General features: G+C 39.6%; 1 protein-coding gene across 2 annotated transcripts; it reads left to right on the plus strand.

The window, feature by feature from the left end:
* Positions 1-19,241: 19,241 nt before the first annotated feature.
* Drd3 (dopamine receptor D3) lies at positions 19,242-55,291 on the plus strand. 2 transcript variants are annotated; one of them, XM_047565068.1, is made up of 7 exons: positions 19,242-19,511; positions 30,734-30,846; positions 41,799-41,941; positions 49,328-49,524; positions 53,721-53,850; positions 53,950-53,997; positions 55,095-55,291. In XM_047565068.1, the coding sequence occupies exons 1-7, from the start codon at positions 19,242-19,244 to the stop codon at positions 55,289-55,291; spliced, it is 1,098 nt and encodes a 365-aa protein (XP_047421024.1). The 2 variants fall into 2 exon arrangements, with proteins under 2 accessions (XP_047421024.1, XP_047421023.1); XM_047565067.1 differs by having other exon boundaries at positions 53,721-53,997.
* The last annotated feature ends 16,798 nt before the right edge of the window (positions 55,292-72,089 follow it).

The raw sequence follows: 72,089 nt of genomic DNA on the forward strand, positions 1-72,089 counted from the left end.
TTGTGAAAGTCTTTAATAAAATGAGTTTCTGTTAGCAGCATATCATTGGATCTTGATTTCTTATTCATTTAGTCAGTCTAAATCTTTTAATTGGTCAATTTAATCTGTTTACATTCAAGGTTATTATTTATATGTGTATATATATTATTTCCATATATACTATTTATATTTTTGCTTGTCTTGGAAATAACTTATTTATTCTTTATGTCTGAAATATAACTTTGCTGGGTATCATTTCTTGGTTGGCAGTCTTTTCTTTCAGAGCTTTTTTCTTGCTGTTCCCAGAATTTTCTTTGTCCTAGATTTTTGACAATTGACTATGATATGCCTCAGAAGGAACATTTTTGGTCAAGTATATTTGGGACCTTTGTGTCTCCTGAACCTGAGTGGCCATATTTTTCCAGGTATTTGGAAAGTTTTCAGGTTTCTTTTGTTGGATAAGTTTTCTATGACTTTTTCCTTTTCCTTCTAAAACACATAATTTGATTAATTGCTTGCTAAATATTGTTCCACTAGATGAGAAAAACAACTCCTCCTCCTCCTCTTTCTCCTCCTTCTTTTTCTGACAGTTATTTTAAAAACCTTTCCTCAGTTTCAAAAATTCTCTTTTCTATGACCACTGTTTCTTTGCTGAATCTCTCATTCAGATAACAAAGTGTTTTCCAGATTTAATTGAATTATCTTCTGTATTATCTAGGATCTCACTAGGTTTCCTTAGAATCATTGTTTTTAATTATTTTTCAAGTATTTTTTTCAATTTTCTTTTCTTTGTGGCCTATTGCTGGAGAATTATTGTGTTCCTCTGGAGATATCATGTTATCTTGCTCTTCTGGTATCCCTATGTTGATATGTGCACATCTAGCACCCTCATTATCTCTACCAGTTTTATAGGACCATTTTTACAGCAAAGTATTTCTTAGTGTGTCAGTTTGGTAGGCTATGTGGACTTTGGTTCCATTTGGGTGCAGTAGCATCGTCTCCATCTAGCTTCATCAATTGTAATCCATGGTTCTGAGGGAAGTTTCTGTGGTCAGGGATCCTTTTATTCTGCATGGGCCAGGTTGGAATGGGTCCCAGAACACACTGGTAGCCCCAGATGGGACACTCATCCGATGGCTACTCAGGTGACTTAGTAGACCTCAGGGACCAATGCACTTAAGGCAGGCTGCCCAGCTCCTTACTGTGGGCCTTGGTTAGCCAAAATTCTCAATGTGGGCTGCCTGGCTGCTTTTCATGGCCACAGAAGAGTAGGTGAGGTCACCTGGCCATTTCCTGGGATGTTCAGAGGGTAGAATTGCTGAGGGAAGTCTTCCCAACTGCTTACAAGGGCCAAAGGTCAGTGAGTGGGGTTACCCATTTGCTAGGTGCCTCAGGTGGGCCAAGGCACTAAGGGCAGGATGCCTGGCTGCTTTCTGGAGCTAAAGGTGGATGAGTAAGACCACCAAAATGATTGACAGAGCCTGAACTTCACAGGTTCTGATCAGTGTAGCTCATGGGAGCAGCCCAACCACTTCATAGAACCCCTGGTAAGGAGCATCTCAAGATTGTGCTGTGTACTTGGGATCTTGGGTGGGAGAAGGTGCAACCTGAACTGGACTTTTTCTCCATCACTGGTGGCTCCTCCAAACTAAGCTTAAGGCCTGTAAAGGCTACAAACTTTTCTAGAAGCAGATATTTCAGATATATCTGGCATCACTGGGGACTGCTAGAGGCTTCTTGTATACACTTTCTCTGCCATGAAAAGCCCTTCTTGGTTCAGGGTTGATTTCATCTGAGAAGATGGGACAGTAAGTGTTGTGTGCCTAGCTCCCTTCTTTATAAGGCCATCTCTGTGCTCAACATCTCTTCCACCTCTCCATTATACCCCAGTACTCTGACTCAAACACTCCAGTGGAACAGTAGATACTCTTTCTTTATTTTGGTCCTTTTATGTGGAGGGAAGTTGTACCTCTATAGCCACATCAAACTCTTGAAAGATAAAGACAAAGAATTTTGAAAAGAGAAAGAAATGATCCTCTATAAGATTATGAGCCTATTTCTCATCAGAAACCTTGGTGGTCACCAGGCAGTGGACCAGTGTATTCAAAGTGTTGGAAAAAAACAAGTTCAACCAAGAATCCTATATTTACCAAAAGCATTCTCCAAAAGAGAAGAAATCAGGTAGACAACAGCTGAGGGGTTTATTGCCACTAGGCCTACCTTGCAAGAAATGTTCAAGGGAGTCCTACAAAGTGAAATGAAAGGACCCTAGACAGTAACTTGAAGCCACATGAAGAAATAGAGTTCAATAAAGGTAAATACAAGGACAACTATAAAAGTTAGCATAATTGTAACAACAATTTCTAACACCCTTTTTGTTGTCTGTATAATTTGAGACTATTATAAATTTTTTAAAAAGTAATCATTAGGGGCTGGGAAGATAGCTCAGTTGGTAGAGTGCTTGCCTTGCAAGCACAAGGCCCTGGGTTCAAGCCCCAGTACCACAAAAAAAAAAAAAAAAAAAGTAATCATTAGTCTAAAAGGTTAGTGACTTTAGTTTATAACTCTACATTTTGCTTTCTATATAATTTAAAATATTAATGCATTTAAAAGAATTATTCATTTATGATTTGGGGTACACAATATATAAAGATTTAATATCATAACATCACCAATCTAAGGGATAGGAATGGAACTGTGAGGAGGAAGAGTTTTTGTATGTTATTGAAGTTAGACTAGTACAAAGTCAATTAGACTGATGTAACTTATAGGTGTTAAATGTTATCCTTATGGAACCAAAAATAAAACAGCTAGAGGATACACAAAAAGGAAATGAGAAAGGAGTTTAAACTACACTACAAAAATCAATTAAACACAAAAGAAGATAGTAGGGCAGAAATGAAGGACAAAAATCTGATTGGCATATAGAAAACAAAGAAGAAAATGTCAGAAATTAAGTCCTTCCTTATCACTAAATACTTTAAATGTAAATGGTTACACTCTCCAATCAAAATGTAGAGATTAATGGAAAGGATAAGAAATACATGCTCCAACTATATGCTATCTACAAGAGACTCACTTTAAATCCAAAAACACAAATGGGTTGAAAAATAAAAGAATGAAGAAAGATATTTCACGTGAATGGTAACCAAACAAGAACCAGGTGACTATACTAACACCAAACAAAATGAACTTTAAATCAACAGTGTTTATAAGAGACAAAGGAGAACATTATATGTTAGAAGTTGCAATACATTAAGAAAGTATAATAATTATAAATATTTACACACCCAATAACAGACCATCAAAATATATGAAGCAAAAACAGAAAGAATTGAAGAGAGATACAACTCTATATCATAGTTGGAGACTTCAACATCCCAACCTTAATAATGCATAGAACAACCTGATAGAAGATAAATAAAGAAACTGAGGGATTAACACAAGAAAAACCAAATAGAACTAACAAACAAATACAGTGCTTTCTCTTATCACAATAAGATAAAATTAGAAATCACTAGCAGAGTAAAACTGGAAATTTTACAAATTCATAGAAATTAAACAACACACTCTTAAACAACCAAACGATCAAAGAAGAAATCACAAGGGAAATTAGAAAATACTTAGATGAAAATTAAAACACAACATACCAAAACTTACAGGAAACAGTGAGAGAAATGGTATGGGAGGAATTTATAGCTATAAATGCTTACATTAAAAAACAAGAAGGATCACAAATCACCAACCTGCCTTTTCAATTTAAGGAACTATAAAAGGAATAAACTAAACCCAAAACTGGCAGTATAAAGGAAATAATAAAGATTAAAACAGAGATAAACAAAACAGAGAATAAAGACTGTTGAGAAAATCTACTATTTTTATTGGAAAGATCCACTCCCCAGGAAATGGGAATTATTGTTTAATGAATATAAAGTCTCCATTTTACAGGATGAAAAGAGCTATAGAGATGAGTAGTAGTGATGAACGAATGACATTATAAATGTGTTTAATACGAATAAATAGTGCACTTAAAATGTTTATAATGGTAAATTTATGTTATGTGTATTTTAGTGCAATAAAGAAATTGGAAAATAATTATTTGTCCAGTATCTATAGTTGCATCAGCTTTATAGGCTTTTACTTCTCCAACTTTAATAAATAATGGGGCATCTTGCTAAGAGGCAAGTTCAGTAAGCCTTGAGTGGGGCCCAAATGTCTGCATTTCTAACAACCTCTAAAGTGAAGCTGAAGCTGTTGATCCTGATCCATGACCCATATTTTGAGTAACAAGGTTTTATAAAATTTGTAAAGGTAAGATAGACAGCATCTGAGATTTAAACCAAACACATTAAATAATTAAATGACAGTTGCCTCAAAATGAGATGGGATGCAATAGAATTTGAGATGTGCTCTTTTCTGAACACTAAATATGACAAGTTCTATAAAGATTGAGTCTCAGGTTATCTATTATCTATTGCTACATAGCAAAATTATTGGCTTAAAACAACATCAAATATTTATTTTGCTCATGAATCTGAAATTTGGGCAAAGCTTTGCAGAGATAGCTTGTCTCTGTTCCACATGGCACCAACTGAGACAGCTCAACTGGGGACTGGAGGAGCCACTTTCAAAATGCCTCATTCTTGTGACTGGCAAATCGCTGGCTTTTAGCTGTGAGCTCAGCCAAGGCTGGGGAAACAACATTCTCAGTACCTCTACATATCACCCCTCCATGAGCTACTTAAGCTTTCTCATAGTACAGTGGCTGAGTTCTAAGAGCAAGTGTCTCAAGAGAACAAAGTAGAAACAGGACATTTTTATGACCTGGTCTTGAAAATTATATACCATCACTTCTATTGTATTCTATTAGTTAATATGATTATAAAGGTCAACCAGATTCAAGAACAAAGACCTGACTCTACTTTTTGATGGTAGAGTGTTAAAATTCTAGAAGAGCATGAAAGATGAGATATTTAACTGAAATCATCTTTTAAAAATACACTCTGTCCTGCCCCCGCCCCTACTCTGAGGTCGGTCGCCATCGCTGAACCGGTCCCTCCACACACACACAAGTCGGTTGCCGCTGAGCCTGCCTGTCTGCTCCCCTACTGCTGAGGGACACTGTACTTGCCTCCATGCTGACTCGGTGGGCCCTCGCTGGGGCTCCACGGCTTCTTTGGAGGCTGGTGCAGGCATTTTGGATTATTCTTGAGGACATGGCCATCATCATTTGAGGGGTGGCTCTCTTCCTGAGACACCTACAGGAAACTGGAGGTCCTTTGACAGGTACCTGTATTTGCTCACTTACATCCTACACCCTTTCCCCATCCTTTTGTTCACAGCTGGAGATATTGTAAATGGTAATAGAACTGAATCTGTTTATTTTAAGAAAGTTGAAGTCTTTATAGGGGCTATCTGGTTCAGGGCTACATTTTATTTGTATTGGCTGCTATTTGTATTGATCTCCCCTTCAAAGGAGAGGTGGTGGAAGACTGCAGGGTCATAATAAGCCTGCAGGGGGGGAACTTCAGTATCTCTGATCTTCACTGCTAGAAGGGCATATATAGAGACAATATGGAAAAACAGGGGAAGAAGGTATTCCTAACAAGCCAAGATACTATTGGGATAGAATCCAATGACAGCAAGGCAGTAGAAATGACAGAAAAAGAGTTTAAAATCTGCATGATTAAAATGATCCGTGAAGCAAACGACAAGATAAGAGAGCAAATGCAGGCAATGCATGACCATTCCAGTTAAAAGAGCAAATGCAAGAAGCAAAAGAACACTTCAATAAAGAGATAGAGATTCTGAATAAAAACCAAACAGAAATACTTGAAATGAAAGAAACGATAAACCAAATTAAAAACTTAATAGAAAGCATCACCAACAGAATAGACCTCATGGAATACAGAATCTCAGACAATGAAGACAAAATATTTAATATTGAAAATAAAGTTGAACAAACTGAGAAGATGTTAAGAAGTCATGAACGGGACCTCCAAGAACTATGGGATATCATGAAAAGACTGAATTTAAGAATTATTGGGATTGAGGAAGGCACAGAGATACAAACCAAGGGCATGAACAACCTGTTCAATGAAATAATATCAAAAAATTTCCCAAACCTGAAAAATGAAATGGAAAATCAAATACAAGAGACTTACAGAACACCAGGTGCACAAAACTACAACAGATTCATACCAAGACACATTATAATGAAAATACCTCACATACAAAATATAGGATTTTAAAGCCTGTGAGAGAAAAGCATCAGATTACATATAAGGGGAAACCAATATGGATATCAGCAGATTTCTCAGCCCAGACTCTAAAAGCAAGAAGACCCTGGAACAATATATTTCAAGCTCTGAAAGAACATAGATGCCAACCAAGAATACTATACCCAGCAAAACTAACTTTCAGATTTGACAATGAAATAAAATCTTTCCACGACAAAGAATTTACAAATAGAAAGCCTACCCTACAGAACATTCTCAGCAAAATATTTCATGAAGAGGAAGTGAAAAATAACAATACAAGTCAGCAAAGGGAGGAACTACCCTAAAGGAAAAGCCAATCAAAGGACAAGTAAAAATCCAAATATAAGCCAAAATGACCAGGAATACAAATCATATCTCAATAACCTTGAATGTCAATGGCCTAAATTCAATAATCAAAAGACATAGACTAGCAGATTGGATTAAAAAGAAAGACCCAACAATATGCTGTCTTCAAGAGACTCATCTCATAGAAAAAGACATCCACAGACTAAAGGTGAAAGGATGGGGGAAAACATACCATGCACAGGGACCCAGTAAAAAAGCAGGGGTCTCTATCCTCATATCAGATAAAGTGGACTTCAAACCTAAGTTAGTCAAAAGGGATAAAGAAGGACATTTCATACTGCTTAAGGGAAACATAAAACAGCAAGATATAACAATTTGAAATATTTATGCCCCAAACAATGGAGCATCTATGTATATCAAACAAACCCTTCTCAATTTTAAGAATCAAATAGAACAAAACACATTAATATTGGGGACTTTAACACACCACTCTCACCACTGGATAGATTCTCCAAGCAAAAACTGAACAAAGAAACTATAGAACTAAATAATACAACAAATAGTGCTGGCAAAACTGGAAATCCATATGCAATAAAATGAAATTAAACCTGTATATCTCACCCTGCACAAAACTCAACTCAAAATGGATCAAAGACATAGGAATTAGACCAGAGACCCTGCACCTAATAGAGACAAAGTAGGCCCAAATCTTCATCATGTTGGCCTAGGATCAGACTTCCTCAACAAGACGCCCAAAGCACAAGAAATCAAAGCAAGAATCAATAAATGGGATGGCCTCAAACTAAAAAGCTTTTTCTCAGCAAAGGATACAATCAAGAATGTGAAGAGAGAGCCTACAGAATGGGAGAAAATCTTTTCCACATGCACCTCAGATAGAGCACTTATCTCCAAAATTTATAAAAAACTTACAAAAGTTTACACCAAAAATACAAAGAACCCAATCAATAAATGGGCCAAGGAACTGGACGGACACTTTACAGAAGAAGACACACAGGCAATTAATAAATATATGAAAAAGTGTTCAACATCTCTAGTAATTAGAGAAATGCAAATTAAAACAACTCTAAGATTTCATCTTACTCCAATTAGAATGGCTATTATCAAGAACACAAACAATAATAGATGTTGGGGTGGATGTGGGGAAAAAGACACACTTTTACATTGCTGGTGGAGTTGCAAATTGGTGCAGCCACTCTGGAAAGCAGTATGGAGAATCCTCAGGAAACTTGGAATGGACCCACATTTTGACCCAGTTATCCCACTCCTCAATTTATACCCAAAGGACTTAAAATCATCAAACTACAGTAACACAGCTACGTCAATGTTTATAGCAGCTCAGTTCACAATAACTAGATTGTGGAACCAACCTAGATGCCCTTCAACAGGGCATCTTTATCCAAAGAAACTGTGGTATATATACACAATGGAATACTATTCAGCCATAAAGAAGAATAATATTATGGCATTTGCAAATAAATGGATGGAATTGGAGAATATCATGCTAAGTGAAATAAGCCAAGCCCAAAAAACCAAAGGCTGAATGTTTTCCCTGATAAGTGGAGAATGATATATAATGGGGGTGGGGGGATGGGGAATGAGAGAATAATGGGGGAACTTTAGAATATGTAGAAGGAAATGAGAGGGGGTATGAAAAATGATGGAAGGACACAGAGATCATTACCCTGTGTAAATGTATGAGTACATGAATGGTATGAATCCTCATTGTGTACAACCATAGAAACAAAATGATGTACCCCATTTGTGTACAATGAATCAAAATGCAGTCTGTAAAAAATTATAAGTTAAATAAAAAAATGCACTCTGTAATCCCAGGGACTTGGGAGGTTGAGGTAGAAGATTGCAAGTTTAAGGTCAGCCTCAGCAATTTAGTAAGACTCTGTTTCAAAATAAAAAGTATAAATGACTGGGTATATACCTCAGTAGCTCCAGTAGAGCACCCCTGTGCTCCATCCCCAGTACCACAAAAAAAGGAAAGAAAAGAAAAGTACAATCTTCTATACCTATTAACCTCAAATCCTTTTGGAACAAATGATAAGTCAGTTAAGAAAAATAAATTCTTTAATTGTAGCTCATCCTCCTTCATATTTGTGTTTATTTGGGGGGAAAGGAAAAGAAACATAAAACAGATTAGAAGAAATTGAAGAAAAGTCAGAAGAAGAAGATTATCTGATGAAGGGTAGAAAAAAACAGGAGCAAAATAGTTTGGAAAGTGATGGTGAAAGTAGAAAAAGGAGGTAAAATATAAGCACACAAAAAAAGTAGGTGTAAATATGAAGACAGATAGCATTTGCTCATTTTCTTCCCTACTATTACTCTCCTGCCTGATTGATTGAGAAGCCTCCTTTCATTACTTGCTGCCATTCTCTGGTAGAAAGGAGGCGAGATTGGCGCCTGGTAGGTACTGGACAATAATAAATGAGTTGAGCTATTTTTCTTTCAAAAACTGAATTACAGCAGAAGAATGAATTTGAATGTAAAACATAGGGTTTTCCTAGGCAGCTCGCATCACGAGACCTCATTTGAAAGGGACGGGAGCTAGAGTTGGGAAAAAGTAACCATACTGACTCATTCACTAACTGTAACTTTGCCAACTTATATTTGCTTTCTTAAAACTTGAGATGGCTTCAGAGAAAAACACACTGAGAGGATGTTCTTCAAACTAAATCAGTTTCCCTGCAATTTACCATCACCATGATTATCTTTCAGTTCACGGTGAGAAATACTAGTTACAATGAGACATGGAAACAAAACGTTCCTGTGGTACTCAATGGTTGGTACTCAAACAAGGTTTACTGGGCTGTTACCCTGAAGCAGCACTTCAAAGACCAGAAGAGACTATTTCCACCACAAATTTTACACCAATTTTCTTTCAAATGAAATCACTAAGCATGCCTATGTATCAGAATCCCATCCATTTTGCACTCTTGCGTTCACCTCCCACTTCAGGTTCCAAAGTTAAAGACTTCCTGGACAAAGTAACCATTGGCTGATAGATGAGAACGTTCCAATCATGCTATTGAACTGGGTTCCTGGAGGAAAGATGAGGAAAAAGGATCTGTATTTTCTTGATTTCTGTCCAGGCATGTCTGTTCTGTAGGCGTTCTGGAGTTCTTCCCAGAAGGCAGATCTCAAAATCTTCAATACCAATCATGAATAAGAGTTCCATTTACTTAAAAGAATGAAACCTGTTCAGTGTGCTATGAATGAACAGTAACAGGCTAAATGAAGAAATTGCTGATCTTCACCTACACTGAGGTGCTGAGAGGAAGGACCACCTCATTCACCCTTTCCTCTTCTATTACCTATTAATCTCTCCTCATTCCCAAGGAGTTGAGGATCTACTGGAGACCTGATTTGTCTGCTTAGATATATATGAATTAGGGTATACTAGTCATTTTCCCTCTCTGGTGCTTCCACATAGAATAAGAGTCTTTTAAAAATAATTTTAGTTGTAGATGGACACAATACCTTTGTTTTGTTTATTTAGTTTTATGTGATACTGAGCATCAAACTCAATGCCTCACTCTCACTAGGCAAGCACTCTATCACTGAGCCACAGCCACAGCCCCAAATAAGAGTCTTTACCCTCTTTATCTTCCTCTGAACTTTGCAAAGAAAGTCTCTACAAAAACACTGGGGAAAATCCTGCCATCATTTATACCTGCTATCAGGATACATTGTACATTCTCAACACAGAAAGCCTAGAAACAGCCTTTCCTACTACATTAATGGATTATCAAGAAAGCATTATCTTTAGGTACAATATTCAGATTTTAAAGAAAATAAACATAATATACTGGAACCATGGTGCTGAACATTGAGTGTTATGAGGCCCTGAACTACTTGGACTGCCTCTGCTTCACTCTGCTTGCACACTACCCTCCAGTTACTCCCTACTTGTTTATTTCAGACAAGACAAGTTTTAACCTTGTGTTTTCTCTTGGTCCCTTAATTAAGGGGAGAAGATCCTAGGGGTTTATACTTCAGCAGGGGAGTTGTTGTCTCAGTATAGTTATGCCATATTACTATTACATTTATACCCAATAAATCATGAGCAACCTTGGATATAGCACCTAACTCTCTAAGCCTCTGTATTAGTTTGCTAGAATTGCCACAACTGAATACCATAAAAACAAAATATTTGGTCAAGCCAACCATAGGCTGGATGGGTTAAGCAAGAGAATTTTATTTTCTCACAGTTCTGGGTGTTTGAAGTCCAAGATCACTAGGTTGACAAGTTTGATTCCTCCTGAGTCTTCTTTCCTTGGACCACAGAGAGACACCATCATGTGGCCTTTCCTCTGTGCATTCCTGATATCTCTTCCTCTTCTTGTAAGAGAACCAGTCCTACTGGAACAGGGCCTGCCCTAAAGCCTTCATTTTAACTCAGTCTTAATTTCAAATAGTCCTACTATAAGGTTAAAACTTCAACATATGGATTTGGAGGCACAATTCAGTTCATAATAGCCTTTATAAAAATAAACCATCATAGGATTAATGTAAGATGCCGACAAGAACATGACTTATAAAAGACTTTCTAAATAAGCCACCACACAAATATTGTATTATTGATAACACTATTATTACCATTCTAATGATTATTCCTTCTGAAATATTGTCAGTCTCCTGAGAAATCTAAATGTTCTACCTTTGGAAGAATTATACCGAAGTATATAAGAGAATTAAGATGTTTAGATTCAAAGCCCAGTTCCATTTGTTAGCTGCGTAATCTCCAGAAATTATGTTAGCTTCCCTGAGCCTCAATTTCCCTATTTATCAATTGAGGAAGGTAAAATTAGTACCCACATTATAGAATTGTTGAAAGGATTAAAAGAGGCAATACATTAGGAAGGTTGGTTAATAGTACATGCTCAATAAATGATGGTTATTGTTATTGTTAGTATTTAAACCTTCCTGCTTCTAATGCTGCTGCTGCCTCTTTCTCAGCCAGCAGAGGTCCCCATCATAACCAAATGAGGACAAGCTTCCTCATGACAGTAGGCATCGCAGCTGCCAAGCTCATCCACGGTTGGCAGAGAAAATAGTGAAAGAATCACTGCCTTGTCTGAAGGTAGAAGAAGAAATTGAAAACAAGAGAACAGGGAATGGCAATTTTGCCAGGATTCCATGGTAAAATGTTACATAAGCAGGTGAGCATGGATTAAGATTGTCTATGTTTTAGTATTGACTTCCACTGACGTTGCCCTTGGTTGAATCTCATTTTAGCCTGCTCTAAAGCTAGGCTAAAACAAATAAAACCGACACATATCACATAGGAGAAGTAAGAAAAAAATTGGCAAATGTTTGTATAGTTCTCCAAAAATAAAAAATGTTGCTAAATAAAAATTTAATATTTCTTAGAGTATAGGCTTGTTTCATCTTTATCACTAGTTATACTCTAAGCCTCAGGTTTGCTTCCACTGTAACATATTTCCTTTAACCTTCTTTTCCCAGACAGGCACACACCTCCAAGTTCAATTATTCTGTCAATTGTGTTTTAAATTGTACTCATTTCCATTAACTACTTGTGGTATCAATTTGTTGATCTGTCCCCTTCTTCTGAACCAATCATCTATATCCACCGAAAGCTGGAAAGGCAATTAAACGGAAGATGCTGAGAGTTATTCAAGAAAAATTAAAGCATAAAGGTAAATAAAGAAAAAAAAACCTGAGATTAAAAAGAGCACTGAGGGGGAAATACCATATACTAAAAATCACAGTACCGAAGCAGATAGAGACAGAGGGAAAAGAGGAGCGTGAGGTAGAAAACGGATCCTGCTTATGCCTAACTCCATCTCTCTTTCAGCACCAAGGACAGAGGCTCTGAGCCGCTAACCCAAACAGCATGCAGTTGGGGGTCCCTCTCAGTTTCTCTGGGGGAAGTAGATGCACTGGAAAGCAGCTATGAGACATGCAGTAAGTTCTAACAGGAAAGCTGAAAGAGAAGCACACAATTTCACCTTAGAGGCAAAAATGGGTGGTTTTCTTTCTGTTCATTTCCTTAGTTTCTGTGCCCAGGGAAAGGCAAAGTTTGCTTTGCTTGGGTTTATCTGCTGTCAGTAAATGGCTGCAGCAGCTGAGGTACCAAACTCCACAATCTCCAGAATTCAGAAGAAATTTGCAGGGTAAGTAATTTTTCTTTTTGTTTCTAATTTATTGTATACTTTTACTGGAAGATTATTTGATTAGCTTGGAGTTCTTTGGTTTGCTAATAATACATATTAAAATTTCATGCCACTCTGATTTAAAAACTGAAAAACTATTTTCATTTTTCTTAAGTAGTTGGACAGTAAAAACCTGTTCTTTTCCTTTTTATTTTCTTTTTTGTTCAAAATTTTATCTTCATGGGGTCTAGAAACTATATCAAGACAGAAATAAAAGATAGAAAATAGAAATCTACAATTATTCCTGGGATTTATATGGAAGTTGATGGTATTACTCTTAAGTATTTTATTTAATTGTAAAGGTCTGCTATTTGAAACTTCCCAGTTCAGTACCCTGGTACTCCAGTGCTGAGGGTTTGGAGAGGCAATATTTTCAATGGTCTATTTAAAGTCAGGCTGTTTCCAAGTCAGAGTCCAATTACTCCCAATAGAGATATGTAACACTTGAGATGATTGTGTATATTTTCTTCAATGAGGGTATATGATTTTGAGGGTATTTTTGTTTAATTGTGGGACTTTCATTACTTATTGTAGTTTATTGAATCAACAGAAGTTTTTGCAATTAGGCAATTTTTTCATTTAAGGCACTTAGTTTAATCAAATATGCATGCAGAAATAAGAATGCAGCAATATCAAAGTGTAACTTGGATTCTAAACTCATTCTGCATGCTAGTTTGCACTTTACAGGTCAGTGAAATGTCTGTCCTTAGGTAGGAGTACAGGACAGCTGCTTGACATGGCCCTGGAATCTCTTATAGCCAAATAGGAGAGTCAGTGTGAGAAAAATTCTTACTCAGGCACTTATTTATTTATTAGTTGAATATTTTCAAGGGTCTTCATGGCTAGTAGTGATCAGGGATGTTGAGTAAGGAAAGTACTGATGGTCTCCAAAGAGAAGGCTACTTATAATGAAATATGCATTAAAGCAAATACCAAATAGGTTATGCCCAATATTAAATTTCATTTCTAATGCATTGTTTGTCACCATTTGCTTATTGATTGCTTAAGCTAATGACTTCTCTCATTTTATCTCTGATTAGAATGATAGAATGCTCAGCCTTTAGAGATTGTCAAGGAAAATAAGGGTGCTTAACTTTATGGGGCAGGTTTAATGAGGAAAAATATTATATTACCTTAGTTACTGGATCTCAGCAACCAGTTATGGTTTTTCTTTGTATACTTACCAACAATGTAAATACACACAAATATATAAATGTGCTATTTATTTCATTGCACTTGTGAATCTTCATTAGGAAAATAAACTAGATAGCAATTTGCAAGAATTAAGTACCATAGAAATGCTAAAAACTCTCTAATAATAATGACAATGTAACTCCCACTGGCTCTATGAGCAGAATGCACCTGCATTGACTTTAACGAAGTTGGTAAGGTGAGGTGCATAAAGTACTCTGAACAAACAAGATCTTAAAATTAGTCCCTGTCTCAGATTTGTCCTTCTCATCCCACTAGTGGAGTAGTAAGAAGATGAACTCTGGATTCAGGCAGATTTTAAGTTCAATCAACTTCATCATTTACTGGTTTATGACCTCATCTGTCCATGACTCACTTTCTTCATCTGCAAAAAGTGGGAATAATTATTTCTTCATCTGGTTCCTGTAAGATTTAAAGATAATAATGCTTATAAATGTTAGTTATTATAATTATTAACTTTATCAAGAAATTTAGCAAGTCTGAATTGAAGCCCAAACCAAAAAACTATGGAGATTGGTATTTAGGATGTGACTGAGTAAAAGGTAATAGATGGCAACAGCCAGGGGTCGGTGATGTGAGAAAAGACATGTTATGAAACCTGCTACCAAGGTTTTAGTCTGGATGAGGAAATCCCATCTCAACCTTGGAATGACTCCCAAAATCCACTTCCACCAGCACAGACATACTAAATATGTGAGCTAGGATTCAGGGAAACCTGTGATCAAAGGTTGGCTCAAATCAGCCCCTTATATGTTATTGCATCTTGAGAAAGTTACTAAACCTCTCTCTGTTTCTTAAAGCACAAAAGAAGGATATCGATACCCTCCTTTAGGGCTGCTATAAACATTAAAATGAGATGATACATGTGAAGTACCGGTATCTGGCACACATAGGTAGCTCCCAGAAGTGATTGCCTTCAGAAGGAGGTTGAGGACTCCTGGAGCTTTGGGTTCCATTGTTCTAGGTTTTTGCTTAATTCATAACCTTTAAAAAAGAACAAATAATTAAAGCCCTATAAATCTTAATGAGTTTCTAGGTACCCTGGAGGTGCCATACCAATTTTTTAGGCAGACTTTCACTCAGTATTGAGGGACTAAATATCATCAGAACAGGACATATGTCATAGCTGATGGGGACCTGATCCCTCTGTCTCTCTGTTTCTTAAACTAGATGATGTACTCATTCTAAGAGATAATTGGACACACTTAAAAATAAATAAAAAAACAAGATAAATCAATACTTAGTAGAAAATTTAAAAGACACTTAAAATTTGTAAGTAAGGTTATATATAATGAATCTTAAATTGGTAAGGCCAGCAGTAATCATTTAGTCCTTGCCTTCTCCACATTCTCACTACCCATTCATGCTTCACTTTTAAGTTCTTTGCTGAGGTCATCAGAAATCTGCTAATTTCCAAGTCCATTAGACTGTCTGCAATTGTGGTTTATTTGACCCGTTCACCTATTCACACTTTTCCTGTGAACAATAAAAGCTACCATATTTCAAGTGCTGTGTACCAAACCTTATGCTGGAGAAGTGATTCTAAAGCAAATTTACTCTCCCCACCAAGAGACAATGTCTGGGAATGTTTCTGGTTGTCACAGCTTGGGGAGAGAAAAATGCTGTTGGTATCTGGTGGATAGATGTCAGGGATGCTGCCAAACATTCCACCATGAACAGGACAACCCCACAATAAAGAAATACCCAGTATAAATTTTCAGTATTGCTAAGGTTTTACATATAATTTAATCTTAATGTTCACCATTACCCTGTGAAGTAAGGATAATTTATTCTCTTTTTGCTAATGAAGAAAACAGTCTATCATTATGAATTCTTAGAGAGTGATTATCGAGTTAATGACTTCTTTAGGTTCTCAGCTTCTTCCTACCTGAGACCAGTTTACTCTATTAGCATGTTTATCAGAAAGAAAGAAAGAAAAAAAAAAAAAAAAAAGCTCAGCCCAGCTCTGTGTTATATAAGCAACTCTGGTTTAAAAGAAAAATCTAAGGAGAAAAAAATGTTGAAATAATTAGCTGAGAGGTAGGGAGCATTCTAGCATCTCACTCATCTCTGCTTTCATCTCCCTCACCCACAACTCATCAGGCACTGCCTGGACAGCCACGGCTTACCCACCTGCTGCTATAAGGAATCTAAGACTTGAGACAGTACAATGTGAAAAAAATAAATAAATCAGAAATCCACACAATCGTGATTCCAACATCAGACTCAGAATTGATTTTCAGAATTGAGGACTTCCCTTCTGATAATAAACCATTGACCCTTGGATGTATTATTTTAAGTAGCTGTCAAACCTCTTGACAGAGTAAAAAATCCAGGGGATGGTAATAAACATTCCAAGGTTTCATGATTTTCTCTTAGGTAAGATGAGTCTAAGATATCATTAGCCAGCTATCAACTCCAGGAAAGAGTGATTCTGCCCAAGCCTTCCCAGGGAGCCCAGCTATGAAAGGTAGCCTAAGCCTGCCTCAAAAGTGAAAGTATCTTTGAACAATCAGAAAGCATTGTATTTTTACAAAAGTTCTTGGCAGTGACAATGCTATCTCCAGGGTAGAGGCTGCCCTTCTCCGAATAAGAAAATTATTATCAAAAATTATTATTATGTTTAAGATATGTTGACTGGAAACAATATGCCAAAATAAAGAACATTTTTAAAAACAATTCTCTGAATTCATTCCAAGTTGGTCATCCCTTTCCAATCGTTTGTTCATTTTAACATTTTCACATTCCAGGCTGAAATGTTTCAAAACAAGGTACAGAATGATGGCCATGATTAAGCCAATCACTTAATTCAAGGAAAGCTGCCAATACTGAGGTTTCAAGCAAATCCTAGCCACCAAGCCAGCCTCTACTTCTACTAGGATGTGAATCAAGAGTTCCCATGGGGGCCCATATGCACCAATACCAGTGAATGAAAATTTTATCCTCCCACCTTGACAAATAGAAATTTGTAACAACCTAGGATACTAGGCTTAAGTTTAGGATCCATGGGCCCCTAGGAATTCCACTAAAAATAGAATATTCCCCACCCCACCAAGGGACTCTGTTCACCTCTCTCCCCACCTGAGCTGCACTGAAGCTATTTATTTGAGTTATAACAGAGAGTCACTGCTTGAGCCCAGGAGCCCAAACATACACATCACTATATAACCTCAGGGTGACAGATCCAGAATGAGGCCTGTGAGTCCCTGGAAACAGGCTTTAAGCAATTGAGCAGGGAATTCTGTGATCTTGACACCAGGAATGTGGTCTAAGTGGGAGCATGGACTCTTAGTGAACGTGCTTCTAGGTGCTGTCAGGAGGATATGGCCAGAAGAGAGTATCTTAGTTCATTCAGACTTCTTATAAAATACCATAGACTGGATAACTTTTAAGTAACAGAATTATATTTCTCAAATTTCTGGAAGTTAAAAAGTCCAAAGTCATAGTGTCAGCAGAATTGGTGTCTGGTTCATAGACACCTATCTTCTTACTATGTCCTCACATGCTGGGAAGGGCTAGCTAGCTCCCTAGGATCTCTTTTATATGAGTACTAGTTCCAAAGGCCTTCCCAAAGGTCCCACCTCCTAACACCATCACTTCGGGGGTTAAGATTTCAAAAGATGGATATTGAGGGTACATAGACTTCAGACTAAAGCACAGATCCTGGGGAAGGAGTCACTCTTCTCTGGTTTAAGGGTCATACTGTAAGGCACAGAGTTCATGTCTTCTCCTGGCATGTGACTTCAGTGCACAACTGTCCTTGACGCACAAGCATTTTCCTTAGGAATGGTGAATTTTGTGACCCCAGACACCTGCAAACATGGCTTTGAGAGGCCAGAGTGCTTTCTTCAGGACTGGGTCCTACAGACTGGTATCACTGGTGCAGCTGCTTGACTCCTATACTTGTCCCACTCTATGTCCTAAATCTCCACAGTTTGATGGTCGATTCTTCCCAGTGGAATGGTGGCATGATAGCTGCTATTGCTTTCAGATGCCAGAGGAGGATACTGAAAGAACTACAAGACCTAGATGCTAGTTTTGCCACTAATAAGCTATTGGATTTAAAACACTTAGTTTCCCTGGGTCTCAATTTCCCTGTTTGAAGAGCAAAGGCATTAGACTAGGTTATAAGTTGAAAACTGGTGGGTCACTGGCCCATGAATGTGAAATTCAGTGAAATTCAGAAGGGAGAACTTCACTGGGCTTGAATATTTTTAGTTAGTAACCAATCCTTTAAAACCAGTAAATTTCAAATAAAATTCCATTCATGGGTTTTTCCTATATGTAAAAAACACTTTACTCTTCCCCAACAATGGAGATTTTCTTCCACATACTAGCCTCCCAAACCCTCCATGCCCCTATGTAAGGTGTAAGAGAGAGACCTGGAGAAAAGAAAAGTGAAGACCGGGGGAGGCACAGAAAAGGTAAGTGCAGCTACAGAGGTTGGGAGGAGGGAAGGAAACCGAGAGAAACAGGCTGATAAGGGGAACTAGTGAATATAGCATTTGCATAGTGTTCTGTGTGCCAGGCATAGCTTTTAAAGTCTTCCATACCTAACAGTTCATTTAATCCTCACAAAACCCTATGTGACAGGTTCCATTTTTATAGAGGAGGAAACTGGAGCTCAGAGAGGTGAAGAAACATGCCCAACGTCCCAGAGCTAGGAAACAGCAGAGCTATGATTCTAATCCTTCCATGGCTTCCCATCTCACTGAGTCCAAGCATGGTTCTTTCAATGGCCCTGTCCAACCTTTCAACTGCATACCCTTCCACTCTACCACAGCCTCACATGGCTTCAGCCAGCAGATCTTCCTGTATCTCTGCTGTTTGGATCATTCTTCCACCAGATACCTGGTCTGCTCCCTTCTTCCAGGTATTGACTCAATTGCCAATATTTCCATGAGGGCTTCCTGATTACATTATTTGAAAATTGTTGTCAGACACCCACTCACATACTCCTCACCCACTTTTTACTCCCTTCTCTGATTTTTTCACCAAAATACATATCATCATTGAACATAACACGTCTTTTATCTACCTTCTTATTCTGAATAGAGACCTCATGAGGAGAGGAATTTTTGTCTGTCTCATTCATTGCTGGAACTCCTGTTCTTACAACAGTGGCTGGTATACAAGGTGGACTTGATAAATATTTGTTGACACAACAAATTTTAAAACATATCCAAGCATCCAAGTTTCAAAGAGTCTGATTTTACTGACATTGTTTTCTGTCTCCTCTCAGAAATTCTTTGGGGTCACACACCCTTCCTTCTGGACTATGGCGCCTCTGAGTCACTTAAGCGGCTACATCAATTCCACCTGTGTGGCAGAAAACTCCACAGGTGCCAACCAGGCCCACCCACATGCCTACTATGCCCTGTCCTACTGCATACTCATCTTAGTCATCGTCTTTGGCAACGGCCTGGTGTGTGTGGCTGTCCTGAAGGAGCGAGCCCTGAAGACCACCACCAACTACCTGGTGGTGAGCCTGGCTGTGGCAGATTTGCTGGTGGCCACCTTGGTGATGCCCTGGGTGGTATACCTGGAGGTGAGTAGGCTCCAGGCTGTGTTGCTGGTAATAACTGTACTCGTCTCTCTTTCCTGAGCACCTGGGTTTTAGGGCTCAGATTCTCCCTGTATTTGTCAAGGAACTGGGAAAGGAGGGAGAGCTCTTGTTTTCCCTTTAATGAAAGAATTGAAGTTCTTGAGGGTGGCCACCATCCATCCACATCAGCACCAGGGAATTGGGAATGATTCAATTTCTGTGTGTCCCATATCCAGATGACTGGACTTAAGTGATGGAACTCTTCCATGCCAGTCATATCTCAGAGATGTGAGGAGCTAGGGAAGGCAGTCTGATGTGCATCTTCATCTAGGTTCAACATTTATGGGAGTGAGGGTGTGAAGGAGCAATACAGGGCAAGAAGGAAAAAGCATTAATGAATGAGAGAAAAAATAGAATGGTCTGCAAATAGATCAGATTTCTCTGGTTGGTTCAGTTCTTGGCTCTTTCTTCTGGGTACTAACTCCATAGATTCTGCTACCGAATGAACAGGCTAAGCCTGCTAATTTGTTTTCCATGCCTCCATTAATAGTGAGGAATCTTCCCCACTCAGAGAATGCAACAGACCCTGGAGAATTCTTCTGCGGAGAAACATTTCTTAAATTTGAAAGTATTTTCATTTAAAGGTGCAAAATAGAGTCAGGAGGTGATCAAGACAAAACATCCATTTTCTAGCAAGAAATCAGGTACCTACAACTGTTCAAGAAACAGATATTCTTACCAGGAAAACATGCAATTACTAAAGAGGGGATTTTTTTAAAACACCTTAATATGCTATTAATATTTCTCCTCTGTACTGTGTGTCATTCCAAAGAGATATCCAACGAAGGATCAAAATGATGCTATGATTAAGAGAAATTAAGATTCATCAAATTAATATTTCAGGTAATATTAATAGTGAAGGTGACAGTTAATTAAGTATGACATATCATGGGAGAGCAAAAGCTTTGAACAGACTGCTATGCTAGTACCCATATTAAAGAATGACTGGGAACTAAAATTAGACTTATGATCTCAAGGGGGTGCATTAAAAAAAGAAAGAAAGAAAATACAGAAAGGAAACCGAAAAGAAGAAAAATAAATAGGTTGATTAGAATAGATCTAAAAGCTATGGGGAAAATTGAGGGAAAATGTTATTTATTCCTCCCAGTTAGGATAATTCAGATGGTGAAAGATCTTGTAATTATCTTGAGTTTTCTGTCATCTCAAGTAGGCTGAATCATCTTTGAAGTCAGAGGCTATGTCTTTGTTCTTCTTTTCCTGTAGTCCAAACATACTACCTGACACATAACATGTGCTAAATAAATATTTGATATGAGTGACTAAATGAATCTGCTCTGATAGTATGTATTATATGGGCAATTCCTTCTTATACCATCTGCATCTATATTCATTGTTACAGGCCAGTTTAGTGGGGGGGCAGCAAAGTATTTACTTTTTTATATCCAATAATAATGAGAAAGGGGTTAGCATGCAGTATTTCTGTTCAAGAGTGAGGCACTAACCAGACGCAGTGGCATATACCTACAAGCCCAGCAATGTAGGAATATGAGATAGAAAGATCACAAATTGAAGGTCAGTTTGGCAACTCAGCAAGACACTATCTCAAAATAAAAAAATAAATAGGGCTGGGGATGTAGCTCAGTGGTAGAGCAATCCCCAATACTGAAAGAAAAAAAGAGAGAGAGAGGCATTTTAGGTACTACCATCCTATAATACAGCCTGGACTGGTCAGTGTTTCACAGTACCTCCACTGTCACCCTAAAATATTTCCGTCTGTCTCTATACATTATAAAGATTCTTTAGTTGGCCAGAAAGATAAATGTCGGAAAGAAATGCAGGCAAAGGATCTTCACTCCAGTGATCATTTCCATTCCCTCTGAAATAAAAACTAGTTTTTGGTGTTGATAACAAAGCCACTCGGAAGCACACTTTGATTATCTATTTGTGATTGCTCCAGGACTGTGAATGGACTATATGGGAAACCCCAGGAGATGCTGGCTTAGAAGATGGTCATTGTGAATTTTCCACACTGGAAACCCATGACCTCCCCTTCCAACCATACCTGCCAATAGAGATGATGTCCACATTCTACTGCTGAGCCCAGAAAAGCAATTGAGTTTATAGAGAACCCATGCAATCTCGCCAAAGGTCTTAATGAGATCTCTGTAGTAATGTCTATGGGTTTTCTCCCAAGAGCAAAACTCTTGGTTCTCCCCTCTCTGTCCTCCACCAAAAAAAAAAAAAAAAAGTTCATGTGGTGTAGGTGTTCAGTAACCAAGAGCCTGGTTACAGAAATCTATATTCATTAAAAAACAAAAGAGAGAGAGAGAGAGAGAGAGAGAGAGAGAGAGAGCCTTGGAAATTAGAGATCTTTCTACTGGAAAATGGGTTTTGGAGGTCTCTTTTTGGCCTTAACCAACTTTCTTCAAGACCCTAGTCAATATCTCCACATCACTTTCTCCAAAATTCAACTAAGGATCTGTCTTGATTAAAGATAAGACTTAAAGCAGATATCATTAGTGGACAATTGGTCGAGATATTAGAAGTTTCCAGTTCCAAGGACCAGGTAGCCCTATCTTAACCAATTTATGCTTTCCTTCATCTTAAATATTTTCCTTTCTTTCCTTGGAAGCAGAAGAGGTACCTTAATAAAATAAGAGCCCTTTAAGGACCATGTTACTCTTAGTAATTTAAAATAATGATGGTGTACTTTGAGGAACTGCTCTAGTAATTCCTTGTTTATTACTAGGAATGGTAGAAAGGGTGTAGTGTTGGCCACAAAGATTTCTGTGGATTTGAAGACAGCCAGGAAGATAGGACACACATGAGAAGAACACCATTTGGGCGACAAATAATTCACCAAGGTCATAGTCTTATGTTCTCTAATTTGAACACATTCATTTTCTCTGAAGGAAAATGGCTCATTTTGCCAGACACTGCTATGTATGAGGTAGAAATGTTTTGACTGTAAATATTGGAATACTTGACTAGCTGTTATTTAAACAAGGAGCAGGGTTACTTTTCTCAAATACTAGAATCTGGAACAAAAGGGTCATTGGTGTCAATATAGCTTCCCTATAGTGTCATCATGACCATACTCTTCTGTCCACCCTCTTCACCATTCTTGGCAAGCTGGCCTACCACTTCATCCTCCCCCAGGATGACCAAAGCCCTCAGATCATGGCAGTATCCAAAAATAGGATGGATGGACACAGCAGAGAGTGAGAGAAAAAGGGTTCTCTCTCAATTTGAAGCACTCCCCAAAGTCTTCATGTAAGTCTAACTGACCAGTACTGAATCGTGAAGCCACCTTTACCAACAAAGGAGGCTAGAAAAGAAAATGTCAAAGTTCAGATTTAATTCAGATTTTATTAAAAAAGAAAAGATGGAGGTGGGTAATTACTGGGAAGTCAGCAATACATTTCCACATAACATCACAGCTGTAGGAATTCACTGGGATGAATGTCATTCCAATACAGAGTCATTTTACAAGAACAACTCAGAACTGAGATTTAGACCACATGAAATTCAGTGAATAAAATAGACAACAACAATACTTCTTGTGTTGGACTGATGTTAGCCTCAACTATCTTTAATAGAGAAAGTACTTTGTTAACCAAAAGATGTACTCTATAAACAACTCAGCATAGACACAATTGTAAGTAAAAGAAAGCACAATTCAATTGGCTTAAATTACAAACAATGAGTTGGCTTTCACTCAGGAACTTTAAAAGTCCTGTGATAGGGTGAGCTACAGGCAGAGTTGATCAGGGTTCCAATTCCATTTCTCTATAATTCTCCCTGTTCTGCCTTCATGCATATATTGACTTTATCTATAGGCAAAGGTTAAGCCATAGACCTCACATACATACCACACTATTCACAGCAAGAGAGCAAATACATACCCCAGAATTTCTAGTAGAAATGTGAAGATGTACTCTGATGGGAGTACATATGATGGCATATGATTTTTTTCTGAACTAACCACCAGTTAGAAGAATCAGTTTAGCATAGATTATGTGTTCCTTCTATAGATCATATCAATGACTATAGGATTTCATGGATTCCCAGTGGAATCCAGTAACTATTGAAAGGAAGGCATAAGACTGTCATGAATATGAATCATAGTCAGCTGTCATTGATGGTGTTCTCATCACTAAGTCACACACGTGCCCACAATTGGGCAATACATAATGGGGGACTCACAGGGGATAGTCACTGATCTACTTCAATATTCTCTGTCCTCAGGTCTAGCAGAGAAGTTCAGAACAAAAACCAAGCAGGAGACTTCACAGGTTATATTTCAGAGGTCTTGAGGCTTGGCTGTCTCTTTAATTCAGTTTGCAGCATTTTCTAGAATACTTTTTTCAATGCCATACCAAATAGTTCTATCTCAGATTCCCTCTCAAGTTTTTAATTTCCTGCTTTACAGGCTGCAGTCTGTTTGGAGCTCCCTCTCCAAGCACAAACATTCCATTTTGTTCCACTTGGTTAAGCACCTTTTGTGATGTTTAATGCACTTATATCAGAACAGAAAGGAAAAATAAGTAGCCAGGGGAACATTAGAAATACAGACAGCCCCCAACTTACAATGGTTCAACTTAGAATTTTTCAACTTTATGACAGTGTGAAAGCAATACACATATAGTAGAAACTGTACTTTAATTTTTGACTTCTGATCTTTTCCCAGTGTAGCCATGGAGGGTACAGTACTCCCATGTGAGGCTGGGGGGGGCAGTTATCAGCAAGCCCCAGCACCCAGTCAGCCACCCATCCTGCTACCCCACAGGGTATTGTATAGCCAAGTTATGATATTTGTCAGGTTGGCTGTATTAAATACATTTTGAACTTAGAATATTTTCTGTTTCTGGTCAGGCACAGTGGCACAATGCCTATAATCCCAGCAGCTCAGGAGGCTGGGGCAGCAGAATCACAAGTTCAAGGCCAGCCTGAGCACTTTGTGAGGCACTAAGCAACTTAGCAGGACCCTGTCTCAAAATAAAAAATAAAAAGGGCTGAGGATGTGGTTCAGTGTACAATGAGTGGGACTCAATATGGAGAGGAGAAAAGACTTAGGAATAAGAAATGTACACAAACAAAATAGAAGAGGGTGGATTCAGTCAGGGAAACACACTATAGAAAAAGTGATCAAGGTCAGACAGAGATGACAGGCAAGAACAGCCATGTTTAGAGAAAGAGGAGTCTTTGGAACATTTACTAATGATACTATTAAAGATAACAAACTCTTTTTAAATGGAGAGTTTTACCATAGTTAAACAGAGAGAGAGAGGGAGAGAGGGAGAGAGAGAGAGAGAGAGAGAGAGAGGGAGGAGAGAGCTCTTGAAGACCTCCCACTAGAAAACAAAAAATAAGATTCTCACAAACTCTTCACCAAACTCTGGATTTTGATTAAAGTCAAACAATTAAAGCTGGAAAAGCTTACAGATTATTCTATCAGCCTTTCTAAAGTGTGACTCAACAACAAGAAATTGCTGGCCACATCCTAGTGACAGGGTTTCTCTGGGGATGTAGCAAAGGATTCCCCTTTGCTACAGAGGGAGCAGATTGTTCAAAATATAGACTGTTGGGTCTACCCAAGGTCTACCACACAAGGGTGTCCAGGGTGGCCCCAGAATTCTGTTGGAATCGTAATAAGCCCCAGTCCCAGTCCAAGTGATTTGTACAGCCAGATTGTCATCCCCCAAAACAACATTTGGGAACCACTAACCTATAAAACCCCATTACATAGATGAGGAACTGAAATCCAAAAAAAATGTGAAAAATCTTTATTTATTACCCCATTTTGTCCTGCAGCAAATCCTTCCCCCTTTCAAAATAATAATAATAGGAAGAAGGAGGAAGAGGAGGAGGAGATTCTTCTGAAAAAAAATGAAGAGATTAGAGAAGCAATTGCTTCTTTTGCCCTTGGTTAGCTCCCTAAAACAACAAATTCCATTCCTTTAGAAAAGGAATTCTTAACCTGATGATTTCATCCACTTGAATTACTTCTTTATTCTCACTACGCTGAAATTGAGCACTTCCTTCGATTATAAGTGTAGGCATCAACCCCTAGCAGAAGAAATCCTTAATGTCACCAGTAGAAATCACAGATATTTCTATTTTCAAATCACAATATGGTTGTTGCAGACCTCTTGAAATATCATTTAGATTCATTATTACTTTGAAATTAGAGTAATTTGGGGTCTGCTACTAGATCTGGTTATTTAGTGAATTATTTTAAAAAGCACATTTGTTTGGTAATTATATTTCAATACATTGATATCCTTTGTGATCCATTGTATGTTTTACTCTGTGCATTAGAAAACATTCCTGTGAGGAGACCCATAAAGCCAAAGAGGTGTATAGCATAAAGAATGCTTAATTAGCCCTGTTTTAAAGACATCATTCTGAAGATAATGTTATGCCCCCCCCAGACCAATGTTTCCCAAACCTTCCAGGTAGTAAGAATCACTTGAGGGACTTATTATTTGGAGTGGGGTCTGACAATCATTTGTTTAACAAGAGCCTTGGGTGATTTGGGAAATGCTGCCTTATAATCAGTAAATTTGGGAAATGCTGCCTTAGGCTGTGTCTGTGGAAAATCAATAGCCAACTTCAGTACCTGAGGACTATGCTTGCTCACTCCCACCTTCTGTATTGCCAAAGGGAGTTAGTTAGATTCATTAGCAAGTAAGAGTACACCACCTGGCTGCCTATAATTCTGAAGTGAGTTATTCATTAGAATTTAGGAGAAAGTATTATGTCTCTAAAGAGCCTTACTTAAATCAATCAGATTTTTTTTTTTACTTTTTTTCTGCTTTAAACTTAAAAGTCACTTTACCTTTCATGATCTCCCAACACTTTGTACTTATCTCACTGTTAGTACTTAGCACATTACATCATAATTATTTTCTTAGTATGTATCTTCTAGGCCCTCCATTCCCCACACCCACTCAAACATTACTCCTCCTAACACACACACATTATCTTCTGAGGCTCTGGGAACAAAAGAAGGTTTAATTCATTTCAATACATTTGCCCCAACCAAGCATCCAGTATATACAATGGGACTCAATAAATAGTGAGTATATGAGAAGTGGATGGACAAATGTCATCTCTTTTCCCTCCTGTGACATTTCAATGGAGTTAAATTTTACACTTCTCAGAAATAATGTGCCAAAATACTGACCTTTGGGAAGCAGAAGAGAATCATAGCTGATATTAAGGGAGTAAATTCCAGTTCCTTTTACTAGTTGTGTTCTGAGGCAAGTAACCTCTGTATATCTCCATTTGTCTATAAATTAGAAGTCACATTGACCTCACTGGGTTGCTATGAGATAACGTGTGAGGGTTTCTTGGCATGTTCTTGGCATTCTGCTGCTCTTTGTTGATGCCTTACTATTATTTACATGGTATGGAGAACTACAGTAAAATATATATTTCTATTACAAGCCCACCAATTAGAGGCTCATTTTAATGAGTAAGCTCCAGGGAAGGCTAAGTGATGGCACCTTAGTGGGAATTACTTTAATCAGCTAATCAGGTTGTTTTCTTCTTGGCACTCAGCTGAGATCAAGGAGAGAATGAGAATTTTGATAGCATATTCTGGAGACAGGAAAAGAGGACTAGCCAGCATGCAGGTGCATTCTGGTGGAGGCCTGCAAGCCAGAGGACAGTTTGGGAGCCTTGACCTCTAAGAGGGTTTCACTCACCTGTGGTGAGTGTCCCTTCACCTAGCCCCCAAAGGCAGCAGCCACCATTGTCTTTCACATTGTTTTTTATAACCCTGGAATAAAGACAATCAGGAAAGCATCTCATTTTCTAGAAAGGAGATGATACAGTCTGTCACACAGGAATCCCTGAGGAGCACTTGATTTTTTCCTTTCCTCTGGTGTCTACCTACTTCCATCTCTTTTCCAACAGCTGCCTGCCAGGGCTTGATACCTCCCTATAGCAAGTACTAACTATCTACATTCCAATGCCCTATTTGTCTCTACTAGCCTTACAACCTTGGGCTTAAACTCTCTAAGCTTAGTTTCTTTCTCTGTGATGAAGGTAATAATAGTCCAATCCAAGTAAAATAACAACTCTGCTTTAAAAGAATAAGAAAATAGTTTATTCTGAGCAAAATGAGTGACCATATCCTGGGGAACATGGATTCGAGTTACCATAAGTGTCACAGTCTGCTGTGAAAGAAGTTATATGAGTTTTATAGCCACAGAATGAAGAAGGTCACAAATCAATACATTCAATAAAAACATTGATGGGGGCATCATTAGGTGGACTACAACAAAATGGGAAAATTTCTCCTATAGGTTTCAGATGTTAGCACTTTTTAGTTTTATGGCTGATGGAGACTAGAGGTCAGCTAAGGTGAGCAACATATTCCAAGAGACTTACCTAAGAGTCACAAGAATGTTAGGTCAGTTACAGAGGTTGAAAATAAATGGCTGTTTTTCTAAAGGGTCTAAGATAGTCCAAGATAATGTGACTTTGACCTGCAACATTTCATCTCTCCACAATTACAATGTCCTACTCAGCCAAGTTTAGTTTGCAGGATATTTAAGATAGATGTGGCTTTTTCAGAGACTTTCAGTTTCATGGTCCTCTTTCATGGAATTATAATCAGCACTAGAGGCCATGTATGTAAAGTGCTTAACAGAACACCAGGTGCTTAGTAAGCATTCAGTAAAAGTTAGCTTTTAGAATGAATTCACAGTATGTCAGGAAACCATTTGATCCTCCAGAATATATTGCCAGGCCTGAGCCCCACTCTAGGAGCCGGGCAAGCAGCTGTGAACAAGTAAATGTCCCTGCTACTATGGAGATGGTTAAGTAACAGTCATTTAATCTCCAATCAAATTAGACATTCTTCAAAAAGCGCGAAGAGCATATGCAGTAAAAAAACAAATTCAGTTTTCAAAATCTGAAGTTTCAGTTACAGAAATTCCTGGAATGGGTCATGTGGATGAATGACTCATGTAGAGTAAATTTTCAATAAATGTAAGTTTGTATTAACAATATTAGGCTTTCATGCTGATCTATAGTTACTGTATTCCAGAATGCCTTGCTTCCCCAGTTATCTTGGAAGTTCTTCAAGGACAGACCCTGTAATGCATTTTGTAAAACTTCTTAACATATATAATGTTCCCTCCTTCTACAGAATAAAAATTAGGAGGTTTACTGGTACTTGTTTTATTAACACACAAGTAAATGAATGAGCACCCAGTAAGTTCTGGGGTTGGCTGTTGTCCTAACTATCCTCTCTCACCAACACTACCCCCAACACACACTCACTCATAATTATGCAAAAAATAAAAAAGGAATTTTAAGACCAATTTAAGACCTAAGTTTCATAGTAGACATGTTGAAATGAAATTTAGGATATAAAATTCAACTTTGAGGAGTGGTTTTTATAGTGTGCAACTGTTCCTTGCGATGAGCAAAGCCATCCTTCATTCTCTCTCACTTAAATCATTGTATGATTATGACTCTTTAGATCAGAATCTTTCCATCTCCCTTTCTAAAAAGGTTTTCATTCTCAGAATTCCTATCAATTCATATTAGGACTTTATTTATATAAAGTAAAATAGCTGAACTAAAAGACAGTAAATCCAGAACCAAAGTGAACAAAAATGATGACTTCACCATGCATTTAACTTTCCATTGTTGCTTTTAAACTAAAACCCTTTGGTCAGCGTTTCTCAAAATAGTCTGGAGATGACCAAATATAGAGAAAATGGGAGGCCTAAAAGGAAAGGAATCCAAAAGGAAGAAGTTGTGAGGAAGGAGAAGGATAGACAGACTTTCAGGTTCTTTCAGACTTTCTTTCAGGTTCTGTTTTAGTGGGATAAAACAGAAATGAACAGTAAAGAGAACTGGTCATATCTGAAGAGTCTTAAAGAGAAACACTGAGCAGAACAGCACCATCGTTGGGCACATTTAGTCACTATCTTTTTCTTGAGAAGTCACCTCAGAGGCCACCATGCCTATTTTTCACTCATCCTTCCTTTTAAAAAGCCATGTGATATGCTTAGGAAGGGCATCATGAACACACGGCCAGCCAGAGGCACCGTGCCTCTCTCCTTGAGAACACGGTCCCCAAGTGGCAGCCCAGAGGCAGGAAGATGGCAAATGCCCAAAGCCTCAAGGCCCATGAATGGCAGTGGATGGACATTTAGAAAGTGACAATCTTCCTGGCACATTTTCCTGGTTCAATGAGGTTATGTAAAAGTCTAAACATTAAGATAGAAATGTTTTAGAATGTAAATTATATTACTAAATTCCTGACTTTTTCTAAGTATGAAGACAAGGTGATGGAGTTTGGAACACATGTAAAGGCATGAGGTCAGAGTCAACCTTGCTTATTCCAAGAGGAATAGAGAGATTCCATGCTCCCTTCCAATTCCCTGGACCAACTTTTTCCCCCACCTCTTGGTGACTGGGATGTGGCAGTGGGGTCAAAGGCAGCCATAGCGGTATAGACTTATTTTACATAGGTTCTCATGGATGTTGTTTTAGGGTGCTTCCAAGATTTAAAACCCGAAGCCACAAAGATTTTGCTTTGGAGTTAGGTGTTATGAAAAATGTGTTCTTAACTCTTTTCCTGGGGACATGGTGAGCTCTCTACCAGGTGGAGAGCTCAGAGGGGGCAGTATTGGCTTAATACACACATTGGGCAGTCACCCAACGTCTTTGGTTACTACCATCTATGCTTCTCTGGGCTGATGAGCATCTCTGGGCATATTGTTTAACCACCAGGAGTGTTCCTGTTTTTGAGCTAGATCAGTGATTCTCAAACCTTGGTTTGTCTAAGAGTGTTTATTTAACAATGAAGATTCACAGGCCCCAGAACCATAGACGTTGACTCACTAGATCTATGGAGAATTCAGAAATCCACATCTTTAATGAGTAACTCACTGTGAACCACCCTGAGGAACACTGCACTAATTTATTTCGAAGATCACTTTCAGAATTATATCCTAACGTTCTGTGAATTTGTCCCTTCTTTAGCAACCAGTCTTGGACAACCTGGCACTCCCTTGGCACCTGTCTGCCCTATGGTAACAATGGTACCAACCACAGAGAGCAGGGAGGGCGTGTGGGTATCTGTGCTGAACAGCACAAGGGAGGCAGGAAAATTGGTTGGGTGGTTGTTCCTTAAACTGGGAAATACTAACATCCTTTTTGTTTATGACACCCAGGTAACAGGTGGAGTTTGGCATTTCAACCGCATTTGCTGTGACGTTTTTGTTACCCTGGATGTCATGATGTGTACAGCCAGCATCCTGAACCTCTGTGCCATCAGCATAGACAGGTAGGGCTGGGACTCCCCTTCCATGCATCAGAAAGAGGGGTCCATAACTGGAGGGAGGAGGCACAGGCTCTGCATTCAAGGTCCTGGGGTTACCTCCAAATAGTACGTGCCACTGGGACATTTTTTCTTTCTCATCTCTTTTTTATTTTATCTTATTTTGGAGGCTCTTACTAGTTACTAGTATTGAACCCAGGAGTGCTTCATCACTAAGTTACATCCCCAGTTCATTTATTCTTTCTTTTGAGACAGGGTTTTGATAAGATGCTTAGGGCCTATGTTGCCCAGGCTGGTTTTTGAACTTGCAAACCTCTGTCTACAGCCACCTGAGTCTCTGGGATTACAGGAATGAACCACTGGGCCCGCTCATTTTTTTTTTTTTAATTATGGTTTGCAGGTGAGAAGAGACACCTGTGACAGGAGAGAAATTGTTACTCTCAAAGTTTTCCTAGCTTTTTCTCTCCAACAGACCCATAAAGAGGAGTCTGGGTTTGCTTTTTCACCATCTTTGGGGGCTTTTGTGATTCATAATTGGAGGGAAAGGGAGGAGGGAGGAAAAGGACAAAGGTGAACAGACTGGGTTGGTAGGAAATTCTGTAGTTAACTTGTTCGTTTGTTTGTTTGTTTGTTTTTGGTAAAGAGAGAAAAGGAGGATGGGTGGAAGAGAAAGGTAGGCAGGCATGAGTATATTTTCAGGAGGGAGAGAGAGGTGGACATAGAAAAGGAATTTTAGAAAACATGACTATTATCTATAGATTTCCCTCACAAAGTTTAAGAAAAGTAAAAAGTGATTGGTTTTTAAAATTTTGGTTTTCGTCCAGGCATGGTGGTGCATGCCTGTAATTCCAGGTATTCAGTAGGTCCAGATAGGAGGATGGCAAGTTTGAGGCCAGCCTTAGCAACTTAGCAAGGCCCTATCTCAAAATAAGAAAATAAAAAGGGCAGATCATTCCTGGGTTCAATTTATAGCACTGCAAAAAAAAAAAAACAAAAACAAAAACAGAAAAAAAAAAAAAAAAAACAGGTGTTTTGGCTGCTGGAATGTGTTTCAGTGATTTTGGTTCCACTCTCTGCGTTCCACCTTCTATCACTGCCCTTACTCTGGGTCTTCTGTTCCTCACTTCCTCTCTTTTTTGTCTTCCTCTTCTCTTTTTTCTTTCCCTGGTCTGAGCCTTAGATTTACCAGGCGTCAGTAGGCCCCCTTAGAGCTCTTTGGGAAGGAGGTGGCCTTGGAGCCTCTGGCCTATGCTGACAGTCAAGAGTCTCTAAGGTTCTCTTCTGAGTCCTGAACATCCTCCCTTTCCTTTCACCTCTTCTCTTTTTCCCAATAGTATTATCCATCTACTCCACAGCTCCAACAGGTGACCCCAAATAAGATCTGTCATTCGTTGAGAATTTAGCACATCATGCCAAATTTTCACATGCACTAACTTATTTCATCTTAATGACGATTCAGGTACTGTTATAATCTTCCTTCCTTTAAAGTTAAAGAATTTTCCAAGGTTGGGATTGTGGCTCAGTGGTAGAGCACTTGCCTGGAATGTATGAGGCACCAGTTTCGATCCTCAGCACCACATTAAAATATAAAAATAAAATAAAGTATTGTGTCCATGGACACAATAAAAAAAAATTAAAAATAATAATTTGCCAAAGACTTGCAGCTAGCATGGAGCCGTACCAGAATTTGTAGTCATGTCTCTTTGAATCCAAATTAATACTCTTAAGTTTTGTGTTCATCTCACCAAATCTCCAGTTATATCCCTCCCTTCTCCCCTGAATTCCAGATATCCCATTGGCTCCTATAATACAAAATCTAAAAAAAAAAAATTAAAACACCAAACAATCTTTATTTAGTGATCTCTCACTGATACCATCTTTGTCCTAGAATCCTGGGTTTTGTTTCACTCCTCTCTTCTTAATCTCCCACAATCTAGCAATCTATATTTATAGACTCTACAATTTTCAAATTTGCCTCTATGTTTCATTTCTTATTGCCTCCTAATTATTTTAGACACCCATGACCTCTCAACTGAACTTCACAGCTTTCTAATTGGTCTTCCATGCCATCTGAATTCCCCCAGAAGTATAGCCCTAATTTTCATTGCCCTTCTCAAAATCTTTCAGTGTCTCCTTGATCTATGGAATAAAAATTAAAATTACCTCCACAGTCTGGGATTCAAAGTTTTCCACAATAAGGCCTCAATTCCCTTTTTCAGTATTTTTTCTTTTGAGGTTTCCCTCTATCTTTCCCATGCTCCAAAGTTTATCAGAACAGCCTCCTTTTCCATAGAATCCTCCTGAATTCCTATCATTTTCTGAGTTACCCTGAGACCTAATATTTTCTCTGTAACTATTGTGGCATATCCAGCCTGCCTTTTCTCATGTGACCCAGTGCTTGACAGCACCAACCCTCAATTTCCTTCCATGTGCTAAAGGGGAACTTTGAACAATAACCAAAGAACAGCCATGAACACCCCTTCTGATGGTGATACCGCAAACCAACAAGCCAACTGGACTTTTTTTAAATCACTTGATTAACTAGCCAATTGAGAAAGAAAATTAAAGAACAAGTCTATAATGCTGGAAAGAATGCTATTTAAGAGTGTGTTTTAAAATAGAGGATAAGGTTACAAAATTCTGTAAATAGACCAAAAAAAGTTGAATTGTACACTTTAAATGAATTAATTATGTGATATATGAATTACATTCAATAAAGTTGTTAAAAAGTGAAGAGATAGATATTTTATAATATTTTTAGCTCTAACATCTAAGTCTGTGGTATAATTTCTGGACACTTAGTTACATGTTTTAGGGAATATATTATTTATAGAAATCGTGGGCTGTAGCTGGTTTACTTTCTCATGGCCTCCACCATCCTAAACTCATTTTAGCCCTAGGTCCTTATCACCTGTCAATCTCCCTGCTGTGCCTATTAGAGAACCTTGAACAAAGAACATTAAACTGAATTCAGAGGTCCCTGGCTGAGGGAAGACATGTTCATACCACAAATAAGCATCTTCGGAAAGGACATGAAAGGGCAAGAGATTAATCTTGGAAGGAGGGAGAAGAGAGTATAATGATAGTTCTGGAGAGAAGCTGGGACGGCCCCTCCCGCCCCTCTTGAGAGTATTTCTATACACTCTGCCCACACACATTCACACACACAAGTGGTATGGGTGCAGTGAGGCAGTTGTGCCCTGCACAAGGGTGTGGGAACAAAGTGCAGTGAGCACTTCTCAAGCCCTGAGGCATGCCCTGAGAGGATGCCTTTCTGTAATTTGCCAGCCAGGAGGGGGCACTTTTCTCTAATTTGCACCAACAGCACCCTATTGCTGGCAGCAGCCATGCTTAACACACACTTTTACTTTTACCACTTAAAACACCACCCAGAATAAACCTTGAATTGACTTCTGTCCCATATAGGAAAATTCCCATAATGCATAGCACTCACTACCTGAAATCTGGCAAGGATGAGCTATGCCTTGAATCCCAGCAGAGGAGACTCTTCTAGGCTTACACTTCATTACAGACCAAACCTCAAAACACAGCCCCCTCCCTATTTTAGGAATGAAAATAGGCCTCAGAAAAGCTGTCTCCATTATTCTTCACAGCAGTTTGCTGTACACAGCATTAAAATCTGTTCATGTGATGCCAAATAGCTGGTCAATTCATTAAAAATGCAGTCATTCACACAGACCTTTGGTCTTCACACAATGCCAGTCACCAGTCTGACAAACTTGACCAAATGGATTCAGTACTTTTTGGTCATGAAGCCCTGGTCTGTAATAACAGGGTGGTAAGAGAGATAGGAAAGAAAAGGAAATGATAAAAGGGTTTTTGAAAGCAAGTAATACTATTGTCATTAGATTCTGAGGCACAGCTCTGGATACTTGGATTAAAGCCGCCTTTTCTTTTTTTAAAAAAAGGAGAGTGGGAAGTCCTTGGAACACAAGCCCCCTCCCCTGTGGTTCCATGCCTTCCGAGCAGGTCAGCCCCCTCCCACCACATCCCGGTTCAGAGCTAACTAGGGGATACGGCTGAGAATGTGTCAGAAGAGGAGGACACGACCAAGCAGTGAAAATTAGAGTCCTCCGAGAGGAGCCCAGGAATAATGCAACCAAATTCATTCACCAGGGAGTTCTTTAAGTGGCTCTCAAATGGCACCCATCACACAGGCATGCCTCCGCGCCTTTGCAGCGAGCACAATAGGTACCAGATGAGTCACAGGCACCTTGGATTTTTAGTTTGCATCTAAATAAGCACTTTATATTTGCAAAGGGCTTTCCAGTCATTTGCAAAAAGCTTTCTCCTTCAACAACTCCACGAGGGGAGTCCACGGAACTAAAGATTTATTGAGCCCCCTGTCTGGCCAAATAAAAGGTGGTGAAAAGCAGCCCTCACAGAGCTCTGGGGCTCATTAAACCCAGGCGGGAGTTAGAGTCAGGCCCTCCCACCCAGGCCAGCCTCTTTCCTCCTACTGTCAGCTTCCCGAAGAGGCACCCTCATCAGCTCCACCCCACACCCCATCGCCCACCCTGGGACTGGTCTCCAGGTGGAAATCAAGCTCTGCCAGGGTACTGAGACCTTCAGTAGAGTGACAAGCCACACAGATCCTGCTGATGGAATTGTGAGTCAGAAGATACAGCACAGTTAATTCATTTAAACAAAAGTGCTCAATCCTAGCACACGGTCCTGAAGCCTAGTCCAAAATTAGAAAATGAGTCTTTTGAGTTCCCCACTAGTACTCTCTGAATTGCAATCAGTAGCCCCTTTGCTGCAGCCCATCTCTATAGGTTCCATGCCCTTGGACTTTGTGAAGCACCTTGTCTTCCTAGCACAGAATACCCTAGCTACCTCTGTGCTAAAGTGAGTCTAAAAGTAACAACAGTAACCTTGTTACCATTATTTCCCATGTGCTGTGCCAGGTACTCGCAGTTTTTTAATCATTATCGCCAACCCTCACAGCAATCCAGCAAGATGAGTGTATTATTCCCACTTTACAAATAAAGCTTCTGAGGCTAGAATGTGTAAGTAAGTCCCCAGCATCACACAGCTAGTGGATGCAGGGTAAAGATTCAGTCAGCCTCTTCCTGCTACAGCACACTGCCCCACTCAGAGACTGAGCTGTGAACCTCACTCTGGGTCCTAGATATAGAACCAACTGTCTGGCTCAAAGTCTAGGCTCTACCACTTAACAGCAAAGTGACCCTGGACAAGTCAGTTAACCTGCAAGAACCTAGATCTCTTTATCTATTTAGTAGAGATAACAACTACCTCAAAGGGTGGTTAGGAGGATTAAAGAACTATTATTTGTAAAACACTTCCAACAGTGCCTGGCACACAGAAAGTGCTATTTACTCGTTTGTTTGATTAAATAAATAAATGTGAATATTCCCTAATAGTAAGGAGTAGGACAATCATAAACTCACTGATACAAATACTGATCTTTTAGGATACCACAGTAACAATGACAATAACAACAATAATATTATAATATTATAATATAATATTATTTTGAATATTAAGTATGTACAGGCGTTGTGCTAAAAAAAAAGCTACAGATAACCTCCTTGAATATTTTCTAACTGTCCTATTGGGCAAGTATCATTATCCCCATTATACAGATGAAGAAATTGGATCAGAAAAGTCAAACCTCTGGCCATGGCCACATAATTCAGTGGCAGAGCTGAGATTCAGGCCTTGTTATCAATCTGCCTCTACAACCCCATGGACTTTACCAGGGTACACAGTGCCAGCCTTCAAACTGCAGAGTAATCCACACCACAAAGGGCCCAGAGAGCTAGGAGCTCGGGCCCAGGGAAGGGGCCTGGCACTCGGAGCGACAGGAACGACTCGCCGAGTGTGTGGAGTGTGTCTGCAGCCGGGCTGAGGCCCTGGAACAACCTAGATAGCGCAGCTGTCCTGACCATCCAGGCGGCCCCTGGCCAAGCCTTCCTGTCGCTCTCTGGCCTGGCGCGGTGCGACCCTCCCTGGCTTTGACACCGCGTTCGCCTACGGTCTGTCATCTGCATTCCGTCCGAGAGGACACCAGAGGCTAAACAATCTGCCTGGGTGGGAATTCGGGGTCCCTGCAGGGCTCCAGGAACCAGGGGGGCGGGTTTTCCCTCTCTTCCTCCCCACGGTGCCTGGAGAGCCCCCAGGTGAGCAATGAACTTCTCACCCCGGCCAACGGGCAGAGTTCTTGCTGCATTATGGTGCCCTCCGATGGCTGATTCTGGAACAGCCTCGATATCTCAGTCACCTATGGCAAGCTGGGGCCCTCTTTTATTCTGTTTCATCATGTTAGAAAAAGAAAAAAAAATGTAATGTGACAGTGGTAAATTGTCTCATCTTCGCTTCTTGCCTATGTTAACAAGTTAGAATCTTTGACAGAAACTTTCCCTCCTGCAGACTTTTTCAAATTCGTGTCTACTCATAAGATAAATTTGCTTGTTAAAACTACATATTCCTGGGTTCCACTTCAGAAGTACCAAATCAAAATCTCTACAAACATATCCTAGAAATCTGCATTTTTAACAGGACCTCCCTTCTTCCCTTTCTCACCACTCCAGGCAATTAACAGAATCAAGCTAATTGGGGAATTGGGTACCCACAGTGCTAAGTACAAACCACCCTTGTCACTCTGACTTTCCCAAGGAAGCCCTTGTCCCCCTGCGTGCCTCAGAGACTTGTCCATGCTCTTGAGGGAAGGGTACACTCAGAAGACACACTGGGTAGGAGACATGGCCCAGCACAACTAACTCTGCTGCCCAATTTGGGTCCAGCATTAACCTCCCTGTATCTCTGATTCCTCCTTTATAAAATGGAGCTAGGTGGAGTTCCCTATATTTGTTGGTCTAGTGAATTAATGGAGTCTTCAAGGAGTTGCTGGACATTAAAGTCTACAAATTGAGGAAATTAGTGTACTACAGCCAGCTCATCATGGCTAGCAAGAGCTGATTACAAAATTTTAGGAATTTTTAGCCAGTTATTAAGTCTTTGATGGTGGTTTGAAATGGGCAATGGTAGGTATACCTACATCACAGAAAATGGAAATGTTACAAAGTAGGAAAGTGTTTACCTGGAGAATCAACTGTTAGCCATTACCAGCATCACTGATTGCACAAGATAGTCAGGTTCTTTTACATCAAAGACTAGATGATGTGAAAGAAATGGAGAGACTTTGCCTAACTGCAGGCAGGTCTAGGTCAGAGAAAGTGGGTCACAGGTGTTTGGCTATGACAGCAGATGCCTCAGGGGCACCACCAAGAGCAACACCCTGGTAGATATATTTGACTAGAAACCCCAGTAGTCTAAAGTCCTGAGGAGAGCAAGAGGCCTTGAGAAACACCAGGTAATACTTGCCTGCTCTTGCACCAGCAACGCAGGGATTCAAGGGAGGGCTTGTGTGTGCATCCAAAGAAGGAACCTGGATTGTCATGGCCTCCCTTGGAGGTTGGTCCTGGGATCTTAGTTTGACCTTATTTAATAAAGACCCCTATTTCTCCTTCTTCAGAAAGAACACACCTTTATGGTGCCTCTTATGGTTTGGATCTGGAATGTCTCCCAAAGGATCATGCATTGCAGACTTGGTACCCAATGCAGTAGTGTTCAGAGGTGGGGCTTTGGGGAAACAGCTTGGATCATGAGGGTGCTAGCCTCATCAGTAGATCAATCCTAATAACTGAATGGGTTATTAGGAGATGGGGCCCTGTTGAAGGAAGTAAAACACTGGCAGCATGATATTGAAGGGTATATTTTGTCCATGGATCACCCTTCCTTGCCTCCCCACCCCCGCCTGCGACATAGTGAGCAGCTTTCCTCTGCCATCCTCTTCTGCCATGATGTTTTTACCTTGGAGCCAGTCAACATGGACTGAAACCATGAGCCAAAATAAATTTTTGCTCCTTTAAGTTGATTTTCTCAGGTACTTTGTCACAACAATGGAAAGCTAACAGTGCCAAAGACAAATCTTGCAGAGTTTGCCTTCATTGCAGAACTCACAGTTGTCTTTGAGCTGTTCTTTTAGGAGTACAAATGTTAACACTCTAAAATTAGATGCATAAGAGGGAGATTCCAGCAGCACTGGAGCATAGGAGCTGGACACACAAGAGGACTATCAGAGAGTATTGCTCCATACCCATCAGTCCAGCGTCTGTCCTTCCCTTCCTCAGTCCCAAGCCTTGAGGTGCACAATAAGGGTTAAGGGAGATACTGTTCTGAATCTGACCCCCAAGTACCCTGAAAACAGAGAAGACAAAAATGTTGCACCATGGCTAGGACCATATATATCTTAGATCCCTTGAGCCTGACTAGGATTAGAATCGTCCTCATGATCCATGAGGCAAGCAATCAACAGCTTCTACTACTTGCTTTATACAAGGACCTATGGGGAATATCAAGGCTATATGATGATTTGGGACATAGAATGACTTAAATCACATCGGGATATCAAGATCTGCATGCAGGAGGGCAATGTAACTGATTGGCAGAGGAGTAGAATGAGTTCAGAGGTAGGGGTCTTTGTAAGATAGAAAGGCCAGGAAAGGTTCCTGGAGAGCTCTTCTGAGATTAAAGAAAAGCAATATTGAGTTTTGGAGTGAGGAAAAAAGGATAATTAACTGAATGAAGACACCAATCTCTAATAGTCGAAGAGTATCCACCACTAGGCCAGTTTGGTTGGAGCCATGAGTACATGTCAGGGACTAATGGGAGGTTAGGTTGGCAAGATAAGCTGAGGTCATCTTGGAGAAGATAAACTTTGACCTGTGGGTAAAAAAAGAACCAATGACAGTGTGTTCATTTTCTACTGGAATGTTCCTCCCCTGTCCCGACCCACAGGACATCAACGGAGGAAGGCGAAACTAAGAGAGAAGGAATGAAGGGACAAGAGACACAGGGAGTGACAGCAAGACAGGAATTCTGATCAAACTGCAAATTTTTATTGTTCACACGGGTATTTATGCTGAGGGAATGAGGGATATGACGAGATGCAGGCTGGTTGACTGCGTTCTTCTATTGGGCTCCTGATAGGGTGCAAGTTCGCGCCGGCGGAAAGGTGAAATCCCGGAAGAGAAGCAGGGATGGTGCCATAGGCACCATATTGTCAGAACTATCAGCCAGGAGGGGGGAGGGGCGTGCCTTGTGAATCTGTCAGTTGCCAGTTGCAGGGTGTTTGTGCAGGGCAAGGCAACTGCAAAATGTTCCCTGGGCTGCTGCTTATCGTAAAGGTCAGGATGTTCTCAGAATGAGAACTTCTTCTTGGTCCCTGATACTCCCCACCTCAATAAATGAACAGCTCCCTCTAATACCTCTCACTTCTTTGCCCACTTCTTGTTGATTTGCCCCTTCTTTACCTCCTCCATTGTTCTCTAACGTGGCACCCAGCTTCTTTCATGGTACTCTTCATTTTATATTACCATATTTGTTTGCTTTTTATGATTCATTGTCTGCTCAACTCTAAGCTCAATGAGGACAGGTGTGGAGAGAAATGACAGAGGATGGGAGAGCAGTGACTAAGTCTCTGATGACTTCATGGCTATGGCATGCCTGGTGAATGTTTCTATGCAAGGGCACATGATGCTTAGCTGCTATAGCAATGCCCTGCATGAGGAGGCTCTGTGCAAGAGTCCTATCAGTTCTGACCTTGATCTCAGGCACACAACTCCTGGGAAGAAAGGAATTCTCATGCTAGACAACCACAATGTTTCACCAGCTCAGCTTCTCCAGTTCCACTTTACAGTAACTTTAAACAATGGACTTTCTTGAGAGTTACACGAAGCTCCTAACATTGCACTTTGCAACTGTGGATTGCAACTGTGGAAGAGCTACATAGGATGCCCTAGTTTCTGCAACTTTCCTGAAATAAAAGAATAATGGTTGCATAGTCTTTAACTTGATAATGAGACATATGTAAATAAAGATTGCTGGTGTAACTCTTTAAATCTTTATCTCCATCAGAGAGCAGAGCTCCACCTGATCCCAGCTTAATCTTCAAGATCTGTGTCTGTGAATATTTATTTTCCAATCCCCCTTCACTCCTCACCAGACCTGAGAGTTTAATTGTGCTAGTCTCAGCAGACAGGGACAATGTCCCTTTTGCACAGTTCTGTATTTCCAGAATAATGTCTGGTATATGGTAGGAATTCAATAAACTTGAATGAAAGTTAAATGAATGAATGGGAAAATAATACAGAAGGGTCAAAGGAAAGTTAAAAGGTCCAAGTATTAATAGAGAAGCCTTGAAGAAGGAAGAACATGGGAGTAAGGGATGTGAGGCACTGGGAAGATGTTTCAGACATCTCAAGTTTGAGATGATTGCAGAATAGGTGTTCAGTAAGTCCAACAAGCAGCTGGAAATATGTATGATGAGTTGCCTCAAAAAATACAATTTCCAACTGGAGTAAGGAACTAGGTTCCAACCATGTAAAAGTATGAAAACTGAATTTTAAAATGAGCCTCCATTGGATATAACTCAACTCTATTCTCAAAACTCTATTAATTGGAATGCTGTTCACTCGAGGGGTTAAAATTTGCATTAGGACAGATGCAGGTGGTAAACATTTTGGTAGTGCATAGTCCAGTCTGGAAAAGTGTGGGAAAAAGTAAAGGCACCCAGACCAGCACTCCACACTTTCAGCGTGAAGGGCTTGTGGCTAGAAGTTGGTTATGCTGGACATGGAGCAGAAGCTCCCAACAGCCCCATGTTGCTGGATTAACTTTTTCATTCTCGTTCCCTTTCTCTGCTCATCTACAAAAAAAGTTCTTCATCTCTCTTACCTCAACCTTTCTACTACTTTCACTCAAACACTTTTCTTTTTCCAATTAAAATGTTCTTCTCCTACCATGTGTATCAATCTTATTCTTTCTCTAGTAACCTCTTCCAATTTGTCTTCTGAACAACACTTCCCCTTCCTGTCTCAACATGCCTATCCTCTCTCCCTTTCCTTTTGCAGGTATACTGCGGTGGTTATGCCAGTTCACTATCAACATGGCACTGGGCAGAGCTCCTGCCGGCGCGTGGCCCTCATGATTACAACTGTGTGGGTACTGGCCTTTGCTGTGTCCTGTCCTCTCCTCTTTGGCTTCAATACCACAGGTGAGACTGATGGCTTCTCATCCAGTGCCTGAAATTTACAGCACACCGAAGTTACTTTGAGTGATATTTCTGATCCCTGGTCAGAATGAGGAGGCTATAGACTATAAAGCCTGGGCCTTTGTTGGGCATAAACTACAAAGCCAAACCTCATCAATTATTGGCATAAGGGTAAAGTCTTACCCCAATTAATGAAAAGTCTTTGAAAAGAAATGTCATTTTGAAAGAAATGTATTGTACTCATTTGAAAAAAAATGTAGCAGTTATAAAACTAATCTATACAAACAATTTAGGTGAGGTTTTTCAATGAAAAGAAGACAATTCATAATAGAACTATGATGCAAATTAATATCATAAAAGTCCTAGAGTATAGTATATGTTTCTTTTACCTTAATAAGAACTACTTCTGACACTTGGGAACTAGTATAGATTCCAAAATTACTGGAGTATTTTTTTTAATACACAGAAAGTGTGGCTATGATAGTTAATAGCTGGCAGATCTTCTACTGATGGACAGATGGACAGATGGATGGATGGATGAATGGACAATGTATATCTGAGATGGTTGAGATTTTAAGCATACGACACCAATCCAAATTGACACCCCCTATGGATCAGTGCCTTTTGTGTCTGACTCATGTCCATCTCAACCTCAAGAAAATCATATGTTGAATGAAAACTATGATGATATATACTGTTAAGAGAAAACTGAATTAGTAGAGTTCTAGTGTGCATCTGAATTTCTTATTTTGTCCATTTGGATTGATTCATTCAATTCTTACTATGTTCCAGGTTTGTGAATTTCTGGTGTATGTGTACTAGTCACTTAGCCATGTGCTTATGTATATGTAGATATTATAAGTAACATATTACATCCAAGTACAGGCAAATCCTAAAGTAAAAATAATTTTCCAAATGTCACTTCCTGGACAATGATTTAGAGGTCAGAACATATTTAGGAAAACAGGTTCTGGAGTCTGAAAAGTCTAGATTCAAACTCCAGTTCTAGTTATCAGCTGTGTTTCCTTGAACGAGCTCCTTTTCTGAGTTTAGTTTCCTTATTGGTAATTCTTAGATAATAATACAGTGGAGCACAAACTTGAGCAAATTCAAATATAATAGATTCAGTCTGTATAGTTAGTTAGGAAGTTTTCAACATTTATTTTTACAATTGGTCCCCTACAAATAAGTCCAGTGACTTCATCTCTAAAATTATATGCTCCATATGAGCTCTATAATATAGGACATATTAATATATGTATCATTAGTCTTTACTTATTACAGTTCAGGGTTATAATAAAATCATGCATATCTTTATATGTGATTTAGGGGATTTTCAAAGCAAATTTCAAGTCTATGTAATTTTTACTTCATTCATTGACCTTAGAATCTAACCTTACATATAGTATAACTTCACCATACTTTCTTTGTAGAGACATTTGGGGATTAAAAAAGGATTAAATTGAGATAACATCCATAGATGTGCCAAGTACATACCACCTACTCAAAATTTGCCTTCTTTCTCTGCCATTTAAAGGTTAAGTGGCCAAGTTACCAAAAAATATTTGCCTGGTTAACCCAGAATGTTCCTAAAATATGGTTGTTATTGTTTTCTATTTTGCTGTTTTAACCAAAATGACACTGAATAAACAAAAGCACACATGCATACTGCATAATCACTGCAAAGCAGCATCCCAGCACTGCTAAAGAAGTTGATTCCAGCTGGTAGAGTGGTGCACGGCTATAATCTCAGTGACTCAGGAGGCTGAAGCAGGAGAATCACAGGTTCAAGACCATCCTCAGCAATTTAGCAAGACCCTGTCTCAAAATAAAAAATATTTTTTAAAAAGGAGTAGGGATATAGCTCAGTAGTAGAGCCCCCCTGGATTCCATTCCCAGTGCCATGAAGAAAAGAAAGGGAAGGGAAAAGGAAAGAAGAGAAAGGAAAAGGAGAAGAAAAAGAAGAAGGAGGAGGAGGAGGAGGAGGAGGAGGAGGAGGAGGAGGAGAAGAAGAAGAGGAGGAGGAGGAGGAGAAAGAAGAAGAAAACTGACCCCACTAAAATACCCTTTTGGGTGAATGTTCAGTTTACTTTCTGGGTTAGTCAGATAACCAAGTCACCTTCTATAACCTTGTCCCTATGTGTAAATGCATTCTAAGTGGAAATTTTTAGTGTGGGGAGCTCACTACCACTGCTCGACCAATGGCCTGCATTCCTGTTGACCTGCAGCAAATCCCCAGCAGAGTCTACCCACAAGCAACTCGACTTACTCATGCTCAGAGGCTGGTGAGGGGGCATCTACGCTTATAGACACACACACCCTGGGGACAGATGAAACCATCTCAAATTCTGACATTTGACAGACATCCCAGTTCATGTCAGCATCTACAGTGAAGAGTGATGAGCTAATTGGAGAGTTATTGTCCAGTGAGATCATCATTGTTCTAAAAACAAAACTCCAGAAAGTCTTTGCAAAAGGATTTTCAAATTTTAGAATGGAGAAGGCAAAAGTGCCTGTGACTAAGCACATGCATTCTGGTTTCTCTTGCTTCTCTCCAGGGTTCTCTCTCCCTTAGGTTTATTAATGACACTGCAATAAGCCCTCTAATTATTCACATATTGTCAAAATGCCAGGTCTATTGTAAGAGCCTAATAGATAATAGCTGGTGTTATTGTTGTTATTATTTATTTAAAAAGTTTTCTGTGCCTCAAAAAATTTTTAAAGAAAGAAAAGAAAGGTTTTTCTTTTCATACTAAAGATGGAACCCAGGGGCACTTTACCTCTGAGCTGCATCCCCAGTTCTTTTATTTTTATTTTAACATAGTATCTCCCTAAGTTGCAGAGGGTCTCTCTAAGTTGTTGAGACTGGCCTCAAATATGTAATCCTTCTCCCTCAGCCTCCAAAGTCTCTGGAATTACAGGCATGCACCACTGCACCCAGATTCTATGCCTCAAAATTTAATTACACATTTGCTTCAAGGAAGACTACACAGTGATATTTGTGCAGGTGGTTGTAGGGGAGACCAGTTGCCCCTAGAATACAGTTCAGAGAATTAGTGAGCAAACCCAAAGCAGAGAAACCCAGCCATTCTCCTCTGCCTCAATCTGACCTTTACAGCTAAGCTTCGTTATCTTGATAGATGTTGCTTCTTCTGGCAACTTGCCCATCTACAAGGAAGTTCCCAAGTTCATTCAAAATAAAGTCCAAGATAAATGACTTCTCCGTACCATTCTTTCTATTTCCTCTGTGAAAAGAAGAGGGGGAAGGGCAGAATGCTGCCAATAACATCTAATTGTGGAAGTAACTGGACTTTCACTAAGAAGTACAACACACATCACAAAAATCTTTCTGGCACAGTCCTACTTTTAAGGACATGGGGCTGCCACATGCTGTTGTAAGTTGTTAAGAGAACCCAAAATAGAGAGAAGTTGAACTTCAATCTTTTCCAACTTGCAGTTGCTTTTATGTTCTATGGAAAGAGCACTGGGAAGTGGGATCTGGGATCACAGACTTCCCTGACTGTAGAGCCTGGCTGACCAATGTTGCTCAATCTCCCAGCAGAGGCCCAGCAGTCTCCTGAAATATCACATCAACAGCCGTAACAACTGCAGAGCATGATGTGTTGGTGCTAGAGGCAGCCTAAAAGATCTCCCAAGGAGTATCTCAATCCTTTCATTTCACAGATAAGAAAAATAACTAGCATTCAAATTTCTGCTAAATCAGATAGCTATTGTGTTATAAAAAAAAGAATTCTAGAATGAATAAGCAATAAATGGTGACAAGGGTTTAAGAAAACTTCAAGGGAGGAAAAACTTAAAGAAAATCCTATCAGCTGGCTTGATTTTCCTTTCAAAAAAAGAAACGAAAGTGCTATTTATTTGATTTTGGCAATAGAACATCTCACCTGACTTTCAGAACACTGGAACCCTGGGGGATGGGTGTGAGCTTGGTTACTAAAAAAGTTAAAAGAAGAATAGAAGCATACAGTTAAAAGAATAATGACTCATCCTAAAATCAGATTCATCAGCATCTCCTGTCTTTGGAATCAAGTTAAGGTCAAATCCTGTGATGAGTTTGAAGTTCATGATTTTTTTTTTTTTTTTTTTTTTTTTTTTTTTTTTGATACTGAGGATTGAAGATAGGGACACTCTACCACTGAGCTCCATCCCCAGCCCTTTTTATTATAAGTCAATCAGTGCTTATTTTGAGACGGGGGTCTCCCTAAATTTTCCAGGCTGGTCTCTCACCTCAAACTGAGAGTCTCTGGGATTACAGGGATGCACAACTGTGCCAGATTCAAGTCAACCTTCTTTTGGCCTTGCTATTCACATCGCTATGGGGCTCATGGCTGGTCCACAAAATCCTCTTAGATCCCTTAGTAGAGCTTTATAGTGTTTTCATAAGCTAGGACAGAGCTTCATGCATAGCAATTGTTCTATAAAAGTTTGTCAAATGAGTAGATGAATCTTCACCATCATCCTATCTTCCTGAAACGTTGAGCTTATTTGAGATTGGAGCTCCTTCACACCTACCTGGACTTCCCACTTAGCCTCTAGCCAGTGACTGCTTATGTGCTTATATGAAATGCTCATTTGCACGTTTTGCTCATTTGTTCATCTTCATGTAGTTGTTCAATAACTGCCTATATGGTACTGTTTTGGTTAAATCAAGGCAAGGCACTCCTCTCCTGGGGAGCCTCAGCCTCTCTGGGGGTATCCCTGCCCAGACCACCTCTTCTAGACTCAACACAGAATTGCTGCAGTGTGCTGCCTCTGGCTTCCCTGCTGTCAGGACACACACCCAGGCTAGGCCTCCTGGAGCCTGGGGTGGAGCCCCATCCATGGCCCCTTACTTCAGGGTTGCTCTGCTTTCTAGGCAGCCCCAAGACCACACAGCATGGGGAAATTCCAGGAGAGGCTGCAAAGCTTGATCAAAGGGTGGGTGGTGGTTTACTTAAATGGGGGAGGAAGGAAGGGCTGGCAGTGCAAGTTCAGTGGTTGTATAGGAGGGCCTGCATTGATCAGTGACCCTGAAGTAGCTCTGTGCCCTCTCTTCACTTTCTCTCTCATGCACACACTTTCAATATTTTAATGGGAAAATAAATGCTTACACATGATAAAACATTCATAAGGTGTAATGAGATAATACATAAGTTTATGAAGGTCTCCCTCCTACCCCAGATTGCTAGCTCCCTCAGCCCTCTCCCTAGAAGCAAACACTAATAATCTTGAAAGATTAACCTAAAAATAAGCACACCCATGAGTGTGTGCGTGTGTGTGTCTGTGTGTCTGTTTTTACACAAATAGAAGCATACTATACCCACTTCTGATCTTGGATTTTTAAAAGTAGTAGTTCATAGTTCATCTATAAAATTTAGAAATTTGGCTCCCAGCACCCAAACAAAGGAGAGAACAGTAGAGGGTAGAGTGAAGGGACAAACAGGGAACATCCAGCTCACCAAGGATGGCAGCAAAATGAATCATGGAAAAGTAGTACTGCCACCCGTCTGGCCCCTTCTCACAGGAAAAAAAAACATGCTGAGAGGACTCCTCATTAAAGGTCACATTTCAATCATGGTCAGCTGCTGACAGCAGGGAGCTGATTTCAGGAAAGAGGATGCTCACTGCCAACATGGCTCCCTAGAGATTCAGAAAGACCACCAACTGACACCCCAACCCTCCTCCAACATCATCAGTCCCGGCATAATAGCAAAAGATTCCAGTTTGGTGACCACTGCCCAGAGTCATGAGCCATTTCCTAAGGGACGCTGAAACAGGTTTTTGTAAGATGACAAGGATTTTACCTGCTTCACAGGAGAACAAAGATTCTGGTGGCAGTGTTGTCATTAAAATGCCTCACTGATCACTAAGCACACTCTTGCTTATCATTTTAGTTCTTAGCTATTGTCCCTTCCTTTCCCTGCAAAACTGTTGACTTTAAGTGTCTCTCCAAATTACTACTCCAACTGATACCTTCCTTCTCAAGTTCAAAAAGCTCAGGTAGGTAAACAGTAGAGTAAATGATAATAATAACTACCACTTATTCTCATTAATTGTCACAAACAATATTCATGAAATATTTTTTATCCTTTTTTGGGTAGTGAAACTGAGACTTGGTGCAGTACCCAAGGACACAGAGTTTCTATATGGCAGATCTCGGTCTCACACTTAGGACATCTGGCCTTTATCTTCCTCAGAAGACCGAGAAGCAGAATGAAGACTGAGAAGCAGAATGAAGACCCCATGTGGCCATCACTTTCTCTCTCCCAGCTCACATCAGAGGCTTCATCTCTCAAAGCCACATTTTGGGTTGGGTAATTCCCAACCCTTTAATGAAGATTGGCCCAGGTGTGCCAATATTTGACACAAATAGTGCTGGACAAAGCACAGATGTGCCATGTCACAGTGGTAAAAGGAGGTGGAAAGCCAAACTTACAGAAAGAACACTGGGTTTGCAGTGGCTAGAGGAATGCATCTTTCAGGCTGTATGGCCTTGAGCCACACGCTGAACCCATCTGAACCTTAGTCTGCTCATAGGAGAAGAGAAAGTAATGGCACCTGCCTCATATAATATTGCCATAATGATTAGGTCAGATAATCTATACAAAGCTCTTGGCACATCTCCTGGTGGATATTAGTTGGCTTCCCTTTCCCCTTTCAAGGTTGGGCACATTTCAGGCCCTGTCCTGGGTGTTGGAGGGACTGCAACATCTGCTAGGGAAGAAGGTAATGCTAGAAGGGCCTCCTAAAGAGAGTGGCAGGGGAACTTTGGACATAAGGTAGGGACAAGGACTTCTCTGAATTTGCATTCTCCACTGTGACAACATCCTTCCAGCTCTCTTCCCATCCCATTCCCTGAAAAAGCAAATGCCTCTTATATTCAGCCATCACCTGCCCTATATCCCAAATTCAAAAACAAAGATTCTTCCTTCCACTGCTTTCGGCAGTCCTTTCCTGCTTCCATATCGGGAGGCCCTTTACTGGGGGCCACACCTCTCCTGGAGCCTCTGCCCTCCTGCTCTGCACCCCACCCCCAGCCTCCCAGACTGGATTCCTATGTGTCACTGCCTCGCACAGAAGGGATCATTTGTCTCTCTGGGCAGTTAGCTTCTTCAAGGGCTGACACAGCGTCAATTCATCTTTGCAGCCCCAGTGCAAAGTGGTGTCTGGCATATAATTGTTGCTGAATTGTCTTTTTAAGTGAATTGTAAGACACCCAGAGATCAGTTAGACCTCTTACCCTCAAGGAGCTGACAACATAGGTGCTGTCTGAGACTGCATGCCCCCATCCTCCATTAGAAGGTGGAAGCACTACGGGTCACCTGGGTCCAAACTCTGTGCTCCCGACTGTTGGCAAACTGTTAGCTTCTCCCTTTCTCTCACCCACAGGGGACCCCAGCGTCTGCTCCATCTCCAACCCTGATTTTGTCATCTACTCCTCAGTTGTGTCCTTCTATGTGCCCTTTGGGGTGACTGTCCTCGTCTATGCCAGGATCTATGTGGTGTTGAGACAAAGGAGACGGAAGCGGATCCTCACTCGTCAGAACAGTCAGTGCATCAGTGTCAGGCCAGGCTTCCCTCAACAAGTAAGCACCCTGGAGCGGGCAGAGGGTGACGACACCAACCCCAGGCTTCCAGCCTGGACTGACACATAGGAGACACAGATCTGGCACCACCTTCCAATCCGTTGGTATTATCTATGCTTTGAAGGTAGCAAATTCAAACTCAAGAGTGCATGGACAGTCTCTGCTAGAACTCACCTTCTTGGCAATATAATAGGAAAGTTTCTGGCTCCTTCTGCTTCCCTTCAGAGCCATTCATTTCCTCCAGATGGCCAGCAGTTCAGATGTTTCCTAAGGATTGAGGATTGGTTTTATATTTTATTTTATCATTTTCTTTTATTTTGCAGGACTGGGATGGGGTAGAGTTTCAGGGTTTAGTATGGCAGTTTTTGTAATGCACTGCTAGTGGTTTCCCAGAACCAAATTTTTGTCCAAACCACTCATTCTAAGAATCACTGGGGTCTCTTGAAACCTTTTTTTCCTTCTAGATCTGCCTGTGTCAAGGCACTGACCAGTTGGTGGAATGATTTGGCTCTTTCTAGACTCTAAAGAAAGATTTTTGTGTCAGTACTGATCTTGCAATTGCTTGGACTTTACATTCTGCTAATTTCAGTGCCTGGCACATGGTAGTTTACCACAACCTACTCACAAAGTCAATTAATTAATATCAACTGCTTATAATCTACTAGGGAAGGGATCATGGGAATATTATACAGCCTCTGTCTTCATGGAGCCTTGGATCTAACAAATAAAGCTCACTTCCACCCAAAACCAGTGAACGGCTCAGAACTGAGCAGGATGTTTGCCAAATGTGAGGTGCAGCCAACTAAGCATCAGATATGAAATGCTGTGGAGGTTCTGAGAAAAAAAAAATGCTCAGGAAAAACACTTCATAGACACAGTAAGAAGTGAGTTTTATCTTGAAGGCAGAACCAATTTGGGTGTCTAGATCAATTTCTGATGGCCTGAGTGAAGGCCAGACTCTCAAAGTTGAAGTCCCAAGGCTTGGATTGTAAAGGACTATTGGTCTTTATGAAATAGGAGACCAGGAACCAAGGCTAAGGATATGAATATGTTGCATTGAAAGCAATGTCATACTGCATAATTATATGCAACAGGGCTCAACTATACAGAGCTCAACCCAGAACTGACTGTTTCTCCCTCAACTTACCTTAGTCTTCCTGTCTGCGGCTACACCCTACTCGGCAGTTTTCAATAAGGGCCAGATTTCCATCAGATACCACAGGAAAAATGGTAAGTAGGCCGTGATATGTATCATAGCAAAAGAATAAGATGCTGGTTTACCTTGATTCCATTCCCATTTCAAAATGTAATCTAGTCCTGATTCCACACATATATTTACACTACATGACAAAATCTTGAGAGTCTCCATGATTTAAGTTTCAGAATGGGATTCACCAAATAATATTCAGAAAGTATGTGACTGTTGGACTATCCCAATGATGAAAGCCAGAGACTCTTAGATGTGTTTTGAAGATGCCATGGACACCTGCATTAGAGCAAACAGGATGTCAGTGAAACACACGTGAGCAGAGCCAAGAAAAGCAAGGAAAGGAGACTTTGAAGTGCCATATTTATGATTAAGCATGGAGAAGACCAAGAAAATTTTATGATCACCTGAGTCTTCTCCTAATTCAAGCCAGTCTGTGTCCCTAGCTCCCAGAGTGCAGAATGGATCCTGAATGTGTTCAATATAAGCCCAGTATTCCTCTCCCTGAACTCCACATTAGGAATAAAATGTTAGGAATCCATAATGATGAAGGTCTGAGTCTTGTCCAGTCTCTTCATAGTTAATTGACCACTTTTTTACACAGGTCTGATGTAGCAATCAGAAACTCTTGTTGTAAATCATAAAAGATAGCTAAGCAGCTTAAAGTCGCCCATTGTAGATTCAAGGTCCAAGGAACCTCCAAGGCCAGAGGAAAAGTGTTGACTACAAAAGCGAGATTGAAGAGCTGAGCAACTTCATTGCCAGAAGTGTGAAGAATTAGGCTCTGTCCTGCCATCTGGAAGTGGAGGTCTCTGCTAGCCAGACAGGAATCCACTGTTTTCCTCATATCATGGAGGTAGTGAGAAGGATTTTCAGAGACAGTTGAAAAATACACTCACCAACATAACATCCTAGAAGAATCACTTTTTTCCTATGACTATAAGATGTTCTCCAGTTTCAGATTTCATAGGCATGCCCAAGAATTTGTCCCCAGACCTCTAGTTTCAGGAAAAATGCATTAGAAGTTAAATATTGCTATTTATAAAAGATTGATATGTGCCAGCTTTATCATAAGTGTAATCTTGGTTACAAATTATCAAAATATAATATGCCCATAGTAGGAAATCTCATCAACATGAAAACCAGAAGATTTGTTTTTTTGCAGGGGTGGGGTTGATTTGGGGGTTTTGTTTTGTTTTGTTTTGTTTGGCAGTATTGGGGATTGAACCCAGGGGGTCTTTACTACCGAACTACATCCTCAAACCTTTTCATTTTTAATTTTAAGACAGTATTGCTAACTTCCCCAGGTTCACTTTGAACTTGCAATCCTCCTGCCTCAGTCTCCCAGGTCACTGGGATTACAGGCATGTGCCACCCACAACCCCCTGTTTAAAACCAAAAGTTTTAAAAATATATATTCTCCTAGCATTCTTCTTTGAAGTACAGTTTTTAAAACACTAGATCATCTTGATGATCCCTTGCATTCACTCATCCTACAACAGTGTTTCTGAGTGTGCAATGTGATTTCTTGAACTAAGTAGAGAAAAGCAAAGGACTAGGGGGACCAACACTGATCACTTATATAGAAAGGAAATGTATTGGAAAGTTGGTCAGGCAGCTCACAGACTCGATAAGATGTCTGAAGAACAGCTCCTAATGATGTTGTTCATGTCTCAGAAATAATCTGGTTAGAAGACCTTGGATATAGGACATTGAATGTCACCACTGTTAGAGGAATTTTGAAGTCTCTCCGCTTCACTAGTTCCAGTTCAAAGTCATAGGTGTGGAATCTACAATTGCCTGAGCTTGGTTCATGTACCAGAGCTCTAGCTCCCTGCGGGGGACTGGAGAGAGGATGTGTAGTGAATAGCTGGCTCTATGGTAAGGAAAGTTGGGGACTCCTGCCTCCTATTCAGGGTTGACACAAGTCTGATTCTTCAAATGTGAAAAGAAGTTATGATATTGAACACAATATTCAAACTGCCCTGCCTTGGCAAAGTATCAGAAAAATTTACATTTTGTTTTCCACTGTCAGAGGCTACTCATCTCAAATCCATTTTTCCCAGTTTGTTTTCTATTTTACAAATGAGGCTCAGAGACACCAAATTAACTTATTAAAGAATATCTACTAATTAAGAAAGTTGAGATGAAAATCCTAGAATTTTTTTTTCTTTTCTTATTTTTTTGAACTTTCTACTATGGAAAATTTCATTAAAATGTAGAAAGACAAATATAACAAACCCTCTAGTCACAATCAACTAACTTTAGCAATTATCAACTTGCGATCATTCTTGCTTCATCTATGCGCTCTCCTAGATTTGCACACACCCACTGGGTTGTTGGGAAGCAAATTCTAAACACATTATTTCAACCAAACATATTTATGTAAGCTCCTCTAAAGGATATGGACTCACTTATAAAGCACATAATCCCAATATCATATGACACCAAAAATTAATAATAGTTCTCTAATATCATTAAGAGTACAATGTTCAAATTTTCCCAGTTGTCTTATAAAATTTTTGTTTGTTTGAATCATGAGGCCCACACTTTGCAATTGGTTAAGTGTTGTTATTGTTCATGTTACAAAAATGTTGAAGAAACTGAATCATTTGTTTCATAGAGTTTCACACATTCCAGGTTTTGCTGCCTGTATTCCCAGTAGTGTCACTTACTGTGTTCCTCTGCGTAGCTGGGTCATTCTTACTCAAAAGGGCCAGACTATAATCCTCTGCTACCCTCCTCAAGGGATTGCTGTGATTATCAAATTTTCTATATGTGGTAGGTGGTTTTGAGTTGTAAAGTCAGAAGCAAATTCCATTTCCCTTAAGGTTCCACGGTCCCACCATTCTCTCAGACAGTCCTTCTGTACAATCCATAGAGTGATGCCCTCTGCTTCCTTCTTCACATTTGCTATCCCCTTCTGGAACATAGAGAAGATAAGTAACATTCCCAGAAATTTCAGGACCCTCTCTTGTCACACCTGCAGCCCCTCTCTCCTGGCCGGGCGCAGTCGGAGCTGAAGCGCTACTACAGCATCTGCCAAGATACCGCCTTGAGGCAACCAGGCTTCCAAGAAGGAGAGCTGAAAGGGGAGGAGAGGATGCGGAACTCCCTCAGCCCCACCATGGCACCCAAGCTCAGCTTGGAAGTTCGAAAACTCAGTAATGGCAGGTTATCAACATCCCTGAAGCTAGGGCCCCTGCAACCTCGGGCAGTGCCACTTCGAGAGAAAAAGGCAACCCAGATGGTGGTCATTGTACTTGGTAAGTTTAAATTGGTGTGAGTTGGGTTGGGTAAGATTAGACGGGGTTATGTTTAGTCAGTTGAAGTTGGTGGTAGGTGCTACTAAAGTAGCCACATTTGACAAAAATTGGAAATTCAATGATTATGATTTCAGAAAATGGTTATAATACAATTAAAAACACATTTTGTATAAATATTAACACTGTGGAAACTTAAAAGAAATTTATGAAGCTGAATAAGCCACCTAATAGAGTTGCATTTTGCTATCATATGGAATTACAATGTATAAACAAATAATAATGATTCAATTAAAGTGGCACATATTGGATATTTAATAAATGCTTACTTATTTTAAAATATTAAGTGAAAAAATAGGGATGTAAAACACTTTGTCTTATGATAAGATAACATCTAGATTATTTTAATGCAAAGAAAAAAGACTAAAAAATTCAGAGAGAAGTCAAAAGTGATTATTTTTGAGTGGTAGGTGATAATTTTTCTTCTATTTTTCTATATTTACTAAGTTTTCAATTATGTATATAATCAAGGCTAATTTTATGGTAGAAAAAGTATAAACTTTATTTATTAAATGACAAAGTTTAAAGTTGCTAAATATAAACTTTATTTAAATAAAGAAGTTAAAAATTGCTAAGTCACGGGTGCCATGTAGAGTTAATAATATTAAAGCAATTTGACCTGTTCAGTATCACTGACAAAGCCCAATGAGGGACTTGACTAGAACTTCCCAAGGTCATCTCTCCCGCAGCAGGAACTGTGTTAATCACATCTTTAAGGTCTTTGTCTGCACAAGAACCTAGGATCATGTCTTGCATATGTAGACACTCAATAAATGTCTGAATTAAATTGAGAAGGAGAAAAGACTAGTAAAGAACTACCTAAATACCAAACTAAACATTGGTTTTGTAACATACATCTAAGGTGAACCAAAGACATTAGCAGTTTCCTCATCTAAAAAAAGTGCCTAATTGAAGATGGATGTCTAAAACTACTAGCATAGTGGCTCCGTTAAGTAGATACTCAGAAGTCATTTTCATGTTATAACAAAAGGGGTCAGCAAAACTCCTTACCCACCCTCTTTCTTTCTTTGCAATCTTAGGGGCCTTCATTGTCTGCTGGCTGCCCTTCTTCTTGACCCATGTTCTCAATACCCACTGCCGGGCTTGCCATGTACCCCCAGAGCTTTACAGTGCCACAACATGGCTGGGTTATATGAACAGCGCCCTCAACCCTGTCATCTACACCACCTTCAATGTAGAGTTCCGCAAAGCCTTCCTCAAGATCCTGTCTTGCTGAAAAGGAGAGGAAGCAACGCTCCCTGTATCCACCACTAACTGCCAGGCTGTTGGACCCCTGACCAGAACCTGCTCAGAAAGACCATGCATTGTCCTCTGGCATGTGGTAGGAGGAAGATTCCTGGAACAGGATGGCCCTGCATGGCAGGGCTAACCAACTACTTCCTCCAAAACAGAATGTTCTACCTCTCCAGCTAACAGCTGATTTCCTTCTGACAATCTTCAAATGGTTGAAAGCCCCTAAGTGATAAGCAATAATTCATAGAAGTTGATAAAGCGTGACTTTACACAGACACACAGTTGTCACTGGAGGCCTGATTCATCGCAGTGAAGGAAAAATGAACAGATTTCATCCTTCTCAACTTGCCAGGGGTCCTTGAAATCTCAGCCAGTAAACCATCTTGCCGAATAGCCAATCTCTCTTCCTTCAGACCTCTAATTAACTGTCAGTTCAAATAACCTTGTACTTTTGTGTACTTTCCCCACTTGGTTCCTTTATTTTTCCTTCACTGTATCCCGAAATATGAAAGGCAAGGTCAGTGCTTCTACCTCTCTGTAGATTCTAATTGGTTATGTTCAATAAGGGGAATTCCTCACTTGAAAGGAGAGACATTGTCCCACATTGGGACCTGAGCTTTGTTTCAACATTGCTATTCTGTACCTTATATTTGAGCTCTAAGAAGCTCTTTGACTCCATTCCCTTCCTCTTCAGGAAATCTCAAAGTCTCAACATCCAGAGTCATTCAAGATGGGGATGTCAATGGAAGGAGTGACAGTTTCCACTATAATGACACTGTTAAACTTGGTGGTTCAGAACATGCCTTGGACATACTTCCCATAACACTAGAAGGTTCCTAGCCAGGGCATCTCCATCTATTGCTTTACATAGATGTGATATTTTCAGACCCTGAGACTCACTAAAGAGTAAGTGTAAAGTGCCAATCATCTCCCAGGTTTTGAATAAATATCAATGATCAAGACAGCTGTCATCCTCAAGGAGCTCACTGCCTACTCCCATGTTTGCTCATTTACTAATAAGACTAAGGGTGTTAGGAAGTTGCCTACACTGCCAGAGGACCTCAGAATCCAGGACACTGGGAATGGTGGCTGTCCAAAGCCATGACACAGACAGTATTCGAAAACTTCTAGTGCAGATCCTAAACATCACCACTCTAACAACTGAGATTAAAAAAAAAAAGTCTAAGAGAAATAATTTGTAAATGTCATTCAAAATTGCATTTAGAAGGAACTACAATAGTCTCACTACTTACCATCCCACCTTCAGAAGCTATTTTTATTGACTGTAGAATCAAGATAAATTTATGGATAATTTATGAAATATTGTCATCCTGAACTTGGATAAAATTTACCTTTAAGAGCTATTAGTGTATAGGCATGACATATTCCTGCTATAATACAGTTAAAACTTTAAAGTACACAAGAATTTGACAAGGAATCCAAGGCCTCCCTTGCCCCATCTTTACTCCTCTAATCCTGAAGTTTATAACAAGGAAATAGATATACCTCTAGTGAGTTAGTTACCTCTTACACCTGAATGCTTTTAATTCCAACATTTAAAAAATGTTATTATCTATAATAATGCTTATATTGTAACTTGGTAGGAAAATTCTGTCTGCCCACTCGTTCTTGTTCCTTGTGTCAGCTAGAGATCGACAGGAAGAGGCTTCATTTCTGAGGACCTCCCGCAGGTCTGCTCCAGTGGCAGCTGAGCTGATGACGCTACCTTTTGTAGAAGATCTCCAGATCTCATTGGACTGCCCCCCATGTGGACAACCCACGCTGCAGAACATCCACTGCTGATTTGTTTACTTCTCTCTGAGATACACTGGGTTTCAACAAATGCAGGATTAAATTTGAATTCTATCTTTTCTCTGAAAGAGAGGGCAAGACTAGTGGAATGGCCACGGCCTCAGAGATGGTTGACATTCAAGCGGTTCAGTTTTTGGATCCAAAAACCAAGGGAGGTCAGGAAAAGAGATTTGTTTTTGTGAATGCTTGGGTCAGAACTAAACATAAAGGCAGAAAGGTTAAGAGATTCACTTAGAACTGGTCGTTTCCTGGATGTCCTAACTCCCAGCTCCGTGCTCCAATCATTTGGTATCTGCTGACATGAGAAAACTGAAAAAGCTTAATTTGAAACAATACACAGAGAGCAGAGAGGGCATGACAGGCAATTAACTTGATTCCTCCATTCTACTTAATTGTCTACTCATCAGCTTAGGAAGGGAGTGAGTTTCCATGACTACCTCCTGACACAAAGACTCACTGCAGGTGATGCCAGTGTCAGCTCTGCTCTGCAGCACACTGGCAGAGGCAGAACCTGAGAGTCCATGAAAAACAAGGCCTGGGACCTCTTGCTTTCCCCCACCTCAATTAATCACCCTATCCCGTGACCGTGCTTTGTGTAGTCTTCAGGGACCGGGAGGAGAGGCTGTCAGCTTCTGAGGATGACTGTGCCCCAGACAGGAGCTGGGCTGAGGCTGAGGTGGCTCTGATCACCTTATGGGAAAAATGATGGGCAGACAGGAGTCGAAGGCTGGAGTTCTGGTGCTAGTACAGACAAGGGACCTTCGGCAAGTGTTTCCGAAGCCATTTTCCTTGTGAGTAAAATGGGAACCCAAAGGCCAGACCTTCCTTACTAGACTGAAGATTAGATTGACATTGTTTCCATTTCTTCTTGTTGCTATGACAAAATACCACAGTCTGGGTAATTTATCAATATTAGAAATTTATTTACTCACAGTTCTGAAGGCTGGAAAATCCAAGATCAAAGCACCAGAAGGTTGGATGTCTGGCAAGAGCCTAGTCTCTTCTAAGAGTATCTTAAGGCTGCATCCTCTGGATGGACAAATACTGTGGCAGAAGGGCTAAAGGCCTAGCTGGTTACCTTCTGATCCTTTTATAAGGCACTAGTCCCATAAATGAGGGCAGAGCCCTCATGAACTAATCACCTCCTCAAGGTTTCACCTCTTAATATGCTGCATGGGGGATTAAGTTTCAAAATGAATTTTGCAGGGGACACAAGCATTCAAACCATAGCAGAAGTTCTTTGTCAACTGTGAAGTCCAAACAAATGCATGAGATAATTATTATCATTGCCATTATTATATCCCTCTAAGCAGCTGTTTTGTCACACCTTCCAGGTTCAGTAACTCAGACCTCTTTCTTAAGTTATTTGGCACAATCTTTTTAACTCCCTCGTGAAATCAGATTTTTCTCTTGTCTTTTATTCCCTAAATATACCCAGGATACTCCAACTTTCTAGTCTAATTGCTAGGCAGAGGCACAGCACCTAAGAGGGCACTCTTTCCTGCTTACACGTCAGGTGCCCTAGTATGTTATGATCTAACACCCAGGTTAACAATGGTAGACACTTGCCTGCTAAGTAGTAGCCACTTGTGTCCTGTTTCACAAGACTTCCTGTCTTTGTCCCTCATGATGTCTGAACATGACACCACTTCTTCTCACTTCACCTCTTCACCTCTTCTTCCCTGGAGGAATGACCTTGGTTATGGTGTGTTAGTGTCCGAGGGTTGCCATAGCAAGCTACCACAAACTGGGAGACTTAAAACAACAGAACTTCCTTTCTCAGTTCTGGAGGCTAACTGTCTCAGAGGTCATGCTTCTTCTGAGGCTCTTGGGAATGATCTTTCCTTGAATCTTTCAACTTGTGGTGATTGTTGGCAACCCTTGATGTCCCTTGGCTTGTGGTAGCCCAATTCCAATCTCTGCCTCCTCTTCACACTGAGGCCCACCCTGATCCAACATGACCTTATCTTAACTCAATTACATCTCTAAATAGACTATTACAATGATAGGACTATAAAAGTTCTGGGGTTTAGGACTAACTTATCTTTTGGGGGACACAATTCAACCCATAAAAACATGGTTGAGAGTGACCTGGAACACAAGAGGATTTGGAATTTGGAGAACTTGGAGAAATATACAAAAATCATATTATTCAGAAGGCAATAGGCCAGATTCCAGACTTGGCTCATAGTTCCTTTCATGGTCTAGGTCAAGTCCATAAACTTCCTGGAGCTTAGTTTCCTTATCAGTGAAAGTGTTAAGTCTGCATTCCTAAGGTTATGATAAGACAGACTAAAAATAATTCCAGAAAGATATAAATTATCTACAAAGCCCTAAAAACCTGTAAACATGGTTATCAATAAAAGTCAAAGCTGCTCAAAAACAAATCTTTTTCTTTTCTGCATCTTACACAAGGAATTCAATCACAAGCTCATTGGGGTTGGGGAAAGCTAAGTGGGACTATCATGCACATATCCTATTCCATACATAACACTCTAGACTGACTAAAGGTGGTGGAGGGTGTTTTCCCCTTTAAGAAAAACTGATATAATCGAGTCTTGCGTTATGCTTGAGCAGATTCCATAAGTCTCCGTACTAAGGACACTTAAAAGACTTGTAATTTATCACAACCTTAGATCATGGATCTAAGAGATGAAAAGGACTAGAGACTAGTCCCCAAGTCATAGCAGAAATTCCCTCAAACACTTTTGACCTCTGATCATCTAACTGCATTGAGGAGCTAAATTATTCTTCCCAAGACATGTGACAGGTTGCCCTTCAGAAAATTCCTCCCCCTCACTTAAGCTAAAATCTGCCTCCTTATAGAATCTATCTTTTTGTTCCCATTCTCCCCTTCAACACAGAACCTCCCCATCTTCCCCATGATTGCTATTGTGTTTTAATTCCTTTCTCTCTACTTCAAGTAAAATTTTCTTACACTATTCATCTTGGTTGCTTTCCTCATTTATTCGTTTCTCTTAAAGACCTCAAATAGAATTTAATCCCCTAAATGTTTTTCAACCAGTTTAGGATTCATTATTCCACATGATTGGAATAGTCAATTTTTAATGACCCAACCTGAATTGCTTGACTTTTTAGAGCTCATGTAGAAACTCTGAAAAGGAGATTTGCAAACAGAATGGAGAAGTTTAATGGACATGACTTAGGGATCCACACCAGCAGGACAGTGAAGGAAGTAGGAGTCAGTATTTGAACTGTGATGTAAGTCACACCAAGAACTCAATCACACTGGAGCTCTGGGCAGGGGATGAGGGAGCAGGGCATTCATGGCCCCAGCAAGCCATTGGATGAAAGCCTCTACTTGGCCTCCCCACTATACTAGTTCTTGATCCACAAGTCAAGGAAACAATGGAGGGTTTTACCGATTACCACATATGTCCATTCCAATTATAAATTAGAATGTATAGTATTTGGGAACTAAGGAATCAACTCACAGTGAATCATAATTAGACCAGTATTACATTTACTACCTGGCTTCTATATGACTCCATACTAACAGTGGGGCCATGATGACACTTTATCCCTAACAAATATAGATTCTGAGCTAGAGATTCACATGTAGAAAGTTTACTGGAACTTTAGATCAGCAGGATCAACACTTATTAGGATAAAGGAAGACTGAGCAGAAAAGAAGTGGAACTCTGAAAAAGAAATTTAAAAAAAAAGAAGCAGGTCTCTGATTCAGTTGTAATAAGGGCTTCAGCAGGTCCCAGAGGGGCCTCTGCATCTGAGATGGCCCTTCAGACTTGTTCAGCCTTTAAGCATTTAAACCAGGCTTTTATATGCCCAGATTGATCAATTCTAGAAAGCAGCAATCTCTGCTGCACAAAGGTGATAGCTCTCTTCAACTGAAGACCAGTCCTAGAGAGGGACTCAGCTGAGGGTCATTGGCCACTGGCCATGACACTCCCTGTCGCTGGAGAAACTACTGCCTTGATTCTAAAAGGGGACTCCAGGCACTGGGCCACGATATTCACTACATGTGCTCAACCAAAATTCTCAGTTGCTCTGTTAAATCAAGCCTCACTCATCTTGAAGTTTTATAATAGTTTTTTGAGGCAATGCTGTACCTTATATTTGATAGCTATTCAACTTGTTAGCTTTAATCTAACATTCCAACCTGCTAAGACACTTCAAATTCTAATTCTGATATCTACTGGCTTAGATTTCCCTCAAGATTTAAATTATCTTCAAAGTAAAGAAGACAGTATAAAGGAAATATTAGGGACTGAAAAAACACTGAGACTGGGATCCTCCCAGTCACAGTTGGATAATATTTAGAAGAGAGGCACACACCGTCACTGCTCTTCCAGTCACCCACAAATGCACTTTAGATTATTATTGTCTGTTCCATATCATTATCTGTCCAAATTAAGGACCACATAAAAAAATTAATAAAATATTTCACTGAATTAAAACGTATGGTTGTATGAGTTAGAATGTCTTTACCCCAAATATATATATATATATATATATATTTTTTTTTTTTTTAAATCCTGACTCAAATTTTCAACAATGAGAATGTTTATTGCCATTCATGAAGAAGTCTAAAGGTGGAATGAGCTTCAGACTGGTAGTTGTAATAGTTTAGCAATGACATTGTGGATTCACACTCTTTCCATCATCTCTCCTGTTTGCTAACCTCAGAGGATTGCTTTGCTCTCAAGCCAGTTCCCCAGCCCCCAGCTCCATGGGTACAAGGCATTGATGGAGCAGTTACAGGAGAGAAATAAAACCAAAAATATGTTGATCTGCAACCTCTCTCCACCTCCCACTCTGTTCGAATCTGAGATAATTCCACTAAAATTTATTAACTGCTTGGTATGAGTGGATTTCTTATGGAAACAGAAGATGTAACTCAGCTTGACTTCCTTAGGGGACCTAGGGAAAACGTAAACCAACTTCCAGATACAAGAGCCAGAGAAAAGAGACACAAGGCTATACTGCTTTGATTTTGAAAGGATAAAGTGAAAAGTGAATTGAAGTCGTGCATAGGTGAGAAAGCAAGAAACATGAAACCTTGGGAAGTGAATTTAAATTTCTAGAGCTAAAGATATTCAATGCTATGAACTTGTAATGATGTACAATGCAGAAGGGTTCTCAGAGCCTCTATCTATAATCTGTTGGAAATAATAGCAAACGAGAGGTGCCTGAGGCCAAAGGCACTTCTCAAAATGGAACAGATTAGATTCTAGCAACCAAAGATCAGTAAGCAAGCCCTGGCATCCATTCCACTGCAAAAGGCTAATTTAAGGCTCAACCAGTCATGGTGTTGCACTGACTTTGCCAGGGTGGATTGATATTGTGATTTAATCCTGGCTAGTAAGACTGCAAAGTCTGCTGGGGCTATCAGGCAAAGAACTCAATGAGGGGAGGAGTGCTTCTGCTGTTGTAGACATTTAGTTCCTCTGGTTCTAGAAACTAACATCCACTTCCAGAGGTTGTACTTTTTCTTGCTTTTTCACCTGTGTGGGACTTCAATTCTCATTGCACCTTCCTTTCAAAAGTATAGCCCTGCATCCCTTTCCTCTGATTCCTGCACCTGAAAGTTGGCTTTTATTCTCCCCAGATCCCCTAAGGGAATCAAGCTGAGTTCCATCTTCTGTTTTCATAAGAAATCTGCTCACACCAAGCAATCAATAAATTTTAGTGGGATTATCGAAGATCAGAGCACAGAGGGAGGTGAAGGGGGTTGCAGACCACCTGACTCCTGATTTTCTCTCTCTGGGGTCTACTCATCATCACCTTTCCCTCAAATTTGTCCTGGGGGCTCCTAACTCTTTGCTTGATGCCCAGACTCCATCCCCTTCCCAACAGGCTAACATCAGTGTACATCTTCTTCTCAAACACGCGACCTCTCTAAGAGAAATATCATTTTCTCCAGCTTGTCGAAACTATGTTTTGCACCTTGGGAAAAACAGAAGCAAAATGAACAGAAAGGTAAGAATTACTCAACTTCTGTTAACATTGTGATACTTACCCAAAAAGCAAGTCTTTCCATGTTTGTGCTACTCTAAGTAAAGCAGCTGTTAGCACTTTTTGTAGAGCTCAGTTCATTCCTTACCTCATCCTCCTTTATTCTGTTCTTGAAGGTTCATGAGTCTTTTGTGTTCAAGTTTATCTATAATCCCCTCCCTCTGCCTTTTGTTCATGTCCTTTTCAAAGCCTGAGCTCTGCAGAACTCCCTGTACAACCACCTCTTTTTTTTTTTTAAATCTATCTCCCCCTTTATCACTGGAATTACTTCCTATTGTATTATAACCAGGATTTTATTGTATAAATCTCCCACCTCTCCCAAGTCATATTCTTTTCTAAAGTCTCACATCACACAATCACACCTGTGGTAAATACTCTTTTGAAGTGAAGAGTTAATTTGTAATGCAAATAATTACTTCTTTATTTATCTCATTTTCAAGTAAGAATTCTCACATATCAAATTTTCATAAAGATAAATTGGGGGCAAATTATTTCACACCTTTTCCTTCTCTGTCACTTACTCTTCTTCCCCCTCCCACTTTTCTTCTGTCCTTTTCACCTCTAGTTGTCTCCTGTCTCCTTCCGGAATTGGTGTAAACCCCCTGGGTTTCTCTCCTAGACTCTGCTTTTGTTGAACTGAAATACTTTCTCTTCATGTATTGAACCAAACCTTTTTAAGTACCAGGCAAAGCCACCTACCTCCTGCTTCCAAAAAAATCTTTGAGTGGAAGGAATTGACTGCATCTGTAACCCCTGATAACTGCAGACTTCCCTTTCTTAACTATCCTCCTTCTATCAAGTTTGGTTAAGTCCACCTTCTGCAGTCAACAAACTTTAAGGGGTGAATCTCTCTATGCATCAGCTTCCACAGCAATAAAATGAGGACAATGATTTTTGTCCCGTCTACCTTACAGAGTTGTTGGGGGAAAATACGTAAGCAAATATAAATTGGAAAGTATGATTCACAGATAAAAGAGTATACACTACTTGTCCTTAATCAGAGATATGTTGCCTGAAAACATCAAGGACAAGATTTTTGAGTACGACACTGGGCAGAAAAGAATTGTCCTTAGAGAAGATTTTGAGCCAGAAATACTGAGCTTTGTAAATCGAGAATTGGCGCCTTCGCCCACGTGGGGAGGAAGGAAAGGCCAAGGAAGCAGGAGTGCTTCACGAGAGGACAATGTTACTGTCCTCTTAACTGGTTTATTTCACTTTTGAAAATGTTATAAATACAAGGTTGTCTAGAAGACTGGGAGAGAGGAGAGGAAATAAGGGCAGGGCTTGCTCAAGAATGCTAAAGTGAGGGAGAAATTTCCTTGAGATAAGTGAAGCTGGTTTTCATAGAGTAGAAAGATGGGAAAAACTTTCTCAAATGAAATCAATTAAATTCTGCCCCAGAAAAAGAGAGAGATGCTATTAGTGAGAAAGCAAAAATCCAGTAAAACAGCTAGAAAGAGGAGGAAATCCTTTCAGTCGAGAAGAAAATAAAAGCGTCCCTGAAACTCGAACCCACTCGTCTCTCCATGTGCACCCACGATCTCCACCTTCAAACCTTCACCAGGCTTCACCCTGAGGAAATGAAGGAGATGTTTCAAGTATTTGGATTATTCGTTTCATTATATTTATGGATGAGCAACACCGTAGGGGTGGAAATCAGAGCATGAGTTTCAATTTCTGTCAGAAAAAAGGAGGGGAGGAACAAATAAACAGAGCAGTTGTTCTTTGGTGCTGCTCTGGCGATTAAACAGATATGACCTCATACCAACTCCCCAAGGGAGGCCGAGAGCTAAGAGGAGGGCTGGAATGTCCAACGGGCAGAAACACTAAGTTTTGCAAAGCTGGGCGTGGTCCATGAGATAAGAATGTCATCTTCCTTGATGATTTGTTTCACTTTTGAAAATATTATAAAATATATCAAAAACAGAATATTTTAAAGAATAATACCTGTATCTGATGGTTTTATAAAACATCAATATTTTGTCACCATGCCTGCAATCCCAGCAATGGGAGTCGGAGGCAGAAGAATTGCAAATTCAAGGTCATCCTCAGCAACTCAATGAGACCCTGTTTCCGAATTAAAAAATGGCTGAAAATGTAGCTCAGTGCCAGCCCACCCACAAAAGAAAAAGAAAGAAAAGCTACAATGTGAACTTTTGTGTATAGGTGCACGTCTTGGGTATGTGTGCTAAATTTTCTGTATGATATAAGCCAACAAGAGACATCACAGGTAGAAATATTTGTACATCTTCTACTTTAATAGATACTATCAAACTGCTCTCCAAAGAAGTCGTATTAACTAACTGTCCTATCTCTAGTATATGAAAGTTTCTATTTATTCACATTCTTCTTAATTTTTAAGTTAAATACAGACAGTTCCTAAATTTCAGTGCAATTTATGATTTTTTAGCTTCATGGTGGTGCAAAAGTGATATGCATTCAGTGGAAACCACATTTCAAATTTTGAATTTTGATCTTTTCCTGGACTAGTGATATGCAAAATGCAGTATAATACTTGCTCGAGACCTGGGCAGAAGCAGTGAGCTGTGCTTCCAGTCAGCCCAATATTCTGTAGTGTGCTGTGTTGCTAAACTGTTTGTTAGATGTGTTGAATGCATTGTTCATTTAAGGTATTTTGTTTTGTTTTGTTTTGTTTTTGCGGTGCTAGGCATTGAACCCAAGGCTTCCTGCTTGCGAGGCAAGCACTCTACCAACTGAGCTATATCCCCAGCCCACTTAAGATATTTTTAACTTCGATTGGGATATAAGTGATCGTAAGTTGAGGAGCATCTGTATTTAACTCACTAATAAAATGGGTATGATTTCTAGACACTTCATAGTTATATTGAGATTGTTGGTATCATTATGCTTTGCAATTTCAATTGCCTATTACTGGTATGTAAAAGTTTAATTGATTTTTTTTTTACCACCATTGTCATTTATTAGAATTCTGTGTTTAAAGCAATGGAATTAGTTCATCAGTGTGGTTTCTTCATCATCTCTTCTTTCTTAGAATCCCAAATAAGGTTTCCATCTTAAAAGTCTATTGTACATTCCTTTTTCTCATGGCATTTTGGAGGAAAATCTGTGTGTTTTTATAGGTCCAAGATAGCATGGCTTTTATCTCTCATTATTCTCCAGAGCATTACACTGAATATCATGACAGTGGTTTTATTTTTTTAATTATTTTTTTTTATTTTTACAGACTGCATTTTGATTCATTGTACACAAATGGGGTACATCTTTTATTTCTATGGTTGTGCATGATGTAGATTCATACCATTCGTGTAATCATACATGTACATGGGGTAATGATGTCTATCTTATTCCACCATTTTTCATATCCACCCTCCTCCCTCTCATTTCCCTCTATGTAATCTAAAGTTCCTCCATTCTTCTCCCACCCCCCACCCCCATTATAAATCATCATCCACTTATCAGGGAAAACATTTGGCTTTTACTTAAAATTAACATACTTCAATAACGCAGCCACATCAATGTTTATAGCAGCTCAATTCACAATAGATAGATTGTGGAACCAACCTAGATGCCCTTCAACAGAGGAATGGATAAAGAAACTGTGACATATATTATTCAGCCATAAAGAATAATATTATGACATTTGTAGACAAATGAATGGAATTGGAGAATATCATGATAAGTGAAATAAGCCAATCCCAAAAAACCAAAGGCCTAATGTTTTCCCTGATAAGTGGATGATGATATTTAATTGATTTTTTATGTTGATCTTATATCCACAAACCTACAGTGAGTAACTCTTGTTGTCTGTAGATTCTCTGAGATTTCCCATGTAGTCAAATAACTTAACTGAAAATAAGATCTATTTGGGAACTTCACATGATTTTTGTAACTTCTATTCTTTTTCTCATTGTATTGTATTGTCTAGGATTTCCAGTAGAATGTAGAACAGAAGAGTCAATATAGTTTAATGGAGTTTCATCATTAACACTCTGCAGAATTTTTTTTTTATGTTCAAGAATATTTGTTCTTTTGTTTGTAATTGTTAATAAAAATTGTTTGCAATATTCCATGTACAAACAGAAACAACATGTATCCCATTTGTTTACAATAAAAATAAATTAAAAAAAAAGAAAGAAAAGTTCTAATATTTTACAGCACAGTAGGGTTACCATAGTTCACAGAAATTCATTTTATACTTTATGAGGCACTAAATGAGAGAAGTTTGAAGACTTCTAGCCCCCCAATACAATGTTTAAAGATATGGAGACTGACTAGATCACTAAAATTTATATACCTATATATATTTTCACACTGTATGAATGTGTCCATTATTATATGTCAGTAGTATATTTTTCAAAGTATATGTTTAAATTTATTAGAAACTAAGAATAATCAAATGTTTTATATTTTAATCAGCAAGCATTTCCAACATTTGAATTTATCATTCCTGTTAATTGTAGCCATTTGGTGCATTTTGTAAATGTATCTCTTTGGAATTTTATTTCATTTTACGTTACCCTGATATCTCAATGATCCTGGTAATTTCCCAACCTTTTGTTGGTCATCCTATAGGTTCTTGCATAATGTATAAATTTACATGTAAATATATATTACATATGTTTAAAAAAAATTGTTTGCAAAATCAGGACTAGTTGGGTAGATGGTGGAAACTCATACAGTGGAATACCATGAAGCATTGAAAAATAAAGATTTAGAGCCACACTCCCTATTCCTAAGTGAGAATAAATTAGGTTCTGGAACAGCATGCAGAGGAGGACCCTTCTGTTGTTGACCTACTACCCATGATCAAGTGCTTATGGACAGATATCTTTTGACAATTAGGATTTTTCCTCCTATCCATAGGTAACAACAGTTTAGTTGTTTGTTTTCTTTGTGAACTAAAATCCATGGCACACACTCCCATCTCAAAGTTTTTATTCATTATTCCCCCAAATATCAGCATGGCCGGCTTCCTCTCTTCCTTACCCTCCTATACTCCAATGTTACCTACAAAAGGCACACTGGATAGCAATTCTCCCAACACCTACTCTGAAAGTCTCTTTTCCTCAAATGAATGAAAATGAGAATGCATGAATTTTTATCAAATATGCTTTAATATGTATCTAAGTTGATTTTATTTTTCTCTTTTAATTGGTTGTGTAGATTAGTAGATTTTCTGATATGAAGTCATTCTGCATTCTGGGAGTTAATTCAGCTTGGCCAGGAACAAAGGGGAGGAGACAGATTAAGATTTATTTAGGATGTTTAAATTCATGTTCATAAATGAGACTAATCTCTTTTTCCTTAAATTGTTTTTTTTATCAAGGATATAATAAATTCATAAAATGAATAGCTTTTCCTCACTGTTTTTCAAAAGGTAGGGATTAATTATTAATTAAGGTTTAATTACTCTGTTAAAAAAATTGACTGGGACTTGTGTCTTAGGGTAAGGGCCATGGGACAAATGTTATAGAGTGAAACACTTTCTCCAATGGAGCTTTGACTGTACTGAGGAAAGAATGACCTATCTAGAGACTTCTGCTGGCATCTCACTGCTCAGAACTGCTCACATGACTACCTCAGTTGCAAGGGAAGCTAAGAGGTCAAGCATTTTGAGTAAAGCACCTTGCCTCCCTTCAGGGAGAATCAAGATTCTGCTATTAAGGATGGAGAAAAAGTAATGGTGTTTGAATAGGCAGCCAGCAATGTTTTCTACAGTACTAGATATGCTGGAATGTTGGAACCTTTCAATCTATTCTTCAGGTCTCAACTAAAATAGATCAACAAATCCACACATGTATGTATTCTGAATAAATACACACACCTTTGTCTCTCTGTGTTATATTTTGAGTGAATTTCACAATTCTCTCTTCAATTTATGAATTCAGTCTTCAATTTTTCTGCAGATTAGGGCTTTTCTTCCTTCATTGTGATAAGGTAAATTCTGTTTCCTCTCCAAAAACAAAAGATGTTGAAGCGCTATCTCCTAGACAGAATGTTACCTCATTTTGGAGCAACTGGAGATCACTGGAGTGGGCACTAATCTAGTCTGACCGGTATCCTTATAAAAATGGGGAGTTTGGAGACAGACACACACAGGGACAAGGCTATGTGAAGTCAAAGGCAGTGATCAGAATGCTGCACCTACAAACCAGTGGAGGTCGAGATGGTCAGCCAAGCAGCACTGGCAGCTGGGAGGAGGCATGGTATAGATTCTTTCCCACAGCCCTCAAGAGAAACCAATCCTGCTGATGCCTTAATTGTAGATGTTTAGTCTCCAGGACTGTGAAACAATAACTTCTACTGGTTAAGTCACTGAGTTCATTGTACTTTGTCATAGTAGCCCTAGCAAATCATTATCATCTATTGTGTTTGTTTGTCTCAATGATATTTTTCTGTTTCCAAGGTTTCTAACTGGTTCTTTCTCATATCTATTTGTTCTTATTTTGTTTTTCCTTATTTTGTTTCATAATTTCTTAGTTTTTAAATGGAATTAGTTCTTCATTTTCTCTTTGAGCCTTCTAAATAGATTTATTTTAGAGACTTTGCAGGATGTTCTTTAAAATAACTTTCATTTAGAATTAACTCATGTTCTAAGTGATTTTTATTGACTTCTTAGCATTTTATGTCATTGTGGGATTTAAAATTTTGATTTGCAGGCACATTTTAGATAGCATAATTTTGTTTTGTTCCCACTGTGTCTGGCAGCCTTTCAGTTGCTTCTAACCAGGCTCTGGGTCTTATAACTCCAGATCAATGCAATGACAATATAGAGATCTTTTTCCCCAAAATCTATCCACAGAACCAGTCAGAGACTTGATTTGATTCCTCATCATGAGACTATCTGCCCTCTTAGTCCTTTGACAGCTGCTGCTTATAGTTGAACCCTAAGAGAGGTCAGGAAACTTTCTTTTGCGTGTTTGTGTGTGTGCATGTGTGTGTGTGTGTGGTGTGTGTGTGTGTTGGGGATTTGCCTTGACATTGAGCTACATTTTCAGTCCTTTTCTTGTTAAGTTGCTTAGGGTGTATGTTGCTGAGACTGGCCTCAAACTTGTAAACCTCCTGTCTCAGCCTCCTGAGTCTCTAGGATTACAGTCATATGACACCAAACTCGACTAGAAACATTTTCTTTTTAAAAAAGCTAGATGCTAAGTAAATATTTTGGATTTTGCCAACCATACTATGTGTTTCACAACTATTACACTCTTTTTTGTAGTGCAAAAGCAGACATAGAAAATTACAATTAAAAAAATCATAGACAATATGTAAAAGAATAAATGTAGATTACACGTGGCTACTGCCATTTTGAGACAACAGCCAGGCCCCGGAGGACCCCTGACCGGACTGACTGAGCCCCATCTGCAGGATCCCTCAGCCCGATCAATCACTCCTGCCTCCAGGGCCCTCACATCGACTGACTGCTTCCTGCCGCCAGGACCCCCAGACCAACTGACTGCGCCCTATCACCGGGACCCCAGACCGACAAATTGCACCCGGCCTCCAGGATCCCACAACCACACCAAACACACCGGACCTCCAGGACCCTTGCTGAACCAACTGCATCCTGTCTCCAGGACCTCCAGCTGACCACGTCCACCCCTGAACTGCAGCTCCCCATTTGCCAACACATTTTGAAGTCAGAGCGGCCATCTTGGAAAATCCTGGAAGCCGTAGCTCAGATAATTGGGTGGGGCAAATCCCATCCTGCGACGCCTGCTGGAGCCTTGAATCTCATTGTCAGTTACTTCTCATGCATCAGGCTACTGAACACTGGGAGATTTCATTAGTCATATACTAATTTATATGTTATACAGTAGATTTTCTTTTTTCTCCTTTTTAAAAAAATTTAAGTTTTTATTTCTTTACTTTTCTTGCTCTCTTTTCCTTTTGTTAACCTGTTCCCTCAGAGTCTCTTTCTCCCTTTTTTGCATGCTAACATCCAATTTCTTTTGATTACACTCTCACCCTTTCTATTTTCTAGAACTTCTGTATATTCTTTTCTTATCCCATTAACGGCCACATTCTACATCCCTCTGCATCCTCTTTGTCCTCCATTAGAAACTGCAGACCTTATTGCAAACCTTTTTGTTTTACCGAAGATAATATTTGAACTCATTTTGTTTATTATGACAATTTTGTTATTGTCCCCACTGGGGCTATTTGGTCTAGGATTGCATAGTGTTTGATTTGGGCACTGCTAATATTGATCTCCCCTTAAAGAAAGGGTTTTGGAAACCTATAGGGCCACTATAAGCCTATAGGGGTAAATCTGCAATACCCCAGCTCTGCACTGCTAGAGGGGAAGATACATGAACAACATGAAAAAACAAGGGAAGAAAATGATCCAAACAAATCTAGATTCTATAGTAATAGAATCCAATGACAGTATGTTAGAAGAAATGTCAGAAAAGGACTTCAGATTATACATGATTAAGATGATTTGCAAAGCAAAGGATGAGATAAGAGAGCAAATGCAGGCAATGAATGATAATACCAATAAGCTGAAAGAGCAACTGCAGGAAGCAAAAGATCATTTCAACAAAGAGATAGAGATTCTCAAAAAAAAAACAAACAAACGGAAATCCTTGAAATGAAGGAGACAATAAACCAAATAAAAAACTCAATGGAAAGCATCAACAACAGACTAGACCACTTGGAAGACAGAACCTCAGACAATGAAGACAAAATATTTAATCTTGAAAATAAAGTCGCCCAAACAGAGAATATGGTAAGAAATCCTGAACAGAATCTCCAAGAACTGTGGGACATCATGAAAAGACCAAATTTAAGAATTATTGGGATTGAGGAAGGCACACAGATAAAAACCAAAGGAATGAACAACCTATTCAAAGAAATAATATCAGAAAATTTCCCAAAATTGAAGAATGAAATGGAAAATCAAATAAAAGAGGCTTACAGAACACCAAATGCACAGAATCACAACAGATCCACACCAAGGCACATTATAATGAAAATTCCTAACATTCAAA

This window comes from Sciurus carolinensis, chromosome 9 (genome assembly GCF_902686445.1).
Source record: "Sciurus carolinensis chromosome 9, mSciCar1.2, whole genome shotgun sequence".
Classification (NCBI taxonomy): Eukaryota; Metazoa; Chordata; class Mammalia; order Rodentia; family Sciuridae; genus Sciurus; species Sciurus carolinensis.

What these genes read in the sequence shown, in the direction of transcription:
- Drd3 (XM_047565067.1), top strand. Translation starts at nt 19,242, where the DNA reads ATGGCGCCTCTGAGTCACTTAAGCGGCTACATCAATTCCACCTGTGTG. An exon ending in CTTTGGCTTCAATACCACAG is followed by an intron (nt 41,942 to 49,327) that starts GTGAGACTGATG and finishes TCTCACCCACAG; the next exon opens with GGGACCCCAGCGTCTGCTCC. An exon ending in GGCCAGGCTTCCCTCAACAA is followed by an intron (nt 49,525 to 53,720) that starts GTAAGCACCCTG and finishes TCACACCTGCAG; the next exon opens with CCCCTCTCTCCTGGCCGGGC.